Source organism: Hibiscus syriacus, unplaced genomic scaffold (assembly GCF_006381635.1).
Source record: "Hibiscus syriacus cultivar Baekdansim isolate YM2019G1 unplaced genomic scaffold, ASM638163v2 tig00110336_pilon, whole genome shotgun sequence".
NCBI classification, from domain to species: domain Eukaryota; kingdom Viridiplantae; phylum Streptophyta; class Magnoliopsida; order Malvales; family Malvaceae; genus Hibiscus; species Hibiscus syriacus.
Window position 1 is genome coordinate 317,355 of NW_024062690.1, and position 72,089 is coordinate 389,443.

General features: G+C 34.5%; 1 long non-coding RNA gene and 3 pseudogenes across 1 annotated transcript; 2 read left to right on the top strand and 2 right to left on the bottom strand.

Moving 5' to 3' along the window:
* Positions 1–7,901: 7,901 nt before the first annotated feature.
* Positions 7,902–13,351, bottom strand: LOC120120269 (annotated as a pseudogene).
* On the top strand, positions 13,259–23,284 carry LOC120120270. The gene is made up of 3 exons (XR_005515891.1): positions 13,259–13,333; positions 18,497–18,507; positions 23,272–23,284. It is a non-coding gene; the product is annotated as an uncharacterized LOC120120270 (long non-coding RNA).
* A 25-nt stretch (positions 23,285–23,309) lies between these two features.
* Positions 23,310–41,751, top strand: LOC120120282 (annotated as a pseudogene).
* Positions 41,752–41,961: 210 nt separating this feature from the next.
* LOC120120283 lies at positions 41,962–42,726 on the bottom strand (annotated as a pseudogene).
* Positions 42,727–72,089: the final 29,363 nt, after the last annotated feature.

Below are 72,089 nucleotides of genomic sequence, written 5' to 3' on the forward strand. Positions count from 1 at the left end.
GAATAAAGTGTATGTAACCAGTATTTGATTTGATTTGCGTAAACTGATATATGAAGGAAAAATGAAGTCAAAGGATCTTGGAATTGTTGGTGGTGAAGATGACGTTGAAAATGAGGCCGATATTCGAAAGCAACCAAAGTGTGGATATATGTACTTCTAGTAAGTATCAATGTCTTTTTGTTATTATTGTTGAAATGGTAATTGGATTAAAGTATTTAAGAACTTTAAATTGATTACAAATTTTAAATGTTGACAGTATGACTGAATGCCAAATGATGAAGGAAGGTGGCGAACACATCGGTTCGATATGTAAATTAAAATTGATATTGAGTATTATTTAGCGTTAATGTATTGATTAAGAAACATTTATGCTTAATATTAGGTGAGAAATGATGTGTTGGAGAAATGAAATTTGATGAGTGATGCTGATAAGGAACCTTACATCGCACAGTCAAAGATGGATAGTGAAGAATACAAAGAATGGATGAAAGCACATGAAAAGAAGGTATTCATTAAACTTGTAAATAAGTTGATACAAAATATATAAAAACTATAACATTATATATTGTTAAAAAATGTAGGAAGTGTCGACAAGGTGCATCATTAAAAGGGTGAATTCATTAATTAAACACCTTAAGGAGAAGGGTCAATTGAATGTGCTGGGAGAAATGGGGTTTGCATCGTTGGTGAGAGTAAGGGATTGACCTATTCGGAGGGAATTGTAAATGAGGTTTTCGAATGAAAATATACACACAATATAATCAAACCAAAACATACATACAAAAGAAATTTATACATAACAATGTTCAAATAATGTATCCACAATGAAATTAATCCGATGAAAAAGGGTTATTTCTAACGAAGTCCGGAACATTAGGCGCCTTCAACAAATTTTCCAAATATTCTCGTATGTTACCGCCTTTTTCTGAGGACATATATAAATAATTTCAATTATCAAACTAATGAGGTACAATTTTACTAACAATAACCTAAATTCACATAAGCAGGAATAAATTTGTGTTATACCTAGAGCATTGTCGCCCGAATGGGAAGCAAAGTCAAAGGAATGTAGACATATGTAATTGTATTTCTATATAAACACATTAAATTTTAATCAATCAATGTATGAACACATGTTTAACTAGAAAAACATATTGCATAAATGGAACTTACCGGATTATAAATCATTTTTTTCCGGTGAATCATCGACTAACAGTGTATTTAGGTCGTTAAAATAAGGAAATGCGTTCCAAACATCATTGAGATCTTTACAGTAGGTAACATTATCGTATGTTTTGCAATTTGCTTGATCCTGTTCACAAATAGTCGAACATAAATATGTAGGAATCATAGACAAATTAAAGTCAACAAACTATAATGACATTCATCTTACCCAAGTGAATAGAAAATGGTCAGACATCAAAGGTAGTTTCTCAAGTACAGGGTCGATGCTATGCCTGAGATTGTAATCAAGTTTGAATGTTAACATTTAATTATATATTAACGATTTTGGCTACAGTAATTCAATTGCTCAACAGTTCTAATCTCATATTGGAAGACCAAATGGCAACAACAAAATTGTCTACACAAAAATGCATAAATTCATATAATCCTATTCTGAGGACAACATCAACAACATGAAGAAAATGAGATTAAATTTCTACGCTTATATGTTAAAATAATGGATGCAAAAGAACAAAATTAAAACCTTTTGGTTGTCTTGGGAAGTAGGCAAGGACACAATTGACATAAAAAATTACAAGTTTTCTTGCAGGCGGCTTTGCAGACACGATATACTTGTTTGGATCATCATAATCATCATCATCATCATCATCATCATCGTCATCTTCATCTTCATCTTCATTGACCTCTTGGTTGTCCATATCTGTTAAAAAAATAAAATATTTCAAAACGTGTAAATGTTTAGAAACATAAATAATTAATTACCTAACTCGTTTGATGTCGTTGACGTAATTCGTCACGCAACATGGAGACTTCATCGCGCAATGATGAAATATCGGCTCGCATTCCACTCACCAAGGAATCAATATGCTCCCGAAAATTGACCATGTATTCCATCATCGTCTTAATTGTGACATCCTCTCCAACTGGAGCTTCTTCCATCATTGTGTCTCCAATTGGTTGGTCGTCTTCATGGCCAATGGGGTTCATTTCCTCCATCTCTTAATCTAATCCGACATCCTTGACACTCTTCCAACCGACTTTTTTAAAAAATCATATCCTGGTTTTTTAATAAATAACATGTCAATCTTGCGGGTTAATCGAACAGGGGCGTCATACGAAAAATCAACTTCTTTCTTATTCAACAGATGAGTGATGACACATCCATATGGTAGTGAAGTTAAAATTGTTGCTTCCTTTGTGACCATATATACAATTATATTAAATATCAGTTTAGCAATGTTTGGAGCCGTTTTGGATTTATACTTTGCTATCCGCTAATAATTGTTGTCTCGAAGCGTTGAATATTTTTCCCCAGTGGGCCGGATATACCAAGTGAGCATTTTGTGAAACACTCTCGACTCTACATCTAGGTGAATTGGGCTATTTCTAGCAACTCGTTGTATTGTAGTATCTAAATCATTTTCATCTGAATCCCCTTTATTCTCAACACCTATACCTTCCTCAATAGTATCCGAAGATATATATATATCCTTCCCCATGACATGGGTATTAATTCTATTATATTAGTCTTATTAGGCTCGTGTTGTAAGGAAGCATTGTTGCAGAAGACTCTGACTAGGTTGGGGTAATATTTTGGTTCTACACCAAGGAATTCAATACAACCCCAAGATGTAAATGTGGATTTAAAACTAAATGCATATTTATCATCGAACAAGAAACCCAGGTCAATGACACGTTCGGGACGAATCTTCCTTACTTTAAAACTCTTCTGTCATCTTTCTTTCTCCGTATCGGATCTAAAGTTCAGAGTTTCGAACGATATGATTTCCTCAGAAGAAGCGATTGTTTGAGAATGAGGTTATGATTGAGAAGACCTGGGTTGAGAAGAGCTTTGAGAAAGACCGCGCTTCTGACGCTGACGTTTTGGAGCCATTTTGGGTGTGGATACTGTTACATTGGAACACAAACACATTCAGGAAAAAAAAAACTCCAATCTAGAAATCAATCAAACCCATAAAATATCGATAAATTTACCTGAATATCTGATCGTCACTGTTATGAGAACGCTGGTATTCGTCGGAGATGAAGAGTTCTCTTATGCCTTTAGGTTTAGGGTTTGTCGATTTAGAGTTTATATCGATTATAATCTATAAATAATTAAGGGGGGAAACACGTGATATTTAAAATGGTATTGAAACAAATTAACAATTGTCGATACTTTATGCTGACCTATTTTCTCATAAAACCGGTATATTTATACCGATTATATTACAAAATTATATATTACATTATAATTATGGGTTTTGATATTTTTGGGATCGACACTTTTTAAAAATGTATCGACACTTTATGGGTGCATCATTTTCGGCATTCCTTTTGGACAAAAAGTATCGACACAAAATACACAAGTATCGATACATTTTCTAGACCTATTCTCTCATAAAACTGGTATATTTATACCGGTTACATTGAAATTTACCTATTACATTATAATTATCTGTTTCGATGTTTTTGGGATTGACACTTTTTAAAAATGTATCGACACTTTATGGGTGCATCCTTTTTGGGCATTCCTTCTGGACAAAAAGTATCAACACAAAATACACAAGTATCGATACATTTTCTAGACCTATTCTCTCATAAAACCGGTATATTTATACCGGTTACATTAAAAAATTACCTATTACATTATAATTATGGGTTTTGATGTTTCTAGGATCGATACTTTTTATAAATGTATCGATATTTATATCGGTATATTTATACCGGTTACATTGAAAAATTACTCATAAGTGTCGAGTGTTTCCCTTCTCAATCACCCATGGATGCTTTTCGACGTTGAATTCTGAAACAACCGAACGTCATTGAATATCAAATTCATCGGTTGTCCACCAAGAAGCCATGCATTTTGAGAATCCTGTTGTAAATTTTGGGTCACCAATGTTAGCTTGTGCATTGCGAGAAAGATGCCAAGAACATAATCTGTGCTTAGCATAAGGGATAACAGATTTGATAGCCCTCTGCATTGCCCTATTCCCATCGGTGACAACTGAAATAGGCGATTTATTCATCATGGCTTCTAAAAAATTCTGTAGCACCCACTCGAAAGATTGGGACGTATCGTCAGCGATTATTGCAGTGGCAAACATAATTGTGTTATGGTGATGATTGACACCGACAATAGACATAATTGGTCGACCATACAAATTATCATTATACGTTGTGTCGAACGCAATTACATCACTGAAGCATGTGTAATCTGATCTCGATGAAGAATCCGACCAAATAAGATTATGCAATGCCCCTGATTCGTCTACCGAGTATGTCATAAAAACCCGAGATCATCATGTTTCTTATAATCAAAGTAAGCAATAAGCGCATTCACATTCCCATCGACGATTTCCTTTGCTTTACCTCTTTGAAGTGCATTGTACATGTCTTTATGTGTAAATCCAACATTATGATAGCCCCCTGCTTGCTGCGTTAAATAGTTCATTACTTGTGACGTTCCAACACCGATCTCTTTCAATGTTGTTGCCTCATCGATATCAACCTAACTTACAGCTCTATTAGAATGCATAAATGGTGTCATAGCAGGTGTGCACAATGCATGATTATGTTTCTGATAAGACTTACTTATAACCCACTGATCGTTTGTATTTGTTGCTGTAACTACGAATCTAGCCTTGCATCTTGTTCTTGTAACTGGCCTATGAACACGTTGACGATCAACAATATTGACTTTTGATACTCGAAATCCTTCTTTGGAACAACAAAATTCTTGTGTCTTCACATTCCCTTCCACGTCAAACCGTGTTGTTCCCTTACGTGCACTAAACCCATATTCTCGTGCGAATCCCTTGTAAAAGTACCAAGCTTGATCACGTGAAGAGAAGAGCTGACCAACTAATTTGTCAGATTCATCAACATTATGTACTTCATGGTATTCATCGGTTGGCTTAACATTGTCTGCATCAGTATGATCCATGGAAAAAAATGTTTTGTGCAAGTTCAGTGGTCCCGGAGTTGATGGAGATGTAAGTAAAGGTTCATTGAACATATTTCAGTCGTGCTTTCAATAGGATGTGGTATTGGAAGTTGTAGTTGAAGGGTGTGTACAACATTAAATTCGTATGACATAGTTAGGTATGTACAATAACTAGCTAAATAGGTGTCAATACATTTTCTAAAAGTATCGACCCCAAAAACATCGAATCCAATAATTATAATGTAATAGGTAAATTAACAATGTAACCGGTATAAATATACCGGTTAATTAGAAAACATGTCAACATAATGTATCGACACTTTTTTAATTTGTGTCGATGCTTATTGTCCAGAATATAAAGTGTCGATACATTTATTAAAAGTATCGATCCCAATACCATCGAAATTGATAATTATAATGTAATAAGTAAATTTACAATGTAACTGGTATAAATATACCAGTTTTATAAGAAAATAGGTCAACATAAAATATCGACACCATTTAAATTTGTGTCGACACTTTTTTGTCCATAATGAATGTCAAATGGGGTGAACGCATAAAGTGTCGATACATTTATTAAAAGTATCGATCCCACAAACATCGAAACCGATAATTACAATGTGATAGGTAAATTTACAATGTACCCGATAGAAATATACCGGTTTTATGAGAAAAATGTCTAAATAATGTATCGACACTTTTAAGTTTTGTTGATACTTTTTTCCAGAATGAATGCCCAACGAGGTGCATGCATAAAGTTTCGATACATTTAAAATTGTATCGATCCGAAAAATATCGAAACTGATAATTATAATGTAATAGGTAAATTTGTAATGTTACCGGTATAAATATATCGATTTACTTAGAAAATAGGTCAATATAAGCGCTACCTATTACATTATATAAGCGCTACCTAATATGTTATTATACTTGATAATATTTCCGGTTAAATGCCTATTTTATTATATAAGCACTACCTATTACATTATATAAGCGCTACCTAATATGTTATTGTACTTGATAATATTTCCGATTAAATGCATTTTTTATTTTATAACCGCTATCTATTACATTATATAAGCACTACCTAATATGTTATTGTACTTGATAATATTTCCGGTTAAATGATATAACATAACCGATCTAAATTTTAACCGGTCACGTCATTTTTTAGCCTTTTTTAGGCGCCGCACCGCAGAAGCTCCTATAAAATGCTGTCAACCGTTGAAATACAAGACATCAATGCAATAGTCCACGTGATCATCCTCAGCAGATCTACGGTCAAGATTTAATCTCAACCACAAGAAGGATTTATTTTTCCCGTTGTCCATTTTCGAAAAGTTTTACCGTACGACACCCTTAATAAACAACTAAAAAATATGTTATCAGTTTTTTTATTATTTAAATAACAAAATCAGTAAAAAAAACTATTTAAAACATTATTATTTATACATAAAATATCAATATTTTTTAATATTTATGGTAAAGTGTCCAACAATAACAAAATCGATAGAAAAATAACAAAACCGATAGAAATAATAATGTTTTTAATAATTTTTTACATGTTTTGTTATTTAAATAATAATAAAACCAATAACATTTTTTTTAGCCGTATATTAAGACTACCACACGTGATCATTTCTCATTCCCTTGGATTTTTCAATTACATTTTTCTTGCTGGTCTTTTTTTACTTCTCTTACAATCAAAATCCTTATAACTTAGGGTAAATTATCTACTTAGTCACTTTTCTATTACTTATTTTTTTAGTCACCTAACTATTAAAAGTATAATATATCTTATCATTAAGAATATAATATTTTATCATTACATCTAATAATAATTGTTTTTTTGAATAGTCTGATATTAATACAAATAATATATGTTCAGAATCTTTTTAATCAATTGACAATGTACAATCACCTTATTATTCGAATCTATAATCTCTAAAGATAATAACATTTTATTTTACTAATGAAATCACTTAATATGTTAAATAATGATTACTTTTAACTTCTAATACCAAGAAGCTATCAGCTAATGAGCGTCACCTTAATATTTTTTCTATGGCTGAATGAAAAAAAAAGTATTTAAACTATACTAAAAAATAATTTTTGGTACCTAAATAATTTTTTCGTTAAAAATAAATGCCTAATATCATGTTTAGTGACACGTGTCATGTTTAGAATTTTTTTTATCATGTTTAGATTTGTTTTATTTTTTAAATAAAATATCATTTAAAAATATTTAAAAAATATATATAAACCTTAACTGATTTTTTTAACGGTATACATCTAAAAGTAACAGAGAAAATATTTTTAACCAAAATTTCTTTAGACATACAAAATTAATTTTTAATATAATTTAAACACTTATTTTTATATCAAGTATTTTACTATCAATGATATAAAACATAATCCTATGTTAATACTTTAAACATATTGAATCATATTAATTGTTAAAACTATTTTAGAATTATTCTGAAATTACCATACACAGCAACCCCCAATGATGCAAATAAAATCCAATTTTGTAACATTTGACATTCATTATGTTCAACGCTAATGATTAAAGGAAATTTATCTCTCCAATCTTCTACATCAAAACAATATATTAAAAATAATTCATTTAACCGTGGATGTAATTGGCTGGCAACCTGTTCAATCAAATTGCAACATAATAAGCTTACACTGTTTCGTTTTTCTAACATTCGGCATTGCCTAGATAGTAACAATACACTAATCTTAAAAGACCAAAATTATGGGCCATCCTTCGTGAATTCCCTTCACGGCCGACGCAGTCTTTCATCTCACAAATCTCCCCCTACGCCCCCTCGTGTGGGTTGCACCGACTTCCGTGGTTCTGTATGGAAATTGCTCTTCGTCGTCGCTTGTTTCTTCAGATCTCCATCTCATACCTTCATGTGCATTTCTTTCCTCAACAGACCACTCTCCAAGGCTGCAAATATCCAAAATAAGAACAATGTGACCAGATGATATAGGAAAGTCTTTAAAAGGAAAATAATATAAAAGATTGGCAAAGAAAGAGAGAATGAAGAGTAAAAATCAAAATCTTTACCTCCAGGAGATATCCATTAAGTCTTCAGTAGGAAGCACATTCCAATGCGCGTCATGTCTATCTGATTGACCCCTCTTAACAGAAATATTTGAACCTAAATTATTTGCAGAACCTAAAAACAATCCAAAGTTACTGCTAGGTGCAGAATCAGGATTCGGGAATAAGGAGGACTTGCATTGCGGACTCGGTTAACAAACCCATTTTGTTCACCTTCTGAAATGATTTTATCAGATTGTTTTTCTCGTAGGCGTCTGCTTGAAAGCTCTCTTGATTGACTCTGACTGATACCTTTTAGTGGTGTAGCAAATATGAGACTTGCACGATGAATTCCAGGACTCAAGATGCTCTCAAATTTGAAGTTTTTGCTTCCTTTAACATTTGATAATCTTTCTGCATCTACAAATAACCCCTCTGGAAGAATTGATGTAGATCCAAGGGTACCAGCTTCCACATGAGAATTGTCGACATATCCACCCAATATTTTAGGAATTTCAGAAACGGGTGGTCTCAAAGGAGTAGCCATATGGTCTGGTTGTAAAACAATAGAATCAGACATGGAAGGAACCAACAAACTCCCTGATTTTGGTTCTTGCAATTCACGGAAACCGGTTCTTGTTGGTCATTTCATCCTGACGAGAATCAACTACTATATCAGGCAATGTTCCAGTCTTTACTTGTTGCAGGACTTCTGGAAGCAATTCTATACCTTCATCCTATTGGAGATGGGGTAAGCAAGTCAGTAGTTCAGTTATAAAAGCTACTTGCTACCAGTAAACCTTCAAACTTCACCAAGAACGGAAAACGAAGGATAGAAATGGGAGAATTGAATTTATTTGAATAGCAGCAACAATGACACTCAAAAGTTTAAACCACTTGCAACCAAATCTTTTCTCCTCTGACGATGTGATTCCATCCCTGATAGAGCTTCTAGAAAATTTTCATCACCAGAATGAGTTGAGATGAAGTCTTCCTCCAAGCTCCAAATTTTAAGATTGACTTGATATGCCTCAACATACCGATAGCGCTGAATTAGTAAACAGGAATCAAGTTAACAGGCTCCAGTAATACACTAATACATGTTAAGAATGATCCACTTAACCTTGAAAAGAAACACTCCTAAAAGTGATGTTTGAATCCATTGGATTGGCTAAGAAGGGGAATTATAGAAAATCTGACGGTCAAAATGAGAATCACAAAAACAACTTAAGGCCCAAATACAGGCAAGCATTCCCATCAGTGAATCAGTGGATATTAAGTTAAAATGACATAAGACAAGATTATATATATCTCTTCATGATCTTCCATAGCTCGATACATTACCTGAAGATAGAATACAACAAGAAGACTTCCAATAGTAGACCCGGAGTCATCAGTTGCACAATCTAACAGGCATTTGTAGATATATTTCTCTTCACCATTCCACGGTAACTCCATTATTTGATCAACCACATTCCTCCTGATGCATAAACAACAAAACTCAGTGACCAATACTTCTATCCACTCCATCCAGGACCTGCATTGACTTTTCAAGTCATCAAATGCATCCCCGCCCGGTTCATACTTGAACTTCTTTTCCCGGGCTTTTGTACAGATCATTCGCTGATATACAAATGCTTCAGTCAAAAGCGCACACTCCACTTTCACCCGAACAATAGTAACAGCACCACCAAGAGAAACCATCTGAGATCCACCATCAAGATCAGACCCGCGAATCACCATTTGTGCTGTCCTAAGATTCTGTCTTTCTAAAAGAACTAGTACAATCTTTGGATGAGTTTCTGGGTCAGAGATCTCAGGGAGAAATTGATGACACTCCTGAGAAATATGATTGTGGAAAATGATCAAGTGGAATTATGTTAGAAGCAAGCACATCTAGAAGGGCAGACAAATAGTTCTCTACTGTCATCCCCTTAAACAAGTACCATGGTTCTCCACAAGAAACGGGCACAATAATAAGGTAAATAATTAATTTGGGTTCTTTAAACTCCAAATATTTCTTTTGGATTTAGCAGAGAGGAGCTCCAGGAACTATATTAGTTCTCTCAGATATTAGTCTATCAGAGGTTATAACTCACAAATCACAATTCAAAAAGAAACTACCTTTATTCTGGGTGAAAATAAAACCTCATACGGACAGAATTAGTGACCAAACATTAAAGATAATACCAATTAGTTTAAGGTTTAACCAGCACGGGTAAAATTCACTGGATGACAAGTAACAACATTTTTCAAGTCTTATGAGTACAGGTACGGTTTCCATCGAAGCTTAGGCATGCATGTTAGAATTGTAATCCATTGAGCAATATAGCATACTTCAATAGTCACTTTTTTAACCAATTGGACAGTCATACCAGTCTACCATCACAGCATAATTTAATGGCAATAGATACCATCAGACTACCCATCTAATGAATTAGCAAGTAGCAGACAACCTAGAAAATGGTTATACAATTAATCTGAAATATGCACACAGCAAGTAAAAATGGAACTTAGACTCAAACAAGCTTTTATAAGAATAGATAGAGAAATTACCAGTAAAGCTTCATGTGAGTGGTCATCAAGAAGACAGAAAGTGAATGACTCGAGTAATGATATCTCAACTGCTTATACCAAAGGAGCCTGCAAAGTCATCAATGATATCTCTCCATTCTTCCTCAGGCCTACTCCAATGTCGATCAAACAGATAATACACAAACTACATCTCAGTTAAGAAAAATTAAATGAGTGTGCCCAATAAAAAAAATGTCCAATCAACAGAAGAACCCTAAATGAAAATAAGTTAGAAAGAGAAGGATACAATTGCTTGCTTGGCAACCACCAAATCAGAAGCACCACGTAGAAAGAGAATGTCCACAGCAGCTCGAAGACTTTCAAATGGATAACTTCCTGCAATTCCCCCTATTTTAGACTGAAAAAAGGACGAGGCACCATTCTTCTGCAAAAAGGAAAAATCTGACTCTTCCCCCATCTCCTTGTATATATCAAGATTTGCTAGTGCATCTTCAATGAAAAGGGAAGCACCCTGTCCGGTGAGTCAGCTGAGAGATCCAACACCTCAGGCACAGGCCATGCACGCGCAATTGCCGCTGATTTCCTTTCACAGACATGATTACACCAGGATGTCAAATCAGCATGACGAGACCTCACATCTTCCAAGAATTGGTGCCTTATACACCATATTGAGATCTCAATATGCTGAAAATTTAAAACAAATATCGTGGAAAATATCAATTATTGCATCATTTTAAGATAGTATATTTTGAGTAATTTGTCCAATGAAATGCTAAAAGGAGCATCAATGCTGCAATACATGTACTTGGACTCAGGTGTAAGCGTCGGACACGGGTATGGTTAGATTTTTCTGGATTTTTTTAATGTATTTGAAGGATTCTTGGAGGTCATATCCCCATATCCAAGTGTTGGACACAGGTACTTAATGAAAAATGAAGAATCAGAACAACATAGGCCGTGATATTGTACAGTACTAATAGACAAAAGATGAACACATCAACATTGCCTCAAGAAGATCAAATAAATGCAATGGCCAACTGAATGCCAATAATTGCTCACAAATTCCAAGCTCCACCAGCTAAATTCTTTACTCAGCTGATTTCAAGATCGCAGGTTCCGAGACTTTGCTACAAACATATTGCTCTTAAAAGATGCTAAAATATGGTAAAACATTTGCTTAACTGAATCAAACCTGCTTTGTCTTCAATATACTCTCTTGAAGGTTGTGCAAGTCATGAAGCTGTGCTGAAAGACGACCCTTGAAAGATGAGTCCAAAACTTCAAGTATATTGGATAAGCTGGCCAGATGTACAGAAAACTTTAGAAATGAACCTAACCTATTTTTCATCTCTTCTAGTTCAAGATAATCTGATAAAAACAGTTAGGAACACCAAACACTCAATGTATAGACGAAAGGCTAAATAGCATCGTTCTCAAAGTTTTCAAGGATACATATATGTTGAAGTTCTGTTGCCATGTTTTTTAATGTCCACTTGACCCAACCCTTGACAACCTTCTCATCCAGCAACAAAGCAGTGACAGCATTACTGGAAACAGCAGTTTCATCCATACATATATCTGTAACATCTGTTGTTTTATGTTAAAGGAAGCATGGATTTCTAACAAACAACCATGGCAGCTGTAACCAGGACTTGATATGAAAAATATAAGCAAATCAGCATGTCCTACAGAGTTAAAACGTGGCCGAGAGAACAGAAAAAGGACACAATGACAAATCAAAGAAGCCAAGTTATTCTCCAATGCTACATCAAAGAAAGAATAAAGCCGTTGGACATCAGCTGTGAGTTGATTATTTCCATCTTCATTGTCTTGAAACCTCTCATCACATCGTCTAGAGATGAGGCCAGCATCTACACATTCATCAAAAAGGCGAAGTCGAAGTCTATTGTGACCACTTTTTATCAACGGAATTCTACAAATTGGACAAATATCATTGCGTTGACTACACTCCGCACATAGAGAAGCATGTCCACATGAATTTAACATATATTGTACATATCTTCCACAGCTTCTTAAGTCTCTAGCTGCTCGACGATGCTCACTTTTAGCCTCATTGACTAACTCACTAAGGCCGATAGTTGCCAAGTGTTACAAAGCTTCCTTAAATTTAAATTAGAACCTACATAATTTCTCATACTAAAATTCTCCGATAAACATCACTATCAAGCTGTGTAACAATTTATTCGCACATTACATGATAAGCTATAAATTCATTTCAACGTGATTCTTTTAATACTTAGTTGAACTTAAACCCTAGTAGTTGCAAAAAGAAAAAGAAGTTCCCAATATCCGATTCTGTGCAAGCAAATGTGTACTTAATTCGCTTGTTACATCACCATTACAAAGCATCAAAAAAAATTAAGAAGTAAAAACCCTAAGAAACGTAAAGGGCCTAGGGTTTTTGCAGTTGACGGTTAGATTAGAGTACCTGAACTGCTCCGCTACTGAAGTTGGGTTGAAAAGGAGAAGCCGGTGATCTAAAGGTGTCGCCATTACTTACGATAATGGAAGAGAAAAGCGGACCGTTGGTTTCCGATTTCTCCATTTAGTTTTCAACTCTGGTAATGGATCTGCCTGGGAAAGTGAGTAAAGTTTAACAGCCCGTTTGGATCAAGGATACCATGTTTGGTGTTGGTGTATGATTCCCAAGGGTAATTAAGAGAAAATCGTCTGACCAAAAAAAAGTTATAATATACGATTTTAACCAATTTTTTTTGGATTTGCCAAGATGACCAACAAAATCACAACGCGAAATAAAAATCGCAACGCGATCCCCAGAATCGCAAATCAGTTTCCAAAATCGCAACGCGATTCTTGAAAATCGCAATGCGATAGTACAAATTCGCATTGCGATTTTCCAAAATCGCAACGCGAATATGAAAATCGCAACGCGAACACATAAATCGCAACGCGTATCCGTAAATCGCAACGTGTATCCGTATATCGCAACGCGTATCCGTAAATCGCAACGATAATACATAAAATCGCAACGCGTATCCGTAAATCGCAACGCGATATTTAAAGCGCCATTATAATCGCTACGCGTATTTTATTTTCAAATTACAAAAACCAATATTAAGACAAAATCCCGTAATCGCAACTCATAACCTAAAACCTAAAATCACAACTCAGTCCCATCTCCATCTCTTACTCTCTACGGCGAAGAAATCCGTCCCCATCCCCGAAGATTTCCGTCCCCATCTCCGGCGAAATCCCTCACAACCATTCACGGTCAGAAATCCCTCACAATATTCAGAAATGGAAAATCAACCTCCGAGGGTTAGTTTTTTTAATTATTTTTATTTTGAAATGTTTGCATTATTGTAGGTTTTTCATATTGAAACTGATGATAAATTTACTGGTCATTTCAATAATAGATTAACCATTTCACTTAGATTTCATTTCGCGTTACGATTCTGTCGTTGCGATTTTCATTTCGCGTTGCTATTCTCTCGTTGCGATTTTCAAGTTAGTATTTGTCTTTGTCTTTGTTCTGTCTTTTGGTTGAAGTAATGCAATCCATTCAAGTTTCAATTTGCAGAAGAGTCGCAACGAGATAAATGAAAATCGCAACGATAGAATGACTGTCGCAACGAGAGAAATGAAAATCGCAACGAGAGAATCGCAACGCAGAGAGAATCGCAACGCGAAACCAAAATCGCATTGCGATTTTCATTTCGCGTTGCGATTCTCTCGTTGCGATTTTCATTTCGCGTTGCGATTCTCTAGTTGCGATTTTCATTTCGCGTTGCGATTCTCTCGTTGCGATTTTCATTTCAACCAAAAGACAAAACAGTGTTGCAAATTTTAGTTTCAAGAATAAACTACTACTTTTTATGTTTATTGTTTTTGGTATATCTTCACAGTGTAGTTTTTGGTATATCTAACTTGGTATGTTTATTGTTTTTGTAGAAATTTTTTTCGGCTCAATTGACCTTGAGAAATAAAGTCAGCATGGCCACTACAATTGCTTCGAAGCTTTCACCTGCTCAAAGACAATTGTTTGAGGAAACCTGCTTCGGGCCATGGCTGAGAGTACAGCATCCGGGTGGAGATGCTAATTTGACCCATTTGTGGCTTCAGACCATGACATCAAATCTACCCGACAGTATACAACGTGGTGAGGAAGAGATATGGTTTCATTTTCCACCAGCGTATACTTGTTTTGGGCGGAAGAGTTCTGCTTAATCACTGGTCTACGATTCGGACACGATGATGTAGGCCGGTACACTCGTCATATCGCCCGCCCATCATGGTTATCCCGGGTTTTTCCGGATGAGTCAATGGAGAAGCCGAACCTACATGTCGACGACCTGAAGAAATTGTTTAATAAGAAAGCTGGTTTCACTCGGATGGATGACGTCGATGTTGTCCGAGTATGCCTTCTACTACTTGTGTATGCCGGCTTTTTAGGCAGAGAGGCCAGACAACCTATTCATCGGGAGCTAATAATATTGGTAGAGGACCTGAATGCATGGAATCTGTTTCCGTGGGGTTCGTATATATGGAAAGCTACCTGGACTAAGTTGTCGTCTGCCTTTGATGACCGCAAAAGTTTGCGGGGCGATGGGTCCAAATACACTTTGTCAGGCTTTGTTTGGGCCTTTAAGGTAAGAATTTCTATATAATGTTTCTAAAATTATAATTAATTATTTAACAATTACTAATTTTGTTATTATATTGTTTGTAGATTTGGATATTCGAGGCTTTCCCCAGCATGCGTACATATGCAATAAAAACGTCAAATGATATTCCCAGGGCTATTTCCTGGAAGAGGAAAACTCTGTTGGATTGGGAAGACTTAATACCATATGCGACAATAAATAATGTAAGTTAACACAAATACTTTCATATATATATAAACAAGTTATTAATAGTAGACGTTTAACTTTGTTTGAGTTTTTATATTTTAGGAGGCCAACATTCCATTACAAAGACTGACACCCACGGAGGAAGAGCTTGCCACTGATTGGTGGCAAGCTAGTCAGAGTTTTTTTGATGGCACGGATGATGAGCAGCATCCACTTCCTCCAATTCGAGAGCCATCACCTCACCTAGAGCCATCACCCGATCGACCCGACTATACACCTCTAGAACGAGAGCCATCACCTATCCCGTCACATCATCGAGCCTCTTCTCCACCATCACCTCATGATAGGCGACCGACAAAGATGCCACGACTCCTATCTCCCTGTTCTCCACCTCCACCTCAACGGGATGAGTCAAGGGAGTTACGTGATGAGGTCAATGCCTTGCGTGAGGAGATCGGTACTCTACGCGATAACGATGGTGCATGGCGTGTGGAGGTGTCAACTTTACGTGGTGAGGTTGCCGCTCTACGTGAGATGATAGTATCGTTGCAGAATGAGGTTCATACTCTACGCAACGAGGTAAGTTTAAGATTTTCCATATTTAACTTAATGATAAATTTACTCGTAATTTCACTTAGATTAGCCATTTCACTTAGATTGCTTAGTAAATTTATTCGGTTGCTGCCAATTCTGCTAAACTGTGTATTCTTTAACACTGTGAAATAGTATTTGTCTTTGTTTTGTCTTTTGGTTGAAAGTAAATTTGTTCGGTTGCTGCCAATTCTGCTAAACTGTGTATTCTTTAACACTGTGAAATAGTATTTGTCTTTGTTTTGTCTTTTGGTTGAAAGTAAATTTGTTCGGTTGCTGCCAATTCTGCTAAACTGTGTATTCTTTAACACTGTGAAATAGTATTTGTCTTTGTTTTGTCTTTTGGTTGAAGTAATGCAATCCATTCAAGTTTCAATTTGCAGAAGAAGAAATAGTTTACTTTCGCAACACGAAACTTAAAATCGCAACGCGAAATGAAAATCGCAACGACAGAATCGCAACGCGAAACCAAAATCGCAACGACAAGATCGCAACGCGAAACCAAAATCGCATTGCGATTTTCATTTCGCGTTGCGATTCTTTCGTTGCGATTTTCATTTCGCATTGCGATTCTGTCGTTGCGATTTTCATTTCGCGTTGCGATTTTGGTTTCGCGTTGCGATTTTAAGTTTCGTGTTGCGAAAGTAAACTATTTCTTCTTCTGTAAATTGAAACTTGAATGGATTGCATTACTTCAACCAATAGACAAAACAAAGACAAATATTAACTTCAGGGTATTAGTTTGAAACATATTTTTCTTTGTTATCTGATGCATTTTGTGAACTATGATAGAATAATGACTTGGGTGAATAAATGCAAGTTTGAAACATATTTGTCTTTGTTTTCACTGTTTAAATATCATGTCTGTTTATTTACTGATTTTTGTATTTAATTATTTAGCGGCCCGATAGAGTGGATGCTTTACGTCGGGTTATGCTTGCACGACGGAGTTCACGCATCAGACAGCGTGCACGTGCTATTAAGTCTCCGTACACCCCAATAGTGCGAAGACACCGCAAGAAGAAGCCCGACTCGCCTGTCATCCCTCAAGAGTCCACTCCTATCGTTGAAGAGGCCCCCCTATCATTCCTCGAGAGTCCCCTCCCACCGTTCAAGAGGCCACTGTCATCATTGAAGAGGTCCCTCCCACCATTCAAGAGCCCGATTCACATGGCGTCATATGTAGGCTTCTTGAGAAACCCTCTGACGTGCCGGACATGATGGATTCAAGTTGGCTCTCGTATGAGTTACCGGCCAGTACCATACCGGTATCTGAAGAGGAGAGGGATCAACTACCGGACACAATTCTGGATAACACCCTTTGGGCTAAGACCGCTGTTGATTTTTATCTACATGAGCAGAGCCAGGGGTGTTTCACTGACATATGCAAGCTCACCGATGATATCTATTTGTTGCTTGATCGGTCTTGGTGGGGCGTATTATTAGGGGTCGAAGACAATGGCTATTTCGATGGGGGGGTAAGTCTTATATTTTTCTTATATTTCAATTTGATTAATTTTTTTTTAAATTTATGTAAGTCACTAATATATGTCTTTTTTTGTAAAACAGCATATCGATGCGTGGGTGACACGTCTTCTAATAATAAGAAAACTTAAGAAAAATAAAAATACGATATACAATTATGCCGACGTCTTTTCACGCCGTTCACTTGAAGAATGCACGAGATGAATCATTTGATTTGGGCAATGGACAAGCTAAACTTTATCCTGCATGGTGGGAGGTCGATAAGGTTAGTATTTATTTTAGATTGAGTTTAAAGGTTTTATGAAATAAGTGCGCAAATGAATGAATTATTACTTATGATTGCAGGTGTTTATCCCTGTTTTGGAACGTAAACATTGGATTCTCGTCGAGCTTCAGCTCCCATCCCTTAAGACAATAGTGTATGACAGCATGATAAATTACATATCATTGGCTGATTTAAGAGATGTTATTAAGGGATGGAGCTCTCATTTGGCTAAATTCTTGGATGCGATCAATTATTGGACTCGTTCTGGAAACAAGAAGCCAAAGAAGCTCAATATTACAGTTATTAGAGACGAGACCGCGCCACAACAAACGAGCGGAGCCAGAGGAGATTGTGGTCCTCTCGTATGCTTGGCGTTGGAGCGTTTGACGACGGGAAGCATCAAGTATCTACCTCCCACCGATAGAGATAGAGCTGCAGTAGGCTTGTGGTTTCGGCATTATATGGCTAAATCGATATATACGAGACGCTGCCTACCTGCATCCGCGTTATAAAAATGTCCATAAACAATTGGTAAGTTTATATACTTTTGGTTTGAAAATGTTTGGTTAAGTACCTAGAATTCAATAATTTGCTGTTTGTAGGTTTTAGATGTGTAGAAAGTGTTGTTTGAGCAAATGTTTGGTTTCTGCAGGTTAATCTCAGAAGTGAACTGCGTGAAAATGATGTATGGCTGCAAAAGTTGATTCAATAGTTTAATTGATTGTTTTTTGATTGTTTAATTGATTTGTAAAAGTTGATTCAATAGTAGATGATCGGAAATAAGAATTATTGCTTATTTTTTGATTGTTTAATTGATTTGTAAAAGATGATTTGTAAAAGTTGATTTGTGTAATTGATGCGAATATAATTCTTATTTGTGCTTGTTTAATTGATTGAAATGTAATGGTTGATTTTGTTGATTTCAATCTGCATTATGTTGAAGGCAAAATTGACTATCGCAATGCGAAATGAAAATCGCAATGCGAAATGAAAATCGCAACGAGAGAATCGCAATGCGAAATGAAAATCGCAATGCGGAAATGAAAATCGCAACGGAGAATCGCAATACGATTTTAATTTCGCATTGCGATTCTCTCGTTGCGATTTTCATTTCGCATTGCGATTTTCATTTCGCATTGCGATTCTCTCGTTGCGATTTTCATTTCGCATTGCGATTTTCATTTCCGCATTGCGATTTTCATGTTGGGATTTTCATTTCGCATTGCGATTCTCTCGTTGCGATTGTAATTTCCGTGTTGCGATAGTCAAATGCATGCCTAATAGTGATAACAACTGAATAACAAGAGTTGGTTAAGTCAAAATGGTTGGCCTGAGTCATTAATTCAACTGAAAATGTTAAAAGTTCACACATAAAATCCACATAATACAACGTTTGCATTTAAAAATCACCTAAGTTAACAGTCCCAAAAGGTGAAGCCAATTGTGATTTTGATGAGGATCCATATTTTGGTAGAGGAAAAGATGATTTTGATGGCACTGGTGATCCACATGTCAACCTTGTATGACCACTTTCCTTGCACCGACTACATGTCGATCTCTTCTTCTCTTCACCCTTAGACGGTATACGATCGTGACTTTTTGGTCGGCCAGGTAGCCTTCTGTCCATGGCTGGTGGCAAAACTGTTTGTAAGTCATCTGGTATGTCCCACTCAGAAGGATGTGGAATAGGGTAGACAATCTCGGCATAAGTCTGTCGATAAACTTCTGTAGTGTAGCAATCCATAGCGTATGCGCTTGAATCATCTTGGTTTAAATGAAGAGCAACTTTTATAACATGGCCACACGGATAACCAGATGTTTGCCATTTCATACAACTACACGTCTTTGCATTTAGATCGACTAGCCCATTTAAGTTATTATCCAGTACTTGAAACAAAGTGTTTGAACATGGTTCAACTCTCCATGACGTTGACTTCACAACACGTTTCGTTATCTTTTTTCAGTCCATGGTGTAACACGATGTTCCAATGTTCCTGTAAATTTAAATAAACAATACTTAGTAAAATATATAAATATGATAAGTTACGAATTCAAAGAAATAATACCTGCATGGTTTCTTTTCTTGTAGTACCACTGTTGAATAGAGGCTCGAAAAAACTCCATTAACATAGTAATGGGTAATTTCCGGGAATGACGACTTAGAGCGTTGATTGATTCTGCACTATTAGACGTCATGAAACCATATCTTGCTCCAAGTTGATGTACTCTTGACCATCTTTCAAACCCGACATCTTCTAGTGTTTGAGCACACTGAGGCAAAACACGTCTTAAACAATTTATATGCTTATTGAAATCCACTTCCCGATAAGCTTTTACAGCCTTCCAGTATGTCCATTTGTGCTTTTTTATACCAGCAGACCTTGATTTTAGATTTCTATACAAATGAACACCACAAAGTCCATGAAAAGCATCTGGGAAACACCTTCTAACAGCGTTGTCAATTGAGTTTGCCCTATCGGATATGATTGTCAGATTGCTAATAGGACCTATGCAATCCCTAAGATGCCCCATAAACCATGTCCATGAATCAGAGGTTTCAGATTTGCCAACCCCGTAAGCTATTGGCAATATCCCATTGTTAGCATCCATGGCTACTGCTAATAAGTTTACTCCAAGGTATCGACCTTTCAAATGTGCTCCGTCAACTATAATAACTGGGCACATGCAAGTAATAAACGAACGAATCTACAAAATAATATACACAAGAAATATAATCATTTAAATGTGAAATGCATGTAACTAACAAAAATGAGTCAACAAAATTATATTGATTTACTAACCGTAGCACCAATGGCGATAAACAGCAACTCAAAGCGTCCATCTCTATCTGTTTTGATATGAGTTACCGACCCAGGATTTTTCAGCTTTAAATTGTGACAATAAGCCGGCAGTTGGGCAAACGATGCTTCTGGCGACCCCCTCAACAATTCCAAGGCATAACATTTGGCTCTCCAAGCTTGAGAATATGATATACTAATCTTGAACCGAGCATTCATGTCAGTCATAATTTCATGTCCCCGATATACCCTGCCATTCAAAAACATTAACTCAGCCAGAAAACCACCCAACACCTTTTTGTTTGTCTGTCTATGGTGAGGAAAAACTTGGGTTCTTGAACATGTATGTTTATCAATAAAAGTCCTAACTTGAAACATTTCGCAATCTTTTATTCTCTTTGCAATCATTCGCCACATACAGTTTTTGTCAATCATACACCTTGTTTCGAAACGATCTTTGCTTGATTTGTTAACTTTTAGTTGATAGCCATCTTCCACACATTTCGTATACAAAGCTATCTTCAAGTCTTCCTTTGTATCAAAACAATCATCTTTCTTGATACGAATAACTTTTGTGTAACAATCAACTGCTTTCTTTACCAACTCTTCTTCCGGTATCTGAAGTAATTCTGGCATATTCCAGTTATACGCCCGTGGCATTTTCTTTTCTTCGGGGATTTTTTCTTCTTCTTTTTCTTCTTCAGGATTATATGAATTACAGAATGGATGTTCAACATGTTCATTCACAGTCGTAACTTCCTCCTCATTATCATCAACAATACATTCTTCGGCAACGGCTGTTTCATCATCAAAATTCGGGTATTGACCAATATCAAAATCATTACACGCAGGGTCTGTTTCTTCTTCTGAAACATCATCAAAATCCATGTATTGACCAATATCAAAGTCCGGATATTGACAAAGACCAAATTTCGAATACTGACTAGTACTCACAATTTTTTCTGTTGGCTCATCATCGTCTAACTGGTCAATACGAAAACCGGAATTTGGTGCTGAAAGTTGATTGGGATTTGGATTAGAGAAAGGTTGTGGGTTTTGAGAAAAACTTAGTTGATTACTACCCGCTACTGACCCAAAAATACTACTTCTAGGTTCAACAACATACAATGTAACATCATCTTGTGAAACACTAATGTAAGCAATGAATCGTTCAACATCTTCATTGTCGGTTAACAAATAAACTTTACCATTTCTCTGATAAGATAGCCTAAATCCACTTAGGGGCTCTAAATTCAATTTATTTGAAACACGTAGCATTAGAGTTTCATAAGTTAACTTTTGTAAAGACAATTTTAGTTGAAGATTCATGGGTAAAGGCATATATGTAAAACACCATGAACATTATCCCATGACCCTCCAAAACACAAATCTATCCAAACATGATCAACATTAGATGATTTCATGGTTGTAAATTAATTTACTAAACAGACGAGCTGCGAAACTAAAACCTGTTGCCGGATTGGGAAGGATGTCGTTGGATATAGGAACGGATGTCGCCGGAGAGAGTGATAGATGGAGATGGAATGAGTTGCGATTTAGGGATTTAGTTTATGATTTCAGTGTTATATACCCAAAATTTCAGTGTTGTGATTTACAGATTCTCGTTGCGATTTACGGATTATCGTTGCGATTTACAGATTCTCGTTGCGATTTACGGATTATCGTTGCGATTTACGATTCGTTGCGATTTACGGATTATCGTTGCGATTTACGGATACGCGTTGCGATATACGGATACGCGTTGCGATATACGGATACACGTTGCGATTTACGGATACGCGTTGCGATTTATGTGTTCGCGTTGCGATTTTCATATTCGCGTTACGATTTTGGAAAATCGCAATGCGAATTTGTACTATCGCATTGCGATTTTCAAGAATCGCGTTGCGATTTTGGAAACTGATTTGCGATTCTGGGGATCGCGTTGCGATTTTTATTTCGCGTTGCGATTTTGTTGGTCATTTTGGCAAATCCAAAAAAAGTTGGTTAAAATCGTATATTATAACTTTTTTTTGGTCACTGAGGCGATTTTCTCATGTTATAATACCAATAGGATATTTTGGTGTATTTTTTTCTTAGAATGTTATTCTCACATATGTGTTAGGTTTTATTTTATTCCCGTACTAAGGTTAAAATATCCCTCTTTTTCAGTTTGTCTCTGTGTGATATCTTATTCTCCTCGTGCTACAAAAATTCATCGTTTCCTAATAAGATTCATCCTTTGCTTTCTCTCTGTTTTCCTCCATTCAAACACATTGTAAAGCTACATTATCTTCCTTCTTTGTTTCCCTCTATCATTTTGCATGTGCTTTATTCTATTTCTGTCGTTCTAATTTCAATCAAATCATTTTTTTCTTTTGGGTGAAACTCTTGAAATACCCTCACTTTTAGTGCATGATTGATTCATTTGTTTCATCTGTGGTGTGTTTCATTTGTTTATTTTTGTGATTTTGATAAGGTTGTTACCGTGCTGTAAAAAATTCATCATTTCCTAGTGAGATTCCTTGTAAGATTTTTTCTCCTCGCTAGCATATGTTTCTCGGTCCGAGTCGCTTAAGTTTCAAATCTGCAGAGTCTTACTAAACTTTTAATTTCAATGGATGAAACTCTGGGCCAAATTCCTACTAGGAACAGTGGTTCGGTTATGATCCGTACGTATTTCAACTCCCCAAATCCCCCTTAAAAAAACGCTTACATCCTTTTGTTTTCCTTGATTTCTTTTTTTTTCTTTAGTGATAATTGCAGAGTTGAAGAAGTCATTGCACGCTGTGTTCTCACAATTCGGAAAGATACTATGTAACATCCTCAATACCGAGTTAGTGATCAAATTGTAAAGTTTTAGAATTTGGTGACTAGAGTAGAACAATGGATTAGTTCAATGATTTATTTGGAAATAAATCATAAAAGTTGTTAGTAATTATTAGATTAAGTAAAGGGCAAAATGGTCATTTGACATGAAAGATTTTTTATTTTCCCTTATAAGGAAACCACGTGAGAAGAGGGAAAAGAAGTTCTAGAGTTCTCTTCATCTTTCTTCTTCCTTCACGCGTGAAAACCAAGAGCCAAAGGTGAGTTTTCTGATTATTAGGTTTTTGGTTAAATTTAAGATTGGTTTGTTATTATTAGATGATAACTAAGCTTATGGAAAGCTTAAATTATCTTAAAATCAAAGTATGATGGAGTTAGGAGGGATTAAAGATTTGATGTTCTTAGAAGAAATATTGAAATAGAGTTCATAACTTGAATTGGAAGTTAAATTTGACTTGTCATCAATCTAATTAAGAGATATGAAGTAATAAAATTGGATTTGTAACATGTTAGAAATTGAGTATGATTATTGAATTTCATAAGGATGATAAGATTTTGAAGTTAAAGATGGCTTATATGGATATAAATTGGTTTAAGCATATGTATATGAATTAAGAACATGAAAGGGGATGAAAGATAAATGATTTGAGTGGATTTTCGGGCTTAAAAATTAATTATGGGATATGTGCATCGATGCACATTCAATGTGCACCGATGCATCAAGGGTAAATTTTCAGAAATTGTTCAGTGTGTATCGATGCATAGGAAGTGCATCGATGCACCCCTTAAAAATGGAAACATCGAATGCAATTAATGTATCGAAGCATAAGGAGTGCATCGATGCACATGTTAAGGGATGCATCGATACACTGTAGAATGCATCGATGCACTTCAAGGGAAATTGAAATAGACATTTCTTTTGGTCTAAGAAATGATGGATTAGAGTATATCAATGGGATACTGATATGTATCAATGTATGATTATGTAGATATCGAACACGAATAAGGTCCGGAACGATCCTCAAGTTAAGATTCGATCGAAAGAAAGGAAATCATAAAAGTGGATTGAAACTTAGTGAGGCCAATGTGAGTGCATATTATTAGATTGTGTATATTATTATATGGAAATTAGAATTGTGATAAGTTTGTTTCCAATATTTTATATTTTGCATGAATGGAAGCATGATTAAGTTTGTATTATGTGTATATGCTTTGTTCATATTATATGTTATGAGGTGTGAATTTATATGATATGGGTTATTTGGAAACGAAATAGGTAACTATATGTGAACCTTATGAGCTATATGAATATGTGAAATAAGTTATAAGGTCACGAATCATGTATAATAGTAAATGTTGTATGTGATAACCATAGAAAGGAAATAAGTTAAGTGATCATGAACATGTAAATATATGTTTAGATGAAGATATAATAGCAAAACATAAATTACATGAGTCAAGTTTATGGAAACTATTATAATTTACTTAGAGTATTAAATGAAAAGTGAGATAAACTAACTAGCATTGATTTATAGGAAAATATGAAAATAAAATATCAATTAGGAGATCTGTACATAAATAACGATAATCATATGAGAGATAAGCTGTATGAGAAAGATTAATGTGCTTAGATGAGCTATAATATAGAAATTACATGGTAAAGATCTATGAAGTCATAGGAAAAGGTTATAAGAGTAATGTAAACTTGAATTTAGAGAATATAAGAAATTTGTATATAAATGCATTTATATAAGTGATATATGTTAGTATGCTACAATATATGTTATAGGATCTATGTAAGCATAAGAAAACAAAATATGAGCTAGGGGTTATGAATATAAATGATGATATGATTATGTACAATAAATTAGGAATTATGATCTAGGTGTTTATAGGTCTATAAAAAGATATAAGAACAATATATATAAGCTACGAAATAGGAACTGTGGGATTTTAGTGCTATATAACATTATCTATGTTATTAAGTACAAATGTGATATCCATATATGACAATGATTTGTGAAATTGTATGAAAATGTGATATGATCTACGGGATAATAAATCATGTGAATTATATGGAAGTGATTTGTGTGTACATGTTTGATATGTCTTACATGATATGTATGATTTCACAAGAAATGACATGAGCTATGTGATAACATGATTATAAGAGATCAGGCATGCGATAAGAGATAAGTGTTATGAATGTGTGAATATGAAATGACATAGATAATAATGCTCATGTTATGTGTCATGAGAGCTAGGGGTATAGTTGGCATGTCAAGAGTCGAGGGTCTACGTGGTCCTTCGAGACATATATGTATTCCTTGGAACATGTGTGATGTCTTTTGAGACACATACTTGATCTTTTGTATATGTATATGATTCTTAAGGAATTTTCTACGTGGTCCTTAGGGACATTTTATATGGCACTTCGGTGCAATTCTACGTGGCACTACGGTGCATTTCTACGCGGCACTTCAGTGCATTTATATGAGTTGTGGTGACAGCATTTGTGCACAACCTCTATAGACTCACATATCTATAGTTATCATATGTGTACATGGGCTAATAAAATGTAATATTAATAAACTTGATATGATGATATGTTTGTTTCCTTGTGAAATGTTATGTGTGATATATGATTGTAAAAATGGTAATTACAGAATCAATGATATTGATAAGCATGAAGATGGTGATATAGTTACTTCTGTGTATGTGTTTTATGATAGGACATATATGAGTACATGTTAAAGTATCTGTGAATGATTATAATTGATTTACATGATGATATAGTAACAAGTTTACAAGATAAATGATATAAATATAAGAGATCATCGGAACTTGAGATAAGAGATATGAATAATAATGACATATGTGGATATATGTATTTGTTAACTGTAAAAGTGTATGAAGTGAATGATAGTAGTAATTGTTTATGTATAATTATTAGTTAAAGTTTGCATTATATGTTTAGTTGCCTCACTAAGTCATAGACTTAGCGTGTGATTGTTTCACACGTAGGTTACAGAAGCAAGAAGAAAAGCGAAGAAGAGCAAGACATGTCAGTATCTCCCTTACAAAATTTCAGATCAGAAAATAGATGATTTAAATGTGTTTTGGTTAATTTGAATACAGTTGGCATGTACTAAGTGATTGAGTTGAATATGCTCTGATAGATTTTGGTTATTTTGATCAATTTATGTAGATAAATCGCTTTTAATGGAAGTTTTAAATTTTCTTTGAATTTTGGTCAAGAGTCAAAATTTGAAAAGTCAATGTGACACCTCAGACTCGTAATCGGGTCGGGTACGGGTCTGAGGGTGTTACATACTAGATGTGTTAGCATTGAAGACGCTGAAACACAAAGGTCAAGCTTGGGTTATTTTCGAGGATATTAGCTCTGCTACCAATGCTCTTAGGCGAATGCAGGGCTTTCCCTTTTTATGACAAGGAGATGGTATATGTATTTTTGCAATTGGTTCCTTGTTTCTGTCATTGATGGAGACTGCAACAAGTTTCCAAGCTCCGCTTTTAATATCAACCATGTTCTCTATCTGCATAAGGGACATAGTATTTGCTACTAATATTACTAACTAACAAAAGCAATGTTTAAATGTTTGCAGAGAATACAATATGCGAAGACTAAATCAGATATAGTAGCAAAAGAAGACGGCACCTTTGTACCCCGAGAGAAGCGAAAGAGGCATGAAGAAAAGGGTATGTTCTGCATTGCCCCTTATATTCAGTTGAAAATGTTAAAAGTTAAGTAACTTTTTCTTGTTGTATATGGTTTGGTTCGATCAGTATCGCTACTATTTTTGTTGTTGGTAATAAGTTCTTTCCTCTACTATTGCTTTGATCTCGAAGCTTGAATTTATTAAAATCCTTGTTAGAGCATTGTAGATGCTAGATTTGTCCAGGGTCTTTTTCGAAGATTGATTCGAGTTTATTATTATTAATATTAGTATAAGTGTGATATTATGTAGTTTTTGGTATATATATATATATATATATAGCTAAGTAATTAAACAATTAAAAAAAATCAAAAATACGCTAAACATTTTTATTTGATTTTTAAAGGCCCAAATTAGAAATCAGATTACAACAGCCCATCACCAAGCCCGAACTCAGTAGCCCGATAGTGCATCCCACAAAAGAAACCCTAGGCCCGTCAGGGTTTTCTGTCATCAGCCTCCAAGCGCCGCAGTATGAAGGTCATTGGATTTGTCATCAAGATCAAACGGTTCCCAGCTATCTTGTGAACCCCGAGCTTGCACAGGAACCCGAGACAGTGCGCATCAGACCACGCTTGTCGACCACCCGGAAGCCCGAGACAGTGCTCCATGCTCACCGCTACTCGATCTCGTACTCAGCAGGATTTTGTTTTTGTTTCTCTAGGATGTAAGGGTATGGAAAAATAGAAAATAAAAGCAATAACAAGAAACAAGAAAAAGGGTGATCAGCAGAACGAAAAATAAAGGAAGAAAAGAGGATAAAGGCAATAAAAAAATAGGAATCCAAGGAGGAATGAATCAACAACCACCAAGGATAAACAAAAAAATAGTAGGGGAGAACCCTAGCCTACGAATCAGAGAGCCATCATCCATCACCAACAAAAAAACGAGTAAAAAAATAACCATTAGCAAACGGTAACCCAAAAACCATTCGAACAAGAAAAAACCCATCAATGGCCAGAGAACAAAAAACGAAACCCTTGCCTTCCCTGTCAGTTGAGGCTTACCCACGTCGTCCGGTGTCAATCACACCTTGAGTCACCCAAGGTAATCTCTTTTTGAACTTAGATCTGTGTTTGTTTGAGGGATTTGTGAGGTCTCAGCGGAGTTTGGGGGTTAGGGTTATGAGGTTAGATTTCTAAGAAACACAAAAAGAGGGTTATTTATTATCTTGGTTCCTCATCGGGGATTTGCGAGAGGTGTAACTCGCGGTGGTCGCGTGGTTTGAGCAGTGAGGATTTGGGTTTAGTTTAGCCTTGGGTTTTCGGTTTTCGTGGTGGGGGTTTGAAGTTTGGGGGTTGAAGTTTGTTTATAGGCGAGGTTAGTGACGTTGTGGCTCCTCATCGGAGCCATTAGGCGGCGAACGTGGCGGGGGGCCATGGGTTCTGTTAGGTGTATTTAGGGTTTGAAGGTTGAATAATGGGAGGTTGAGAGAAAACAGGAGAGCGGCGGGTGTTGTCTGTTTTGGCTGATGAAGAAGTGAGGGCTAGGTTAAAATTTAACCTAGGATATCTTATATATTGAAGCGCCAAAACGTCGTAGTTTCTGGGACGGGTGAAACGGCAACGTTTCGTGAGGCTAGACCCTGCCGTGTTTTGCTGGAGGAGTAATTATGTTATAGGTCCCTCCATTTTCAACTTATTTTGTTATGATCCCTAAATCGAGCCTTACAGGTATATTAATGTTGTCTCTTAATTTTATCCGTGTTTCATTTCAGTCCAGAATCATGTTGGGATTATTTTCGCGCTGTTTTTACATTAGATGTGTGATTTCAGAAATTTTCATTTTGATCCCAATGATTGTATTATATTTGTAATAGATGGAAATGAAATTTTTATGAAAATAGCTTTGTGTTTGTGTTCTTTACATTTTAACTCCTCGTTTAATATTTCATGCATGTTTGTAGGGTTAATTTATATTTACTTTAAGTGTATGAATGTTGTTAGTATGTACATATTTAGGTGTAGTGTTTACATAATTGGATTAAAGATAGTATTTATGTATTTTAAAATATTAAGAAGGGGCAGTCTTCAGACAACTAGATATCGCTTTTTCGATATTTTAAAATAAATAAATATCCAACTAGAAAAACCTAAAAAATTGATTGCATTGAAAATTAATTAATTTTGAAGGGAAAAGGAAATATTCACTATTTTAAACTTATCGAGATAATTCGCTAATTTTATTAGGGATCAAGTCTTGGTATTTTTAAATTATTGAATATCCCTTATCTTTTCTAATAATATAATTCGGATTAATGAAAATTTATTTCTTTGGTAGAATAAAAATTATTTTAATATTGAATTCTTAGGAAAAATTATTATATTCCTTTTATTTCAGTTGGAAAGAGAAATATTCGTCCTAAAGTATTTTAGGGAGTATTTTCTCTTCAATTGGAAATATGGGAATATTTTTTTATTTTTCCTTTGAATTTTTGTTCTATAAAATTGTATGGTTGAACTAGAAATAATGGAATCGTGATTTAAATATGTATTCGAATTCTTAGATTTCCACTATTAGAGATAATTTATAATCGATGGGGTACCAATTTTGGACGTTGTGGGGGTGCTCATCCTTCCCCACACGTAATCGATCCCCGAACCCATTTTTTTATTTCAAAAAAGAATGAATCTCTAGTTACACGTAGATCTATAAATCTTTTAAATGACATTTTTCTAAAAGAACTCTTTTAAAAGAACATTTTTGGGTGTTCGACCTACCTAACTCAAAAGGTCGATGGCGACTTCGAAACATTTTTTTTACAAAATCGGGTTTTCACCAAATAAGTCGAGACACGTCGCACCGCCAGAAATCGGTTACGACAGCTTGGCGACTCCGCTGGGGACCTAAAGGGTCAAGCCTTAAATCGATTATATATTGTCTCTATAGTTAGAAATTGAGAATTTGGTTTTATTTAATTTATGATTCCTTTGATTCCTTTCAATCATTATTTTATATTTTTGTATACTAATGTGTGCATTTGATTGATTTTCAGATATTAAAGTTTGGGATTCACTTTAGTTCATTTTTGTGCAATTGTTTTTCAAAGGTTTGAGAATTTCTCCTCACATACGACACTTGCATTGCATAACATAAGCTCTAAGCCCGAGATCTTACTTTTAAGTGGGAGTGAAAGCGACGACTTCGTGAGAATTTATTCTCCTTGTCAGACCTAGATTGTAACTTTTGGGGTTCATACATCCTATGTATTTATGAGGATTTATTCTTCGTGTCAGGCATAGGGAAATGTGCCCCCTCGAATTGAACTCGATCCTCTTAAGCCTATAATGGGTGAGGATTGAGGGTCTGGCTCGCCCAAGGGGGCACCGACAAGGACAATTCGAGTATCTTTTTCTCATAAAGCCGAAACCATGCATATAGTGAACCGTAGAACGGTCACCCTAGGGGTAGACATATCGAACCTCTGTCCGTCAGTAGGTACCCAAACTAAAGTATACGCAAATGAGGAATGTTTCTGAACCTTTTCTTTTTGCTTTAAATTCGGAGAATATATTTTTTCTTTTCGAATAAATGCATGCGAACTAGAAATCATACGGTTAGGTTTATTTTTTTGAACAAGCATACGAATTAGATATCGTGCGGTTAGGATTTTTGTTGTTGCAAATAACAGAAGCATGGGGGTAGATATCATGTTGGGTAGGATCTACTAAGCATGATTGGGTAGTCAGCATGTGAGGGTAGGTTTTATTGATGTTTACGGTACTTACTATTTTGTTGTTTATCTTATGAGTACTAACCCATTTTTTTTATTTTATGTCTATTTTATTTTGGATTTATTGCATGTGCATCTTCATGTCATTCAAAGGTGTTAATTCGCAAGTGATTGACTAATAAGAAGGTTGGTCATAATGAGGCAAGAAATTCTTAACCATATACTCAACGATTCATGAAGAAGGACATCTGATGATTGAAGAAATATGAAACTGATCGAAGACAGATCCATGAAGAAAATATCCAATGAATGAAGTTTGAAGTTGATTGAAGATTTCTTTCAAAAGAGCGAAGGCCGAAGATGTTCCCTCAGGAGATAGATGCAGTAATTCCAAGGACGAGAAGACCCTTCACAAAGACGTGAAAACCACTTTGCACTGAAAGCGAAGATGGAGATCCCAAGATTCAATTTAAGGACGTCAGACATCATCAAAGGTGATAAAATACGCCGACAATTTTAGAGGTGCAATGCCAGATTCCATGAAGAGTACAACTCAAGGAAATGAAGAGATGAAGAATCATAATTGTATTTTGGCTATATGGTGTAATGAAATCTTGTTGTCTAATTGAAGGTTGTTCTATGGTGGTCACTTTTGGAATTAACACCTTTTGCATTTGTATTTAGCATTTGCATTGTATGTATTTATTTAAACATTTGATATGCATTAATAATGAAAATATGGAAATAACTTATGAAAGAATATATGACAGTAATAACAAGATTATTTATTCATATTACTTCCTCATCATCATGAACAAACAAATAGAAGCAATGGAGCAATCTAATGAGAAATCACAAGGTCAGTTGAAAGAACAGTTGGTCGGGTTACAACAAGATACGAGGAATCAAGCATCGGGTTCTCTGCAAGGCGCATCGAATCAAATGATCCAGGTGTTGGTACCGCAGGCTGTTGGTAAAGAGAAAATGAATGATAAAGGAAATTTATCTCATCAGACTGGTACATCAAGAGTGATAATTTGCATTGGAGCATCTAACTCAGACCTAGGGATGAGCCTTGTCAATTTTGAGCAATTTGAAGACGAGTTCAAGTGGTTGAATGAAGCCATTAAAGATATGAAGGTCGTTAATGCCTCTCACAATGAGTTAGAAGCTAGGGAACTCAGTTTGGTCCCTGATTTGGTCATCCCACATGAATTTAGGGTGCCTAATTTTGAGATATATGATGGCACTAGTTGTCCCTTAACTCATCTGAAAATGTTTTGTAGAAAGATGGAAGGGTACTTAAAAGATGATAATTTGCTGATTCATTTATTCCATGATAGTCTTGCTGGTCCAGCTGTAGTATGATATAATCATTTGAACAGAGAACAGATCATGATGTGTCTCAACCTAGCTGATGCTTTTCTTGGGAAATATCGATATGTTAAAGGCTTAGCCCCAAAACTTCATGACCTTTAGAGGAAAATGATGGGAGCTACTGAGAGCTTTAAAGAATATGCCCTAAGATGGAGAGGAGTGGTGACACAAGTTCAGCCTCCTTTGCTAAAAGAAGAAATATCATGTATGTTTCATGATTCTCTCTCAGCTCCTTTTTTTGAGTTAATGTTGGGAAATTCGATGAATGGCTTCAAGGATCTTATGGTGGCTGGAGAATCGATTAAAGATGCAATCCGCAAAGAAAACTTGAAAGTCACTTCCAAAAGCCCGAGTAATCAAGCAGAAAGAGTTGATGAGGTGAATGAATGTCACATTCAGAGCTCTTACAACCGTAAAAGAAAAGTGGCAGTTGGTTACTCGAGTCATCCAAAGAAAGTCCCAGGATAAAAAAAATACTTTGAAGGTGTTCCAAATTCCTATCTCAGATTTATACCCACATTTGATTAAATGTCAACACCTCAAACCGAAGCCAATAAAATTACCACCAAACCCTTCTGCCCACAATTACGATCCAGATAGTGTATGTGATTTCCAGTTTGGGGCGTTGGGGCATGCTACGAAGAATTATAGGATGTTGTTCAAGGAGATAGAGAGGCTTGATGAAAATGGGACGTTGACACAAGAATTGGTGGAACAATGGATGACAAGCTCGAGTGGGGCACCAGAGCCAAATATGTTGCACCCGATCGAATCAAACACCACTGCATCAGAAGAATAATGGGCATCCTGATTGCGCAAAAATCATTTTGTTCATCATGAAACTTTTTGTCATTTGCAACATCTTGTTTGAACATGTTTTTTTGGACTTTCTTATCAATTTTTTGTAATGATGTTTAAATGAATTCATGTTACTTTAAGGATGGTGAACATTGAATCGGATTTATGACTTGAAATTCTTTGAATATCAACTGAATTAAAAGCTCTTTAATAATGATGAGTTGTAAATCTTTGACAAAATGACAAGGTTAAAACCTGATAAAACACAGACCTTGACCTTATCCCTAGAAGATGCAATCGAACACCATACCTTTTTGCAGGAATCGATATAACCTTCTTCTATCATAAAGGAATGGACCATAGGCTTGGTATTCAGGTATGCATAGGAGCGGACAACATGGGGCATCTTTTGTGTATGATGTTACAAAACTAAATAGACCACACTTTTATTGATGAAAGTTCAATGATGATTATGATCTTCACGGATGTAATAGTCGAGTAGGTGAATCTAATTTAGGCCAGTTGCTTGGAAATTTAACTCTAACGATGAGATTTTCTAACTTTCAACAATACCTAGACTATGACATGTTCTTCTTGACAAGCTTAAGAAATTGGATTCGTATACCCAGATTATAATATTATATGTATACAATAAAGATGAGCTATTCTGCTAAGGCAATTGGTTATAGAGAAAACTTGAAAGTCATGGCTTTATGAATAGATTATATTCAAACCATGACCTTGATTAGGTACTTGGAAATTCGGTGTATGCTCCACTGTGATTGTCAAGTGAAAGACTTTGTGATGAGATGAACCCTTTAGCTAGCCCGATAAAAGGCAAATTACAATAAAGTTGATTTCAGCTAGCCAGACAATGGCAAATTAAATCAATTTTATAAATAAGGAGTTTCGGTAAAAATGGACTAAGGGAGTTAAGGAACACCTGTTATAGTCGATTTCACACGAGCACTCAGAAATTTCATTTTTAGATCGATATTTTTGCACTGCGCTGGTTAGAGGAGTCTACGAAGCTTGAACAAATGGAAGATTTCAGATAACTGAAATGGAAGTGTTCTAGGAATTCTAGTAATGAATTATGCTAGTTGCGTCATTTGGTCCACATCCGATTAAAATATCAAGCCAAGAAAGAAAGGCATGCTACGATATTCACGATGACCGAGAAGAAAATGATATTTTGGTGGTTGAAACCTTAGAAAATAGGAAGCCAACCTGAAACCAACCCCTCAATTTTGACGCTTGTCAAAGAGCTATAACCCTGAAAACATTAAAGAACTATTGATTCTTTGGATATTCTGTGAACTCATGTCTATGATTTGTTTCGATTGTGAACATGAATTAAGGGGTAATGTTTTATAAAATTCTTTCATTCTTTGATCCCTAAAATAAGAGAAAGAGAGAGAACATTTTCAAACAGGATAATTTCATATGTGAAAGGTCCTTGAAGCTGGTGAGGCTCATTATGCTTCTATTGGAGAAACATAATAAGCGGTGCCAGAACATGAAGCATTCTGCGATCTTGAAGAAGATGGTCGAAGAGATCATAATGGATGAAGAATAAGAACTTGTAATATTTCTTTATGATGTTGTCGATAACCCATCATGAAGAAGATGACCCCATTTATTCAGAAGGGGCACATATTACGGCTTGTAAGACATTTTGTTAGAAGAATTGATCACTTCTTAATTATTCATAACAAAGTGAAGAGAATCCCTCAAGACATTCGACTATACTTGTGTATAGTGACATCAGAATGAGAACATCCAAGTTAGGATATTTTGGGTACGAAGAGATCCATGAGTACCCACTTTGGGGCACGACTGAATCCACATCATGTTGAGATGACAATATTCAGACCAAGGAGGCATGAAGAATGAGCCTTACAAATTGAGGTGATGGGGCATTTTGAAGGCCCGTACCAATATAAGAAAATATCGGGGCACGACTGAACCCACATCATGTTGAGATGACAAGATACATACCAATAAGACCTTGAGAATGAGCCTTACAATTTGAGGTGTTGGGGCATTTTGAAGGCCCATTCCAGTATAAGATGATGTTGCGACACTAGTGAAGGCTTGTTTCAGCTAGAGGTGTTAATGTGGGGTATCTTTGGAAGCCTATGAAGACCTGTGGAACGATCATTAAATTGAACAAATAGTTTCGACGGGACATGAATGTATGAAGAGTGAAAATGGAGAAACAATGATGGTGGGGTTTACTGTATATGATCATTTTGTCAATCATTAGTTGCATGACTCTTGTGATTTCCACTGTGTTTTGGTATCCTTGTAATACCATACAATACTCTAAAGGCTATGCAAAGAGCTTATCTAGTTGAAAGATATGGGCAGAATCCACAGGAAAAGATGAATGTGTTGTCAAATGTTTTACGAACCAGTAAATATGGTGAAGAACCAATGATTGCATTACCCAAGATGAAGATTATATTCTACAACCCCAAGATTAAGAAGGAGAAATGATGAAGATTTCTTTCCACGAAAAGGGCGAGAGAATTTTAAATAGCAAGAAATTAGTGGAACCGACTAAGGTTGAATGTTGGGTTGTTGTCAAACCTCTCGACATGATATGGTATAAGCAAGCCTTATTTGATGTTTGATTAAATGCGGTGACATGAAAAAATGGGATAGATCTTCCTTATGATGTATTTCAAGAGTCAAATCAGAATAGATGCAGATCTCCCTTTGATCTTTACAGAGTTTGATATAGTCTTTGAAAATGGGGCAACATAGTCATATTTCTGACCATAACAAGAAGTTGAGAGAGGAAATGTTTTCTCCAAAATGATGATAGAAAACAAAGACGACAAGAAGACACAAGAAGATTAGATGGATCTTCAAAAATGCAAGTTGGAAATCATGAGTTGCTCCATGGATATCTTAGTAGACTTTGGGAAGAAGTGATCAAGTAGAAGAAAACTGAGTTCGCCACTTTGAAGTCAATTGAAGATTGAGTCAACATTTATACATTCATGAGAACATCATTTGTATAAAAGAAAATGCATTACACTGATCCATTTAATTGCATCTATGTTTCATGCATAAACACATGATTTTGACAGATCTTCTAGTAAAAAGAGAAGATGTAGGATGTTAAAATCTTGATGATTGAAAGGAATATTTCAAACCTCAAACGCAAGGAATCACATTTAGAGAGGCATACCTTGAAGAATAGAGAGGCCTAATCCACAGAAGAAGCATTACTTTGAAGTAAAGACCATCATATATAGAAGAAAAACAAAGATTTTCGTGTATAAAGAGAGGACTTAATCGATTAAAGTGACTTTCACACAGGAGATTGGGGCAAAGTCAATCTTAAACCTTCACCAAAGAGTAGTGATACAAACCATCTTAAGTCTTCATCGAAGGGTAGTGAAGCAAATCCATTTTAAGCCTTCTTAGAAGAGTGTTGGAGCAAACCATCATACCATCAGATGTAGGAGAAAAAGAAAAAGTTTTCAAGTACAAAGAAGTTGATCAAGTGATTAAAAGGAAACGTGCGTGAGGAGTCATTAACCGATTCAAGGTTCGACCTTCGAAGCAAATCAAACTTAAGCCTTCACGAAAGAGTAGTGAAACAAATCATCTAGAAGCCTTCATAAAGAAGTAGTGAAGTAAATGAAGATTTTCGAGTTCTATACTCCCTGAAGAAAGAATGAGCGAACCATTTTGAAAAAGACGTTCGAGTTCTATACTCCTTAAAGAAAAAAGGAGCGATCTCGTAAAAAGAAGACGTTCGAGTTCTATATTCCATGAAGAAAGAAGGAGCAAACTCATAAGAAGAATATGTTCGAGTTCTATACTTCCTAAAGAAAGAGGGAGCGAACTCGTTAGTTGAAGATTGTTCGAGTTCTATACTCCCTGAAGAAAGAGGGAGTGAACCCGTAAGAAGAAGATGTTAGAGTTCTATACTCCCTAAAGAAAGAGGGAGCGAACTCGTTAGTTGAAGATTATTCGAATTCTATACTCCCTGAAGAAAGAGGGAGCGAACCCATTTTTAGAAGAATATTCGAGTTCTATACTCTCTGAAGAAAGAGGGAGGGAACCTGTTTTCAGAAGATTTTTTGAGTTCTATACTCCCTTAAAGAAAAATGGAGTGAACCCATTTACAGAAGAGTGTTCGAGTTCTATACTCCCTAAAGAAAGAGGGAGCGAACCCGTTGGCAGATGATTATTCGAGTTCTATACTCCCTGAAAGAAAGAAGGAGTGAACCCATTTGCAGAAGAGTGTTCGAGTTCTTATACTCTCTGAAGAAATAGGGAGAAGACACGATCGTTGAAGATTGTTCGAGTCTTATGCTCTCTGAAAGAAATAGGGAGCAGACACGATTGTTGAAGATTGTTCGAGTCTTATGCTCTCTGAAGGAATAAAGAGCAGGCATGATTGTTGAAGATGTTCGAGTTCTATACTCATTGAAGAAAGAGGGAACGAACTCGTCCCCAGAAGATTCTTCAAGTTATATGTTCCCTAAAGCGATAGGGAGCGAACCCAATTTTAAAGAATTTTTCAAGTCTCACTTATTCTGAAATTATAGTGAAGCGATTTTAACTTTTGAATATTTCATGACCGGACAAATTTGACCATCTATTAATCTTTCCTCTATTTTCGTTACACGACAATGAGCAAAGAGGGGCAGCTGTAGATGCTCGATTTGTCCGGGGTCTTATTCGAAGATTGATTCGAGTTTATCATTATTAATATTAGTATAAGTGTGATATTATGTAGTTTTTAGTATATATATCTATATAGCTAAGTAATTAAACAATTAAAAAAATCAAAAATACACTAAACATTTTTATTTTATTTTTACAGGCCCAAATTAGAAATCAGATTACAACATCCCATCACCAAGCCTGAACTCAGCAGCCCTGTAGTGCAGTCCACACAAGAAACCCTAGATCCGTCACGATTTCCTGTCATAAGCCTTCAAGCGATGCAGCATGAAAGTCTTTGGATATGTCATCAAGATTCGACGGTTCCCAGCTATATTTTGAACCTTGAGCTTACATAAGAACCCAAGACAGTGCACATCAGACCACGCTTGTCGACCACTCGGAAGCCCGAGACAGTGCTTCATTCTCGCCCATGCTCACCACTACTCGAGCCCGAACTTAGCAGGATTTTGTTTTTGTTTCTCGATGATGTAAGGGTATGGAAAAAACAGAAAATAAAAGCAATCACAAGAAACAAGAAAAAAGGTGATCAGCAGAACAAAAACCAAAGGAAAAAGGAGGATAAAGGCAATAAAAAAATAGGAATCCAAGGAGGAATGAATCAGCAACCACCAAGGATAAACAAAAAAAATGGTAGGGGAGAACCCTAGCCTACGAATCAGAGAGTCATCATCCATCACCAACCAAACAAAAAACGAGTAAAAAAAATAACCATTAACAAACGGCAACCCAAAAACCATTCGAACAAGAAAAACCCATCAGTGGCCAGAGAACAAAAAAATGAAACCCTTACCTTCCCTGTCGATTGAGACTTACCCACGTCGCCTGGTGTCAATCCCACCTTGAGTCACCCAAGGTAATCTCTTTTTGACCTTAGATCCGTGCTTGTTTGAGGGATTTGTGAGGTCTCGGCAGAGTTTGGGGCTTAGGGTTGTGAGGTTAGATTTCTAAGAAATATAAAAAGAGGGTTATTTGTGATCTTGGTTCTTCATCGGGGCTTTACGAGAGGTGTAACTCGCGGTGGTCACGTAGTTTGAGCAGTGAGGATTTGGGTTTAGTTTAGCCTTGGGTTTTCGTTTTCCGTGGTGGGGGTTTGAAGTTTGGGGGTTCAAGTTTGTTTACACGCGAGGTTAGTGACGTTGTGGCTCCTCATCGGTGCCATTAGGCGGTGAACGTGGCGGGGGGCATGGGTTCTGTTAGGGCGCATTTAGGGTTTAAAGGTTAAAAAAGGGGAGGTTGAGAGAAAACAGGAGAGCGGTGGCTGTTGTCTGTTTTGGCTGATGAAGAAGTGAGGGCTAGGTTAAAATTTACCCTAGGATATCTGATATATTGAAGCGCCAAAACGACGTAGTTTCTAGGACGAGTGAAATGGCAGCGTTTCGTGAGGCTAGACCCTGCTGTGTTTTACTGGGGGAATAATTGTGTGATAGGTCCCTCCATTTTTGACTTGTTTTGTTATGATCCCTAAATCGAGCCTTGTTAGTATATTAATGTTGTCTCTTAATTTTATTCGTGTTTCATTTCAGTCTAGTATCATGTTGGGATTATTTTCGCGCTGTTTTTACATTAGATGTGTGATTTTGGAAATTTTCATTTTGATCCCAATGATTGTATTATATTTGTAGTAGATGGAAATGATTTTTTTTTAATGAAAATAGCTTGTTGTTTGTGTTCTTTACATTTTAGCTCCTCGTTTAATATTTTATGCATGTTTGTAGGGTTAATTTAGATTTACTTTAAGTGTATGCATGTTGTTAGTATGTACATATTTAGGTGTAGCGTTTACATAATTGGATTAAGGGTAGTATTTATGTATTTTAAAATATTAAGAAGGGACAGTCTTAAGATAACTCGATATCCCTTTTCCGATATTTTAAAATAAATAAATATCCCACTAGAAAAACCTAAAAAATTGATTGCATTGAAAATTAATTAATTTTGAAGGGAAAATGAAATATTCACTATTTTAAATTTATCGAGATAATTCAAATAATTTTATTAGGGATCAATTCTCGGTATTTTTAAATTATTGAATATCCCTTATCTTTTCTAATAATATAATTCAGATTAATGAGTTTAATTTATTTCTTTGGTAAAATAAAAATTATTTTAATATTGAATTCTTAGGAAAAATTATTATATTCCTTTTATTTCAGTTGGAAAGAGAAATATTTGTCCTAAAGTATTTTAGGGAGTATTTTCTCTTCAATTGGAAATATGAGAATATTTTTTTATTTTTCCTTTGAATTTTTGTTCTATAAAATTGTATGGTTGAACTCGGAATAATGGAATCGTGATTTAAATATGTAGATTTCCACTATTAGAGACAATTTATAGTCGATGGGATACTAATTTTGGGCGTTGTGGGGGTGCTCATCCTTCCCCACACGTAATCGATCCCCGAACCCATTTTTTTATTTTAAAAAAGAATGAATCTCTAGTTACACGTAGATCTGTAAATCTTTTAAATGACGTTTTTCTAAAAAAACTCTTTTAAAATAATATTTTTTGAGTGTTCGACCTACCTAACTCAAAAGGTCAATAACGACTCCAAAACATTTCTTTTACAAAATCGGGTTTTCACCAAATAAGTCGAGACACGTCTCACCGCCAGAAATCGGTTACGACAAGCATTTCACAGCAGACCATTGAGATATTATGGTTGAATCTTTTCAGAATATGTATTTAGATGCTTATATTTTAGACTTTAGTGTATCTTTGATAAGCATCAAGGTTTTGGAGAATTAAAACTGATGATGCCTATATTTTAGACTTTCAGTACTAAGCACGTGTTCTCTCTCTCTCTGACCTGTTGCTTATTCTAAACTGTGGCATACCTTTTTATCTATTCTTTCGTGTTCTTCTCTTGAGATTTGTATATGTTGTCTCAATGTAAAAGGGAAGAAATGGAAAGAGCAACTTGATCCTAATCAAGCAGCAGCAGGTTTGAATCCAGGTTATGCGGGTGCTTACGGTGCAACACCTCCTGTAAGTGATATGAATATAGTGTCTTATTATGGATCGACCACGTTTCTCTCTCTATATGAACCCTGGTTGAAATTAACTTTTATTATTCCGTTAGTATGGATTATTTAGAAGGTTATATATTTCAGTTTTTGTCCAAATTTATAACTTTTAAGCTGCTGAATTTGATTGCTGCAAGAGCATCTTTATTCAACTACATGGGAATTTTCTTTGCTTTGCTGTGTTGAAAACTTCTGGCCTATTTGTTTGCTCTGATGAAATCTCAGATTCTAAGTGAACTTGACCATTCTATATCATTATACTCTATGAGACTCGTGATGGTGCACAACACTAACAGTTGAAAATTGAATACTTTTGAGTTGCAATCGAATGAAAAACATGGTTATTTGTTTGAGGGTCTAGTTATATTTCTCATTACTCTATCCTTTTCCTCCAAAATGTTACAGCTATCACAATTACCCTACCTTGGTGCTAGACCAATTGTTCCAGAAGCTCCCGCGCCACCAAATAACATTCTGTTTATTCAAAATCTTCCTCATAATGCAACCACGATGATGTTGCAAATGCTCTTCAATCAATACCCTGGTTAAAGGATGTCAGAATAGTGGAAACAAAACCAGGTATTACCTTTGTGGAGTATGCAAACGAGATGCAATCAACAGTTGCGATGCAGGCACTACAAGGTTTCAAGATGCAGCAAAACCAGATGATTACTTATGCAAAGAAGTAGACGGAAAGCCCGAAATAGTCCTCTTCTCTTGCATCCAACTTGAGAAGAAGGCCATGTGTATGGACCATGGATGATGGTAAATTAGATGGCAATTGGCATCTAGTCTAATAGTTGTTTTGTGACATATTCTCTTTAACTAGAGCTTCAGGATTGTTACTATAGATTGTTTACCGGATGTTTATGTTTTAATCTATGAATTATTATTAAATTCTCTATGTTTTAACATTTGTTGTGGATACTAATCAAGTTACGTAAGTATGAATCAAATGACTAAATTTAGTATATAAAGAGATTGTATTAATTGTACTTTCTTCAGTTACACAAGCAACATATATAATGCAACTGTCACTACCAAACAATAACACAAATGGTTGTGAAACTAGACCCTAGGTTGGATCAATCTCAAACGAACTATAATCCAAGAGATTAGCATATCATTAATGCTTAATTCTACTCGGTTATACTCTCTCCAGTTCAGTATTGTGTTTAACCAGTTGGTCACTCAAATCCTTTCTACATCCTTGGATCAGTCTCTCCTGATTCTTGATGATCTCAGACTTCATTTTCAATTCTTCTTCCACTGTTGCAATCTCCTGTTAGAACAAGAAACAAGTCAAATTGGGCTTCTCTGGAGTGGCTTAATCATACACCGCAATCATCTACAATAAAAGTTGTTGGGTTTACATTTATGAGCTTTTCAGCTTTGGTTGGTTGAACCTCACGTTGCAAGCCAAGGAAGTATAGCTGAAGCTTCTTGGCAGCCTCATGAAATCTCTAGCATGCCTCTCCACATCAATTATGGCAATTGCAAATAAAAACACCATTTTAGAACACAAGGATTTGATCCAAAAAGATTATATTAACTAAATTTATCTAAACTTTTCTGGGTACTACGTTAGTAAGTTAATGCATTCATTCAAGTACATCTATCTGATTCTGAACAGTGATAAAATATGCAACCAAGCACCAGAATAAGAACAAATATCAAAAGACTACCACAGAAGAAACATGGCAGATCATCTTTATATATATATATGAAGAAAAAGAAATGGAAATGCTTTGAGAATTAAGGAGAGGGTGAGAGCTACTGACTCTGATGAGAAGGGTGAGGAGAACGGTCAATAGCTTGAAGCTCCTTGGCAGGCAAGCATGGCAGCAAAGTCGTCTCCAACGTAACCACAATGTAAACATTAATATATTTTTAATATATTTTTACCATAAATTATGTAAAATTTAATATTAATTAAAATTAAAAAAATACATGATATATTTAAATACTTAAGTAATATATTATCAACAAATAGAATTTTTATATAAATAATTTTTATTTAAATATTTAGAATTTTACTTGTTAAAAATATAGAACAAGGACAATTTGGTAAAATATACATTCCAGTAATTTTTTATTCCTTCAACCAAACACGGTAATCTTACATTCCTGCCAAACCAACCAAACACAGTAATGTAATATTCCCAGTAATCCTATTCCTTGGAAATCATGGTTTTCAGAACCGGACCGGTTAGCGAACCGGTCATGCTACCAGTTCACTGGTTCAACCGGTCGAACCGGTCTGGCCGATCGGAAGAACCGGACGACGTCATAATTATTTAAAAAATTAAATAAAAATACCAAAAATATTTAATAAAAATAATTTTTTATATCACAAGTCATATTTAAAGCAAGTCATAACATATATAAGTTAAAAACCATAAAATCAAGTGAAACAAAATGATTCAAATTAACTACAACATAATATTTAAGGTAAAACATATTAAATAATAAATATAATTATATAACTATAATTAAAAAATAAATTTGGGGTTAAAAAATCATAACAAAATGATATTGTTTGGTTTAATTTTTTTTAAAAAACAATCTCACATGGCTAAGAAACATAGAAGAGCATCCCAAAAGTCTAAGGACTAAAAATATGAGAACAAAACAATCCCACATTACTAAGAAACATAGAAGCGCATCACAACTAACTTCTATAAATAATAGAGGTAATTTGGCATTCAAAATCATGGAGCCTTTTGGTGAGCATTGAGTGAACTATTCTTTCACTTCAATCAAGCTCGAATTTTAGGCTTCAATCGAGCTTCTAATTTTTTTTGAGTTCAAGCCTTTATTAGTTCAAGTTTCAATATTATATTTCGAGTTTGAGTTGAACTTGATAATTTGTAGCTTGTGAGTTTGAGTTGAGTTGAGCTTATTTTTAAAGTTTTCAAGTTCGAGTCGAGCTCAGCAATACTCGAGTTCGACTTGGCTCGTTTAACAAACGACGTTGTTTGATTTAATTTTTTTTAAAAAAAACAAAAATCCCGGTTTTTTTGGTTTTCAGCCGGTCCGGTTCGAACGGTTCAGCGGTTCTGGTCGGTTCACTAATAGCGGTTTAACCGATTTAGATTGAACCGGATTAAGCAACGGTTCCCGGTTGAACCAGCCGGTCCGATTCGGTTTTCAAAACAAAGCTGGTAATCTTTTATTCCCACCGGTAATCTTACATTCTATGAACCAAACGTATCGTAAGAGTTTTTTCAAGCCTTTTTCAAATAGAAAAAACAAAATCATTATTACATTTCGATTTTTCTTTTGGAATTTTCATATCGGAATTTGGATCGATCGTAGGTTATTTTAAAATTTAAAAGTCATTGCCAGCCGGGTTGGAAGGATTAGATAAACCTAGGGATGGCAAACGAGTACAGTTTCGTGGATTTTGTACCGTATCCGTTTCAATTGGGGCGAGGATGGGTATAACTTTAGTGGGTAGTGGGAGGGTATAGATTTAGAAAGTGGTGCCCGTCGCGGGTAGTGGGCGAGTGATGGGTTTAAGACCTTACCCACCCTACATCCACCCGCCCACTAAATACCCATTAAATTTTGGACAATTATGAATTTATGTATACTTTCATAAACTAATTTATAAATCTTAATATTGTATAAGATATATGATGTCAGGCGGGTCTAGCCAGGTACGTCTTCAGTTGGGTAGTGGGGTTGGGGATGGATTTGAAGTGGGCGGGTGTGGATTTGAAAAATTTTACCCATCATGGGTGGTGAGAGGGTGGTGAATTTGAAAATATTATGTGGGGATGGGGATGGGATGGGGAGGGGATATCTGCACCTGACTCGCCCGTTTGCCATCACTAGATAAACCTATATCGGTATTTCGGGGTATTATCATTATGATTGAAGCAAACTCTCGCAAAAATATATCTGTGAAGCAAGATGTTAATTTTTCGGTTTTAATAAATTAATCGATCGAATGAAATTAGTTCAATTAAAGAATAGTTAATTTTTTTAATGTTAGGTTAATAGTTAGTTTAATTCAAAATTGGTTAATTAATTAAAATATTATATATATTAAATATATATTTTAAGTTCAAACATATTAAAAATTAAGATTGAATCATTTTTTAACCACACTAGACCCATCAATTATTAAGACCTAATTAAATTTTAACTCAAATAAAAAAAACTTCTATTAAACCCAAATTAATCTAACTCAAATAAAAAAATCTATTCAACTAATGATTAAAATTCAGTTTGATCAGTGGTCAAATTAACTGTTTACATACCCCATTGTCAAGGTTCCTTTATTCCTTTGCAGTATTGTTCGAACTAAATATATTAGATATCATTAAATTATATTTAAAAATTAGAAATATTTAATTAAATAACTGAATTATTATATATCATTCTAATTATTTTTTATCAATTTAATAATATATTTATGTAATACAATTTTGATATGAAATTAAATATATTTGAAATATATTAAGCAAATTTTAAATATATATATATAGGGATGTTATATATACAAATTGGCTTTGATATATGAAAAATAATTATATAATTAAAACTTAATTAACAAATTTAACAAATCGAATTTAAATAATTCATACAATAAGTGTAACTTGTTTAAAATTTTATCAATAACTTTTGAATATACTCATATTTAAGTTGATATTTAATATTTAAATTAATAGTTTTTTTTATTAATATGAGGTAAGTATAAGATAGTATCTGTTAAAAGATAACTCTTAATCGTTTGACATTGAATGCTCATAACCCTGATATTTTTAGTGCTTGAACCCGAAACCTTAAAGAATAATAGTTTTTTACCGCCGAAATTATTTGATTCGTGCATATTTAAATTAATAACTAAAATAATTATTAATAACATAATTAAATTATCTTAAAATATAAATATGACTTTAGAATTCGATGCATAATTTTAAAATGTTGGTACAGTTAACTCATATTTTCCTTAAAATTTTACTAGTATTAAGCTTATTTAGAGATAAATTTAGAAATTATATGTAAATTTTGATTTAATTTATAATATAATATGAAAATTCTGATTTAGTGTGATTGTGTTGTGTATACAGAAATTTTTATTTAATTCAATAACTAAGAAAAGTATACTAATTAAATCAAAATAATAGAAAAATTAATCTATTTTTTTTATATTTTATAACAATAATTGTCCGTATATGTATAACAATGTCATGTAGGTTAGTAACACTGAAATTAAACCAAAATTTATATACAATTTTGAAATTTAACGTTTTCATTCATATAACAATTTGCCATAAATTCTATTAATTTAATTAAATATAATAATAAAAATGAAGTTTTAAGAGTTGTAGTTACAATTATAAATGCAGGTACTAGTTATAATTAAAATTAATTATCATAAAATAAGATTAAATTTATATTGGAATTATTATTAATTATAATATGATTTAAATTTAGATTAAAATAAAAATAAATTAATTTACTTATAATTTTTTAATAATATGTGTTTAGAAATTTTTTAGCCTATTGACTACACATATTGTAAATGTATATGTTCAAACTTGTGTTATCTAAATAATAACATTCTCTTTTATCATTGAAATCAATCAATAAATTTAATCAATTTACTTCTAATAAAATCTAAATTAAAGAAATCATACATATAATTTAATAATTTTTATATGATAAACTAGGACTGTAAATGAATAGAGCATTCGATGAATTGTTCATATAACATATATTTTTTTTCGTTTATAAAGCTAAATAAAACGAGTATAAACAAAATTTTTATGTTTATTTAATAAATAAACGAACATAAACAGACGCATGTTCAGTTTGTTTATGTTCATGAACAAGCTCATGTGAAAGCTCGTTTACCTGATTTTTCTTCTTTTTTCTTTTTTATATTTTAAATATTGATTATTGAAGGGGATAAATTGAATACAAATTGAATTTTGGAGTTCAAACTATGAAGACTAAGGAGCTTAAGGACTAGTGGCATAATTTTGGACTTCAAGGGTGTTACAACAAATTAAAAAAGTCAACGCATGGAAAACCCTAGTTCCCCCCCGAGTAACCCTAATATTCTCCGTCGACAACCTTTATCCCCCGGCACCTCCTCCGATTGGCGGCAATATTTCTGGAAGCACTGATGGCCCTGATGTAGGGATTATCCCGCCCCTGGAGAGACCGGGTTCCCCTTCGCTGGATGTGGAACAACATGCAACAAAGAAAGTTTGAAACAAATTACCGAATGAGGATGGGGTGAACGAAGTCTCGGATGGGATGAAGGTTCAGATGATGGAGGCTGATAATGATGATGAAGTGGACACTAGTAGGAAACAATCCTACGCTAATGATGTCTCGGGATCGTCTAAACAGGGTGTTGATGAGGTTTCTTTGCAGGCCATGGATGAGGTTATTGTTCTTGATGAGGAGTGTGTCGTTGACAACAATGGACCGTATTCTTCTATTCACTTTGCTGATCAAGTTCACGACAGAATTGACTACAGTATGAGGCGGTGGATGATAGTTAGACTGCTTGGACGTGCTATTGGTTTTAAAACTCTTCTGACTCAAATAAGGATTCTTTGGCAACTTCAGGGACAATATCAGGTAATTGATCTAGAAAATGATTATTTATCGGTTAAGTTTGAGAATGAACAAGATTATATTTATGTGCTAATGGAGGGACCGCGAACCATTTACAGGAGTTATCTTACTGTTCAACCATGGAGTCGTACATTCTCCACGATGGAATAGCATCCGTGGCAAATCATTATTTGGGTTCGTTTGCCAGGCCTTCCATACCGGTATTATTCCAAGGTGCTTTTCCGTCGTATAGTTACTGTTATTGGGCAAGTTGTGAAGATATATTATAGTACAAACTCGGGAGAGAGAGGCCGGTTTGCTAGGTTGGTCGTGTTAGTCAATCTGAATAAACCATTAGTCTCATGTCTAAGAATTGATGGGTTCTGACAGAAGCTGGAATATGAGGGACTCCAACAAATATGTTTTCAGTGTGGAGTGTATGGGCACACTAAGGAGCCTTGTGGGGTAGTTGAAGGAACTGTTACTGATCATGTTGTACATAGTGGACCTACCAATCTCTCTGAACCGGTGCCAGGTAAAGAAGAGTCTGTTTATAGCCCTTGGATGGTAGCGGAGAAAAGAAGAAAAAAAAGGCCAAAGAAAACCACTGAAGCGAGCAAACAACGGCTACTGAGGAGGTGCGAGGGTCTCGTTTTGCTATGTTGAATGATGTTGAAGAAGAAAATAATGAGGGGCGATCTACTATACCCAATGAGGAACCAACTAGCGCGAGGGATCCTATCCACATAATTCGTAAAGAAAAGTCATCGGAAGTGGGTCCTATAGGGGTCAGTGATCCATGGAATACCAAAATGGTAACCAAGGAACTTCTGCTGGTAAATCTGTTGTTGGTAAAAATTCAACGTTGCAGCACGTTAGCGTTGTGGCTATGGTTGATGGTCAAGTTCCTAAGGTTACGGAACAACGTAAGGATTTTGCTATGGGAGTCATTCAGTGGTTTTCAGAGGATGGTCAGACCAAACAACATGTAGAAATAGTTAGAGAAAATCAACTAAAGGAAGCATGGGTGATAATAGGAAGGGTTTGAAAGTTAAGAAGAATATAGATGTTCGAATCCCTCCCCCGGTAGTGTTGTCTGAATGGCTTCAATCAACAAAACATGCTCCACAAAGCTCAAAGCCGGCATCGCATAGACTAGGTGCTTTACCCTTACGTGCGAGTGGAAAGGTTGACAATACTCTAACTCCAGTTGATTCTATGAAAACAATCGATGAGGAAGTGGGGATAACATATAGCGAGAATGCTAGCCCTAACTTTAGACGGTATTTGTGTGAGCACTACATATATGTTAAACCTAAGATCATTGCTTTATTTGAAACTCATGTTAGTGGGTGTGTTACTGATAAAGTTATACGAAGATCGGGCTTTCAGAACTCTTTTCGAGTGGAAGCTCACGATTTTAGTGGTAGTATTTGGATTCTTTGGGATGAAGGTGTAATCACCATTTTTACCTCAACAGCAGCTTGTCCACGTTTCAGTTCTAGTCAACGATTCCAGCAACTTCCAGAGGAACACCAGTTGTGCTTCCACCACAGTAGTATTCCAGCAGCTTCCAGTAGGAGCCAGTTGTCCCTCCTCGTTCTAGCTCAGTCGCCATGCCTGTGGACTCAAATGTTCCACGTCGCCGCCACACCCATGGCCTCCTGAGTACCATCCACGTCCAAAATCAACTTATCATCACAAACAAAAATAGTGTACATTTTATTTTATTTTACATGTAAACTGGGCCTATAAAAACCCCAGAAAAATATAAAAATTTTACAGAGGAGAGATCTAGCAAAATACACAAAAAAAGTCGGACAAAGTTGATTTTACATTTGGTTTTATTTTTTTCAGCTTTGTATTTTATATTTTTTAAAATAAAAAAACAGTAAGTTAAATAAGCATAAAAAAATTAAAGAGTGGGTTGTACCGAAGCCAACGGTTCTTCGTCGGAGGCTAGTTCGCCGGAGAAGTGTTGATTGAAGCTTCGAAAGAAAAAAGCTTAAGTTTTTAGTCTCGGGTTTGGTTTAATCCTCAAATCGGGATTTAATTTTTTTGGAAAAATTTTAGGTTCGGGTTTTGTGTGGGGATGATCGGAAGAGTAGATGGCCACCGATTTACGGTGGTGGTCGGTGGTGATTTTTTTAGGTGACCAACCGAACGTGAAAGAATAAGTTGGGTGGAAACTTTGGTGTGGTCTGCTATGTGAAAAAGAGAGGAAGAACACGTGAGGTCCCTGATTTTTGGGAGCTTCTTACTTTATTCACTTAAAATAGGGAAAATAACAAAATAATACCTCTAATTTAGGTGCATATTTACACTTTAGTCACCTGATTTCTGTTTTTTTATTATTCTGAATTTGAGCATATCAATTTTCTTATTTTATATTCTGGTCATTTATCAATATTCTAGTTATTTTAATTTTTACACTTTATCTTTACTTTATTATATACTAGTCATTTTAATTCTATCTTTTAATCATCTACTATTTTATTTTGGGCCTTATATTCTGATATATTTTATTTTAATCATTTACTTTATATTTTAATTTATGTCATTTATATTTTATTTATTTAATTTCATTACTTTAATTTTCTATTTTTTTGTTTTTGCTTTACATTTTTCAATACTTTAAATATAGTCCTTTAATTATTGCTTTTTATTTTTTATTCATTTCATTTTATTCATATGAATATATATATGAAAGATTCATAAGTATAACTTGATCGATTTCATAATTTGATTAAAGGATAATATTTTTAATTTTAAAAATTAAGAAAGGAATGTCTTAAAGTAACTAGATGTCCTATTCAGATATTTAAAATAAATAAATATCTTACTTATAAAAACCTAAAAAATAGAATATGCAGACTTTAATTATATTCATTTTAGTTATATCAAATTATTTTAATATTGAGTTCTTGGGAAGAATTATCATATTCTTATTATTTCATTTGGAAAGAGAAATATTTGACCTAAAGTATTTTAGGGATTATTTTCTCTTCAATTGGAAATATTTGAATATTTTCTATTTTTTCTTAGAATTTTCTATGATTGAATCTGGAATAATAGGATCGTAATTTATATTTATATTTGAATTCTTAGATTTTCACTACTAGAGACAAATTATAATCGATGTGTACCAATTTTGGACGTTGTGGGGGTTCTAATTCTTTCCCAAACGTAACTGACCACAAATCTTTTTTTTATTACTAAAAAGAATGATTTTTTGGTTATGCGCAAACTGGTTTATCTTTTAAATGACGTTTTCTTAAAAAACTATTTTAAAATGTAATTTTTAGGTATTTGACCTACCTAACCCAAAAAGGTCGATGGCGACTCCAAAACATTTCATTAAAAACCATTTATTATCTTGCTTTTTTGCCAAGAAAATTCGTGCCCATGCGAAAATCGTTACGACAGCTTGGCGACTCTGCTGGGGAAAGAAAAACTGGTCAAGCCCTAAATCGATTATATATTATCTTTATAGTTAGAAATTAAGAATTCAGTTTTATTTAATTTACAATTCTTTTGATTTCTTTCAATTTTTTTCTTGTATATTTATATATTTGATTGATTTTCAGATATTAGTATTCAATTTTAGTGTAATGTTTTCTAAAGAATTGAGAATTTCTCCTCACACATAACACGTGCATTGCATAAACATAAGCTCTATGCTTGAGCTCTTTTCCCTTTTAAGTGGGAGTGAAAGTGACGTCTTCGTGAGAATTTATTCTCTGTGTCAGACTTAGCAAGTAGCTTTCGGGGTTTATATACCCTATGTCTTCGTGAGGATTTATTCTTCGTGTCAGGCATAGGGAAATGTGCCCTCTTGAATTGAACTCGATCCGCTTAAGCCTATAATGGGTGAGGATTGAGGGTCTGTTTCGCCCGATGGGGCACCGACAAGGACAATCCGAGTACCTTTACTCCTAAAACTGAAACCCTGCATATAATAAACCTAGAACTTGAGTTTAGACAGAATTTAACCTAAATGAGTCTCGTAAGATTAGTACACAAAGAAAAGTTTTTGAGTTTTTTTTTTAATTTATGTAGTATTAATTTATTTTTTCAAATAAATATATGCGAACTAGAAGTCATGCGGTTAGGTTTATTTTCCCAAACAAAGCATGGAACTAGAAATCATGAGGTTAGAATTTATATATATATATATATATACCATGATAGATATAATCTTTTCTTTCCATTAATTGGTACTAACCATTTTATTTTTTTCCTTATCTATTTTTTATATGCATTGTATTTTGTTCTAACTTGTTTATATTGATTTATTTTGTTTGCATTGCATGTTCATGGTATGATTAGAAGGTATTAATTCGAGAGTGGTCATCAAATTGAAAAGTTTTCATTAATGGACAAAGAGTTTTATGATCAAATAAACTATGACGCAGCCAAGGAATAGCATCCTGAGGGAACTCTGAGGATAGAGGAGAACTATGCACCCAAAGATCGTATGCCCGTTGAAGAGAAAAAGGAGATATGAGAAATAAGATAACAAATGTCTAAGATGATGAGTATAATATATGTTTTAGCCGAAGGAAAAGAGACTTATGCACAAAAAGAGGGAGAGCTCAATGAATATAATTATGCAATCTCATATATACAAGGGACTTTTGATCCTAACCAATTTGAAAAATTACATACAGTCATCATTCATATTCACAAGTTTTCTGGAGATACCCAGAAAATGGTGACAACTGTAAAAGCTCTTAGAAATGAAAAAAAATCATGCAATCTGAAATCATCGAGGTTTAGTCTACTCTCGATGTTGGAAACTCAAATTCAATCCAAGATAAAAGGTGGTTCTTATTTTGATGCTATCCCTATATCATATAAGGAGTTGTACAAGAAGCTACTTGAAGCGCGAGAAGCAGCTTCACAATATGTGAAACCGTGGCAACCTCCGTATCCGAATTATTATGACATCAATGTTCATTGTGAATATCATGCCGGAACTCAAGGACATTCCATTGAGAATTGCATTGGCTTCAAACATCAAGTCCAATGTCTTTTGGATCATGGAATCTTAGAGTTTATTATAAATGATTGATCTAGTTTGGTAACTGAAGGTCCTGCTAGATTAATACCAAAAGTATTCAAAGGTAAGAGTATCAGTAGGGGGTCCAGGAGGAAGAAGATTTACTGATGTACGAGGCTCAAATATGTCATTTAAAGATTGAAAATGATAAATTGAGCACATAAATGGAAACCATGCATGAGGATCTCCAAAAGGTCAATCAAGCCTTTAAAAATGTTGGTATAGGAAATACCCCAGAAGAGTGGATAATAGGGGTCAATAAACTGAAAAAGAACTGCAAGATACACGAAAATCAAGCAAAGAAGTTCTCTCATGATTTACAAATTGCAGAAGAAAGACGCAATACATCTGTCATTGAATTGGGAGGATGTCAAGCCGAAAATCAAATGTTGAATAGTGCTATAATCAACATGGAATATTCATATCAGATCCATCGGAGTGAGATTGATGCTGAACTAGAAGTCACTAAGGCCATAAACCAGATATTGATGAAATGTTTAGATGATTATGAAAATCTTGTACAAGAACTCTGTAACCATAAAGATTCCCTCACAAGAAAAAATGAAAAACATTGTCTATAACTCCGAGAATTGACACAAAAGATGAAAGAAAAAAACAATGTCATAAAGGAAGTTGTTGCTCAAGCAACCAATGTGGCTAATAAACTGGTTGATTTAGCTGGCTTCATGAGAGAATTAAAACAGATTGACAAGTCCACACTTGAGCATGAGTGGAAGTTAATTTGGATGTTAAGGGAAATAGAGAAGTTAGGAGTGAAAGCTATCTCCTATATGTAAAGTTTTATTTGATGTATCGAAACTTTTGTGTTCAATGAAAGCTGTTTTAAGATGATCACTCTTGAATCACACATTTTTCATATATACATACATTTGCATTGCATAATTTGCTTTTTTATTTTTCGCATTCACATAGCATGTTAACATGCGTCATCATGAAAACATGGGAGTAATCTATGAAGGATTTTATAACATAAGTTCTGAAAGTACATTCAAGTCATTCGGGACAAGTCTCTAAAAGATTGAAAATAATGAATGGAATATTAGCACGAGTTTGAAGGATTGAAAGAATCCAAGAGCAACTTGTATAGACTCAACAAGAAATGTTTGATAAAATAAGAAAGTTCCAAGCTGAGTCCAAGGAACAGATGGCCAAGCTTATGAGTATGATGGTTACTATACAGTATTGGGAGAAAACGTTAGAAGACCCTATTGAGTATAAAAAGATGAAAGCCTTGGGAAAAAGTCTGAATATTAATGATACAATTAATGCTATAATGAAAAATGACCAAGAACCTGTTGTCAAACTTAGAAATCCAACTCAACTCCAAAAATCAGAAAATATGACAGAAAGCAAGTTGGGGGAAGCAGAAATTAAGGGTGAAACCTCTAACATGAAAATTAAAGTTGATTTAAAGAAAAAAAGCATGGAAGATGATCAAATTCCATTGAGAAGGCTAAAAAGAGAGAAAGAAAAAGAGGAGGACACATCTCATTCCAATTCCAATCTCATATTCAAAATTGTTACCATTTCTCTTTGAAAGTGGTCTTGTAACACTCATTCCCCCTAGTACTTATTTGCGTCCAGATTGGCAAGATGTCAAAGATTTATGCAATTATCATTATGGAGATTTCAATCACTCTACAGAAAATTGTATAATTCTGAGATTAAAAGTCCAAAACCTTATCAAAGAGGGGTTGCTATGTTTTGAAGAATGAAATCCTAAACTCCCCAGAAACTCAAAACTGGTCGAGGAAAAGAGATCTTCAAGTCACCGTCTCTCTCATGATGTTCAAGAGTCAAACATTTAAAACAAACATTTTAATCATCAGTCACAAGGTCTTCAAATAAGAAAAGTAAACAATTGTAAAGAGACAATGATGTCAAGGGAGATTCTACCCCGTTTTCCTTCAGTTTTATGCAACAAGTTATATCCCAAGTTACTCCAAGCCCAGCTTACTGATCCATGTCTGGATAAGCCTTTATTACCTCCTTACTCGAGTTGGTATAATGAGAAAGTCTTTTGTGAATATCATGCTAGAATTCAAGGACACTCAATTGAGAATTGCGGTAACTTCAAACAACGAGTTTAAGACCTTTTGGTTCATAGAATCATAAAAGTATATATTAACAGTCAGTCCATTTTGGTCATACAATTGGAATTCAACCCCTAAAATGAATTTAATAGGGTCAAGGTAAATGAAGATCATACATCAGAAGATATTGAAAAGAAAAAAAGGCAAAACTAAGAAAGGTGAAGTTTGTATAGCAGATTCAACTCCTGATACTTCTCTGATGCTAAAGAATGAGAAAGAGATGAGAAATAAAAGGAAAGGTAATTCGAGACTGGCCCCTAGGTTTAAGAAGGAATGGGGCAGATATAACCCAGAATACACCTTAGACACCTATATCAGATTTTTTGAAAATAGATGGGACTTCGGTCAGTTTAGAGAACTTGACGAATGCTACGCTAATCACAGCTACAATATATGTTCAGAACCAGGATATAGTTATTGTCACTAATGAGAATTGTTTTGAGCCCAACTTCAAATTGATAAACGAGGAGATGAATCTGACCAAAAAGCTACTAAGAAAGAAGTAGAGATTGGTGCATCTAAGGAATCATCCAAACGAGCCCGGATAAGAGAAATGATCAATAAATTGGGGGGGGGAATGAGGATAAAGACTCTGGTCTAATTATACACCCAACATTCTAGGAGTAATGGGGAATCATAAATAAACAAGTGGAAGTTGTTATCTACCACTATAGTACCTTTCATTTTCAGCATCTTGTTTGAACATTTTTTGTTCATTTTCCTCCTTTTTGATATAAATAAATTTGTGTTGCTTTTATGGTTATGTGCAAGAAATTAAATTTTAATCTTGACATTTTTTAGTATCAAGTAAATTAAATATTCTTTTAATTTTTCAAGAATTATAGATCTTTAGTAAGTGGTAAAATTAGACCTTTCATATCCCATACAATGCCAGAAATATAATTACTTGATCTATTTTTGGTCTGTACCAAAACCAAATCCTGACCCTACATTTATATGAGGATCTGAAGTAATGCATCTACCTGATTTTGAGACATCAAATCTATATGTTTATTGTAACACCCTTAACTCATATCCAACCCGAATACAAGTCTGAGGTTTCACATTGACTTTTCAAACTTTGACTCTTATGGAAAATCCTGGGAATTTTTAAAACTTTCATTAAAACGAAAAACATTAATTTACATAAGACCATAAAATACAAAATCAATCAGAGTATTCGTAATTAACACTTATTACATGCCAACATTCTACACATAACCAAATACATACTTTGTCAATTACTTCTGATCTAATCTCTTAGTAGTATTGATGTCCGTGCTACTTCTATTTCCACTTTTCCTGATTCTTGGTACCTACGTGTAAATCACTTACACGCTAAGTCATAGACTTAATGAGGCAATAAATGAATATACAACAATAAACTTATGAATGTTCATACTTACCATTGGATCATGACATTTCAATATGCAGGTATCTATCGCACGATAACATATAATGCACATACGAAACTTACCTTCTTGTATCACTTTCATTGTAAATCGGTATTTCATTTGCATAGCCTATGTATATTATTGAGAATAGAGGTATGTGAGTACATTGAGGTTGTACACTAATACTGTCACCACAGCTCGTATCAATTCCCTCATGGAGAACCGAACCTTAGTTCAGTATTCATCCCGTAGGACTATTATCTATGTCCCGTAGGACCCCTACATCCCGAAGGACTACATCACGAAGGACTATTATACCCTCGACTCTTGGCATGCCAATTACACCTATAGTTCTCATATCGTATACTATGGGCATTATTGTTATATTTCATATGTTCATGTACTCATATCATTTCTCTTGTGATCATGTATCTCATATCACTTCATATCATGTTCTCATATCACATGTCATATCACATATCATATCACATGAAAATATATATGTCTTATGCATGTATCACAATAATTATCATATATGCATGTTCACCACTACTATATTATAAAAATCAACTTAGGGATTAGACTTATCACAAGTCTTATTCCATTATAATATACATATAGTATGCACTCACCTTAGCTTTGCTTTGATTCCATTCTAATCCTTTGATCATTCCGGAATAAGCTTACTTTTAGTATCTACATAATCACACATGGATTTATATCAGTATTATAACTAATATACTCTAATGGTTCACTCTTTAGACTAAGAGAAAAGTCAATTTCATCTTTTAATGAAGGTATGCATCGATGCACTACTGATGCATCGGTGGATAAAAGGTATTCGATGTATTATTATTACTGGGATACATCGATGCACTCCTTATGCATCGATGCACCAATTGCATTCGATGTTTCATTATTAATGGGATGCATCGATGTACTACTTATGCATCGATGCATGAATTGCATTCGATGTTTTTATTTTAAAAGAGTGCATCGATGCACTACCAATGCATCGATACACCGTTAAACAATTTTTGGGTTTTAACCTTGATGCATTCGATGCACTATGAATGTGCATCGATGCACTCTGCCCAGAATCCTCTTTTTGAACCCGAAAATTCATTCATTTTGGATTAAATCCTTCATGTTTAATCATCTTTTTCATTCTTAACTATAGTACACATCCTTAAACCAATTTATATTCATTTATTTAATCTTAAACCTTCAAATCCTATCATTCATATGTAATTCAAGAATTACATTAATAAATCAACATGTTTGAATTCCGCTTTTAACACTTCGTATATCTTAACTAGATTGATGACAAGTCAAATATAACTTTCAATTCTAGTTATGAACTCTATTCCAAGATTTCATTTAAGAACCTCTAATCTTTAATCTTCTCTATCTCCTTTATATTTTGATCTTAAGATAACTTAAGCTTTCCTTAAGCTTAGTTATCATCTAATGATCAAAACTCAATCTTAAACTTAACAAATAATTAACTAAGTAGAAGACTTACCTTTGAGCTTGGAGATACGGGAGTAGAGGAAGAAGAAGGAGAATAAGTTCTGGAGAAATATCTCCCTACATACTTATCTCTTAATAAAGAGATAAGATAATTATCTTTTAGATAAAAAAACCATTTTGACCTTTAATTTCTTTAATAATTACTAACAACTTTTAGGATTTATTTCCAGATAAATCATTAAACTAATCTATTCTTCTACTTTAATCACCAAATTCTGAAACTTTACAATTAAGTCACTAACCCATAGTTTGGGATGTTACAACTCTCCCCCTTAAGAAAATTTTTCCTTGAATTTTCATTATGCAAAGAGGTAGGGGTACTTAATCCTCATGTCCTCTTCACGTTCCTATGTTGCTTCCTCTACTTTGTGATTCCTCCACAAGACCTTAACCAATGTAATAGTCTTGTTCCTTAGTTGTTTGACTTTATGAGCTAATATTTGAACAAGTTATTCCTCATAAGTTAAATCTGGTCGGACTTCAATTTCTTCAGGAGTCACAATGTGAGATGGATCAGATCTATATTTTCTAAGCATTGAGACATGAAAAACATTGTGTATCTTTTCCATTTCAGGTGGCAAAACTAACTGATATGCTACCGATCCTACCCTCTTAGTAATATCATAAGGTCCAATGAACCGATGACTCAACTTTCCTTTACGTCCAAACCTCAATATTTTCTTCCACGAAGACACTTTCAAGAACACTTTATCTCCGACTTGAAATTCAATTTCTTTCCTTTTTAAATCAGCATATGATTTCTGTCTATCAGCTGCAGCTTTCAGATTATTCTGAATTAGTTGAACTTTCTCTTCCGTATTCTGAATCAACTCAGGACCAATAACTTCTCAATCCTTAAGTTCATACCAGTTCAAGGGCGTACAACATCTTCTTCCGTATAGAGCTTCATAGGGAGCCATTTTGATGCTTGACTGATAACTATTGTTGTATGCAAATTCAGCAAGTGGTAAATACCTTTCCTACGATCCTTTGAATTCAATAACACAAGCTCTTAGCATATCCTCCAGAATTTGAATAGTTCGCTCGGATTGACCATCGGTTTGAGGATGAAACGCTGTACTGAAGTTTAACCAAGTTCCCAATGCTCTATGTAATGACTTCCAAAACCGTGATGTGAATCTAGGATCCCGATCAGAAACTATGGAAATAGGTACACCATGCAACCATATAATCTCTCTAATATACAACTCAGCATACCTATCCATGGAGAAATTAGTTCGTACTGGAATAAAATGGGCTGACTTAGTCAATCTATCCACGATTACCCAGATTGAATACTTTTTGTTCGGAGTTAAAGGCAAACCCGTCACAAAATCCATCGTTATGTTTTCCCATTTCCATTGAGGAATTGAAATCGGTTAAACAATCCTGACGGAACTTGAAGTTCAGCTTTGACTTGTTAACAAGTCAAACACTTTGATACAAATTCCGTAATGTCTTTCTTCATTCTCGGCCACCAATATCGACTCTTGAGATCCATATACATTTTGTTCCCTCCCGGATGCATTGTCAATAGACTACAATGAGCTTCCGTTAACAAATCATTCTTTAATTCATCATCATCTAGAATTACTAATCTTTCTTGATAATACAAGTTCTCATAAGACTTAATCTCATAATCCGTACCCTCTTCATTCTTTATCTGTTGTATCATCTTTAAACACTTTTCATCTTTAACTTGCAATTCTTTAATTCGATTTAGCCATACGGGCTTGACCATCAGTTCTGCACAAATTACACCATCTTCTCTTAATGATAATCTAGCATCAAGAGTTCGCAAAGTTACAAACGTCTTTCGACTCAAGGCATCAGCTACCACATTTGCATTTCCAGGATGAAAATCAATCACCACATCATAATCCTTGAGAAATTCCACCCATCTTCTTTGTCTTAAATTCAACTCTTACTGAGTCATGAAGTATTTTAAGCTCTTATGATCCGTATACAAGTAGCACTTTTCACCATACAAGTAGTGACGCCAGATCTTTAAAGCAAACACTACTGCCGCCATCTCTAGGTCATGTGTTGGATAATTTTTCTTGTGCGGTTTTAGTTGTCTCGAAGCATAGGCTACCACTTTACCTTCTTGCATTAATAAGCATCCCAAACCACTATGAGACGCATCACTATACACTATAAAGTTCTTTCCAGACTCGGGTTGAACTAACACTGGAGCTTCTGTAAGAATTTTCTTTAACTTTTCAAAACTCTCTTGACATTCTTGAGTCCAAACAAATTTTACTTCCTCTTTCAACAGTTTAGTCAGGGGTAATGCTATAATCGAAAAGTTTTTAACAAACCTTCGATAATAACCAGCTAACCCCAGAAAACTTCTAACTTTCGATACATTCTTTGGAACTTCCCACTCCAGAATAGCTTTAATCTTTTGGGGATCCACTCGAACTCATTCTTTAGAAATTACATGTCCAAGGAATGCCACTTCATTCAACCAAAATTCACATTTAGAAAATTTAGCATAAATCTTCTTGTCTCGTAAAATCTGTAAAACAATCTGTAAGTGTGAACTATGCTCTTCTTCTGACTTTGAATATATTAAAATATCATCAATAAACACCACATCAAATTGATCTAAATACGGTTGGAAAATTCTGTTCATTAAATCCATAAAAGAAACTGGTGCATTCGTAACTCCAAACGGCTTCACGATAAATTCATAGTGACCATATCTTGTTCTAAACGTCGTTTTCGAAATGTCTTTTTCTTGAATCTTTAATTGATGATAACCCGAACGTAGATTAATTTTTGAGAACACTGAAGCTTCCTTTAATTGATCAAATAAATCGTCGATTCGGGGAAGTGGATACTTGTTCTTGATGGTCACTTTATTGAGTTGTCTGTAATCGATACAAAGACGCATTGATCCATCTTTCTTCTTAACAAATAGAACTGGAGCTCCCCAAGGTGATACACTTGGTCTAATAAACCCTTTGTCTAATAACTCCTTTAATTGAATCTTTAATTCTTGCAATTCCTTTGGAGCCATTCTGTATGATGCCATTGCAATGGGCGATGTTCCTGGTATTATCTCAATCTGGAATTCTACCTCTTTGTCAGGAGGTAAACCTGGCAACTCTGCAGGAAATACATTGAGAAACTCTCTGACTATAGGAATCTCTTCAATCCCTTTCTCCTTGGTTCTAACATCCAGTACATTAGCAATAAACCCTTGACATCCCTGTAGCAGTAACTTCTTTACAGTCATCACTGAAATCACATTTGCTAATGGATTACATCTTTCACTAAATACAATAACTTCTATTCCGTCGAAACTTCTCAATGTCACTCTTTTCAATCTATAATCAACATCAGCGTAATAACGATATAACCAATCCATCCCCAGTATCACTTTGAATTCATCAAAAGGTAATTCCATCAGATTAGCATGAAATTTAATTCCCTGAATCAGTATGGGACACCCTCGGCTCACCATATTTACCTGAGCACTGTGCCCTAGTGGATTCGTCACTATTACTTCATTACTAGTAGTTTCTAAAGGAATGTTCAATTCTCTTACTAACGTACTAGTAATATATGAATATGTAGACCCCGGATCAATCAATACAATAACACCTTTGTCAAATAATAGAAAGGTACCTGTTATAATATCTGGGTCATCACAATCCTCATTGGTCTTGAGGTTTTACACTCGAGCAGTGGAGTGTATCTCCTGTTGAGCAGAGGACTCTGACTGACTTCTTCCTCTGCCTCTACCTCTTTACCTCTGGGCTAAAGAAACAGACCTCTCTGGTTGTACAGATTCACTGGTTGACATTGGACAATCTCGAACGAAATGTCCGGCGTCTCCACATCTAAAGCAGACTCCAGAAATCATCCGGCATACCCCTAAATGATTCTTTCCACAATACGGGCATTGTCTGGTTTGACTCTGATTAGTTCTCCCAGCTCCAGATTCCACTGACTGAGTTTGTCTACCTCTCATTTGATTTGATCTTCTAGCGGAGGATTCCACTGATTCTGATCTAACCTAGGGTCGAAAACTAGCATCTCTGCCCCTTTTTGATGGTGCAGAACTCGAAGAAACACCGTTCTTTTGATTGTCTGAGCTCTTGAATTTTCAAACCTCTCGTTCTGAGCTCTTTCCAGAGCCTTGGCACGGTTAACTACTTCTTTAAATGATGATAAATTCAAGACAATCAATATTTCCTTTAATCGAGGACATAAACCCTCTACGAACCACTCACAAGCATCCTTTTCAGTAGGAACTAGCTCGGCAGTAGAGCGACTCAACTTATTGAATTCACACTCGTACTCATATACAGTGTGATTCTATTGCTTTAAATTCATGAACTCTTCGTTCATTTGACGAACAAATTGATCTCCAATGTACTTATGCTTGAATTCTTCTAAAAATAATGACCAAGTTACTTGGGCATTAGATATCCTCAATGTAACATTGGTCCACCAGATCCTTGCTTGTCCTCTCAACAAGGAAATTACTCCATCCAGCTTCTCAGCATCGGAACAATGAAGTTCCATAAGCATGACTTTCATGTCATTAAGCCAAAGGTCCGCAATAACAGGACCTTCATTGGCTTCCCCTTTAAACTCTGGAGCTCTTAATCCCTTCAACTCTTTCGCAACATTCATTTTTGGAGTTGAAGTAACATGAGGTTGGAAACGCTTCAATACCGCGTCTAACGTTCTAAAGAATATATCTTGATCATTGACAGACATTCCAGAGGATGTCTGTTCTTCACTCTGCCCGGCCAGGGCAGGTGAATTACTGCTTTCAGCGAGTCTATCGTCTCCCGCTTCATTTCTAGATCTACTTTGTCCGGACATCTATAAAAATACAACCATATAGTTCTATTAGCAAAACAACATACTTACTATTCCATCATATCAGAAGTTTCCACTATTTTGTTGGCATGTATACCTTATAAGACACTCTAGATTTCGGGTTATGCCGAGAATCGACTAAACTGTAGCTATGATACCATTAAATGTAACACCCTTAACTCATATCCAACTCGAATACAAGTCTGAGGTGTCACATTGACTTTTCAAACTTTGACTCTTATGGAAAATCCTGGGAATTTTTAAAACTTTCATTAAAACGAAATACATTAATTTACATAAGACCATAAAATACAAAATTGATCAGAGTATTCGTAACTAACACTTATTACATGCCAACATTCTATACATAACCAAGTACATACTTTGTCAATTACTTCTGATCTGATCTCTTAGTAGTATTATTGTCTGTGCTACTTCTATTTCCACTTTTCCTGATTCTTGGTACCTACGTGTAAATCACTTACACGCTAAGTCATAGACTTAGTGAGGCAATAAATGAATATGCAACAATAAACTTATGAATGTTCATACTTACCATTGGATCATGACATTTCAATATACAGGTATCTATCGCACGATAACATATAATGCACATACGAAACTTACCTTCTTGTATCACTTTCATTGTAAATCGGTATTTCAATTGCATAGCCCATGTATATTATTGAGAATAGAGGTATATGAGTACATTGAGGTTGTGCACTAATGCTGTCACCATAGCTCGTATCAATTCCCTCATGGGGCACCGAACCTTAGTTCAGTATTCGTCCCGTAGGACTATTATCTATGTCCCGTAGGACCCCTACATCCCGAAGGACTACATCACGAAGGACTATTATACCCTCGACTCTTGGCATGCCAATCACACCTATAGTTCTCATATCGTATACTATGGGCATTATTGTTATATTTAATATGTTCATGTACTAATATCATTTCTCTTGTGATCATGTATCTCATATCACTTCATATCATGTTCTCATATCACATGTCATATCACATATCATATCACATGAAGATATATATGTCTTATGTATGTATCACAATAATTATCATATATGCATGTTCACCACTACAATATTATAAAAATCAACTTAGGTATTAGACTTATCACAAGTCTTATTCCATTATAATATACATATAGTATGCACTCACCTTAGCTTTGCTTTGATTCGATTCTAATCCTTTGATCGTTCCGGAATAAGCTTACTTTTAGTATCTACATAATCACATATGGATTTATATCAGTATTATAACTAATATACTCTAATGGTTCACTCTTTAGACTAAGAGAAAAGTTAATTTCATCTTTTAATGAAGGTATGCATCGATGCACTACTGATGCATCGGTGCATAAAAGGTATTCGATGTATTATTATTGCTGGGATGCATCGATGCACCAATTGCATTCGATGTTTCATTATTAATGGGATGCATCGATGCACTACTTATGCATCGATGCATGAATTGCATTTGATGTTTTTATTTTAAAAGAGTGCATCGATGCACTACCACTGCATCGATACACCTTCAAACAATTTCTGGGTTTTAATCTTGATGCATCGATGCACTCTGCCCAGAATCCTCTTTTTGAACCCGAAAATTCATTCATTTTGGATTAAATCCTTCAAGTTTAATCCTCTTTTTCATTCTTAACTATAGTACACATCCTTAAACCAATTTATACTCATTTATTTCATCTTAAACCTTCAAATCCTATCCTTCATATGTAATTCAAGAATTACATTAATAAATCAACATGTTTGAATTCCGCTTTTAACACTTCGTATATCTTAACTAGATTGATGACAAGTCAAATATAACTTTCAATTCTAGTTATGAACTCTATTCCAAGATTTCATTCAAGAACCTCTAATCTTTAATCTTCTCTATCTCCTTTATATTTTGATCTTAAGATAACTTAAGCTTTCCTTAAGCTTAGTTATCATCTAATGATCAAAACCCAATCTTAAACTTAACAAATAATTAACTAAGTAGAAGTCTCACCTTTGAGCTTGGAGATACGGGAGGAGAGGAAGAAAAAGGAGAAGAAGTTCTGGAGAAATATCTCCCTACATGCTTATCTCTTAATAAAGAGATAAGATAATTATCTTTTAGATAAAAAGACCATTTTGCCCTTTAATTCCTTTAATAATTACTAACAACTTTTAGGATTTATTTCTAGATAAATCATTGAACTAATCCATTCTTCTACTTTAATCACCAAATTTTGAAACTTTACAATTAAGTCACTAACCCATAGTTTGGGATGTTACATTTATCTTCTCGGGTAGAGTTGATTTGTTTATAACACTACCTTCCACCATATACACGACTTCAAAAGTCACATATTTGTCCTTCCAGATACAAAACCATCATACTGGTGAAACCAACAGACTTCAAAATAACCAAACTTTCAATTATCTGTGAATTATACTACAAGAAGAGACAAGACGAGGCATCATGGACCAACTTGTCGAAGAGAATTTCGAGTAATTGGAGAATGCACGAAGTAAGAAGAAGAAAAAAAAAAAAAGGAAAAAAATGAGATTGATTTGAATAATTATATTATGCATTAATTACATTATTTTCATGTAAATAAAAGTTAATCTTCAATATTCATCACCTTGAGGATGCATCTTTTTACTAAGACTTCTATGTATGAAATGATGAACGACCTTCTTTCATTTATCCCTTTACAAAAGTAAAATATATCATTTGTTGTCCCCATTTGAGCCTGAATTATTTTTCTTCTAATTCAACTCTAACCAATGATCACCCTCCACATTGGGGGGACAAGGTGAAGGATATCTACTCATAGGAATAAAGATTGTCAATCCAGTTTTATTACGAAGACAAATCTCCATGAAATAAAGAGAGTTTTGAACCACAAGGTAGTTCAAATACAAAGTGCTTGAAGATCAAATCCAGTTAAGATTAATGAAAGAATTTCTGAAATGCAAGAGGAAAAGGAGGTGCTCAAAGTAATTGAAGTCCTATACTCATCTATTAGAAAAAAAAAGAAAAAAGTAAAAACAAAAGAAAAGAAAAAGCTGAAAAGTAAAGGAAAAAGAAAAGAAAAAGAAAAGAAAAAAAGAAGGAAAAAAATTGAATCAAGTATTTCCAGAAGGGTGACTCATTGTGCCTCAAGCTACAAGGTTGATCAAGTACAATCAGTTCACAGATTCATATTCAACAAGAAGTGCAAGAAATGTTGGAGATATAGGGACCCAAAAAAAGAAATTATTCAAGTCAAGCATGGTAAGATTGAAGGCATCATAATGAATTGATCATTGGTTCAATTACCCTTAAACACTTTTTTGGGCCTTTTTATCCCTTTTTTTCGTAACCATGAGCCTTGGCCTATGTTACATAAAGTCCATTCTAATCATACATGGATTTCTAAGTAAAAGAGACTATCTTCATATTTCATTCCGCTTCTCAGGATTGATTTTTAATTGCGAAAATTGTTTTTTTAATCTTTAATGCATGATATATAATAAAGGGGAGTTCAACATGTAAATTTTGAATAATGTCTTGAAGCCAAAGGAGGATTCGAGTTGAAAACCTAAAAAGGCGGCTCGAATATTGAATGGTGCAATAACGACATAAGAGACGATCTTAAGCTCTTGATGAAGCACCACAAATCCCAAAAACGTTCCTGAGAGTATGGAATCAAGAAGTATCTCTATGAGATGAGTATAACAACCATTTCTTCAAGTTAGTGAATGCTCAAAGATACAAATATGCTGGACCAACCTGAGAGACCTTACCTTTTCAGATTCAACCTACACCTTAAATCAGTCAATAATTTTGACACTTGCCATAAGACTATGATTTTTGAAAGATTTAAAAGAGTAATTTATTTATTTAATATTCAATAAAATCATGCTTATGATTTGATTCTATTGTAAAACTGTAAGGGGCAATATTTTACAAAATTCTTTCATTTTTTGATAAAGAAATGAGGAAAAACATTTTCAAATATGACAGTCTCAAATGAGAAAGGTTCTTGAAGCAAGTTGATGCCTATTCTACCTCTATTAGAGAAAAAGAATAAGTAATGCAGAATGATGAAGCATTTTTGAAAGCAAGTGGTTCGAAAGACCTGAAAGACTGGAGAATTGAACTTGTAACACTCTCTAGTGACATTATCAGCAACTCATCAAGAAGGATTACCCTATTAAAAAGGGGCACATATCTCAGTGCATAGCAAAAAGGCAAGAAAACGACCTGTCAAGAAGAAGATAATTACTTCATTCGGAAAATGCACATATCTCAGACATTTTTGTCAGAAGGATTGATCACTTCTTAAGTTTATGACAATATGAAGAGAATCCTTCAAGCTACTTAATTGATTTTTAGTAACACCAAAATGAGATAATTCAAGATAAACATATTTGGGCACGAATAGAGCCACAAGAATCCACAAATGGAGCATTATTAAAGTTGTACCTCGTGGGAATCATGAGATTCAAATCCAATGGACATTTAGAGTGAACATTTTGACTTAAAGGTTGGAGGTATTTTTGAAGGTCCATATTATCCATGTGGGGCATCTTGAAGGCTTACATCAACATGAAAAGACAAAAGTAATCCATGTGGGGCATCTTGAAGGCTCACATCTGCATGAAAAGGTTGGGATATTTTGAAAGTCCATTTTAACCAAAAATAGAATGTTGGAGCATTTAAAAGGCCCATTTCAGACAGAAATGATCCATGTGGGGCATTTTTAAAGCTCATATCAACAAGAAACAATGTTGAACGCATTTTGAACGTTCATATCAACAAATGTTGGGGCATTTTGAGAAGCTCGTATTATCCCAGAATATAAGATCATTGATTTGATAAAATATTTCTAATGGGATAGAAAGATAAGAAGAATGAAAATGACGAAACATTGACAGTGGAGCTGACTATATATATTTGCTTTGTTCATCATACAGTTGCATTATTCTAGTGATTCGATGCTGACAAGCTAAAGCGTCCCACTTGTATTTTTATTGATATTTTCCCTTAAGTGTTCTTGTAACGTCATACAAAAGCCCTGAACATCATGCAAAGAGTTTCTCTAGTTGAAAAATCTAGGCAAAAGCTACAGGAAATTATGAATGTGTTGTCAAATGTTTTACGAACCAATGATTATGGTGCTGAACCAATGTTGCGATAATATGGTTTTAATTTGTTGACCCAAGATGAAGATTGCCTTCTAATACTTCAAAGTTAAAATAATAAATAATCAAGATTTTTTTCCATGGAAAGGGCGCTGAAATTTAAACAACAAGAAACTAGTGGAGTCAATTAAGGTTAAACGATAGGTTGTTGTTAAGTATCTCGACATGATATGGTATGAATGGCTTTGTTAGAGATCCAATTTGATGTGGAGACATGAAAGGAATTAGGATAAATCGTCTTTGAGATGTGTTTCAAGAGTCAAATCAGAATAGACAATGCTCTCCTAATTAATCTATGTGGAGTTTGGCATATCTATATCTACATTCTTTAAAAATGATAGATTCTCTTTCCAAAGATGAAAGCTTTAGCGTATTTTCGCACAAGTCCAGGCAAAGAAGGTCGGTTTTATCAAAGACAAAATGGGGGCATCAAGGTCATAATTCTGACTGCAGCAATAGTTGCATAAATGAAACATTTTCTTCTGAGACTTTAATGCAAATGAAGCAAAGAAGATACAAAGATTTCTCTTCCAAAAAAGAGAATGCCAGCTTGAAATAACATTTTGATTAAGTGAAGGAAGACATAGTTTTCCACTTTGAAGTCAAATAAAGATTGCATCAACATTCATGCATTCATAAGAACATTATTTGCATAATAGAAAATGCATTACATTGATACATTTGATTACATTTAAACATGAGGTTTTTACAGATCTTCATATAAAAAAAGAAAATTCATGATGACAAAATACCTTACAAGTAAAAGGTAGAATTCAAACCTCACTCGAGGGATCAACATTTTCAGAAGGAGTTCGTAATAAGAAGAACTCATCTGAAGAGGAATAAGAAGTTCATAATCTGAAGAACTTATTCAACCTTTTGCTTGACTCTATCGCAGAAGGAGATAGAGCAATATTAATATTTCCAGAAGGAGTTCATAATAAGAAACTCATCTGAAGAGGAAGAAGATGTTCATAATCTGAAGAACTTATTCAACTTTTTTCTCGACTCTATCGCATAAGGAGATAGAGCAACATCAACATTTCCAGAAGGAGTTCGTAATAAGAAGAACTCATCTGAAGAGGAAGAAGAAATTCATAATCTGAAGAACTTATTCAACCTTTTGCTCAACTCTATCGCAAAAGGAGATAGAGTAGCATCAACATTTCCAGAAGGAGTTCGTAATAAGGATAACTCATCTGAAGAGGAAGAAGAAGTTCATAATCTAAAGAACTTATTCAACTTTTTGATCGACTCTATCGCAGAAGGAGATAGAGCATCATCAACATTTTCAGAAGGAGGTTGTAATAAGAAGAACTCATTTGAAGAGGAATAAGAAGTTCATAATTTGAAGAAGTTTATAATTTGAAGAACTTATTCAACCTTTTGCTCGACTCAATCGCAGAAGGAGATAGAGCAGCATCAACATTTCCAGAAGGAGTTCGTAATAAGAAGAACTCATATTAAGAGGAAGAAGAAGTTTATAATCTGAAGAACTTATTCAACTTTTTGCTCGACTCTATCGTAGAAGGATATAGAGCAACATCAACATTTCCAAAAGGAGTTCGTAATAAGAAGAACTCATCTGAAGAGGAAGAATAAATTCATAATCTGAAGAACTTATTCAACCTTTTGGTCGACTCTATTGCAGAATGAGATAGAGCAGCATCAACATTTCCAGAAGGAGCTCGTATAATAAGAAGAACTCATCTGAAGATGAAGAAGAAGTTCATAATAAGAAGTTCATAATATGAAGAACTTATTCAACCATTTGCTCGACTCTATTGCATAAGGATATAGAGCAGTATCAAGATTTCCAGAAAGAGTTCATAATGAGAAGAACTCATCCAATGAAGAGGAAGAAGAAGTTCATAATGAGAATAGCTTGTTCAACCTTTTGCTACATTCCATCACAGAAGGAGGTGAATCATCATTCCCAGTGGAAAATTTCATAATAAGAATCGAAGTGAGCGAAAAGTTCATAATGAGAAGAACTTGTAGTTCAGAAGTTTGAACAATTCCAGCTAAAAATAGTGTTTTATGTCTTTGCTCCATTCCTGTTATACATCAATGAACAAAGAGGGGCAGCTGTAATCACCATTTTTACCTCAACAGCAGTCTATCCACGTTTCAGTTCTAGTCGACGATTCCAACAACTTACAGAGGAACACCAGCTGTCCCTCCACCACAACAGTATTCCAACAGCTTCCAGTAGGAGCCAGCTGCCCTCCTTGTTCTAGCTCAGCCGCCACACATGTGGACTCAAATGTTCCACGTTGCCGCCACACCCATGGTCTCCTGAGTACCGTCCACGTCCCAAATCAATTTATCATAACAAACAAAAATAATGTACATTTTATTTATTTACATGTAAATTGGGCCTATAAAAACCCCAGAAAAATATGAAAATTTATAGTGGAGAGATCTATCAAAATACACAAAGAAAGTCAGAAATAAAAAGCACTACAAAGGTTATTTTTACATTTGGTTTTATTTTTTTAGCTTTTTATTTTATATTTTTTAAATGAAAAAAGAGTAAGTTAAATAAGCATAAAAAAATTAAAGAAGAGTGGGTTGTACCGAAGTCAACGGTTCTTCGTCGGAGGCTAGTTCGTCGGAGAAGTGTTGATTGAAGCTTCGAAAGAAAAAAGCTTAAGTTTTTAGTCTAGTGTTTGGTTTAATCCTCAAATCGGGATTTAATTTTTTTTAGGAAAAATTTTAGGTTCGGGTTTATTGTGGGGATGATCGGAAGAGTAGATGACCACTTATTTACGGTGGTGGCCGGTGGTAATTTTTTTAGGTGACCAACCGAACGTGAAAGAATAAGTTGGGTGAAAGCTTTGGTGTGGCTTGCTGTGTGAAAAAGAGAGGAAGAATATGAGTTTTAAGTTTATACAATTTTGGGTAAATAGCGAGTGAGGTCCTTGATTTTTGGGAGGTTCTTACTTTATTCACTTAAAATAGGGAAAATAACGAAATAATCCCTCTAATTTAGGCACATATTTACACTTTAGTCACCTGATTTTTGTTTTTTTATTATTCCGAATTTGAGCATATCAATTTTCTTATTTTATATTCTGGTCATTTATTAATATTCTAGTTATTTTAATTTTTACACTTTATCTTTACTTTATTATATTTTACTCATTTTAATTCTATCTTTTAATCATCTTCTATTTTATTTTGGGCCTTATATTCTGATATATTTTATTTTAATCATTTACTTTATATTTTAATTTATGTCATTTATATTTTATTAATTTAATTTCAGTCTTTTAATTTCATTTTTAATTTCATTACTTTAATTTTCTATTTTTTATTTTTTCTTTACATTTTTCAATACTTTAAATATAGTCCTTTAATTATTGCTTTTTCTTTTTTATTAATTTCATTTTATTTATATTAATATATATATATATATGAAAGATTCATAAGTATAACTTGATCGGTTTCATAATTTGATTAAAGGATAATATTTTAATTTTTAAATATTAAGAAAGGACTGTCTTAAAGTAACTATATGTCCTATTTTGATATTTAAAAAAAAATAAATACCTTACTTATAAAAACCTAAAAAAAATAGAATATGCAGACTTTAATTATATTCATTTTGGTTATATCAAATTATTTTAATATTGAGTTTTTAAGAAGAATTATCATATTCTTATTATTTCAGTTGGAAAGAGAAATATTCGACCTAAAGTATTTTAGAGATTATTTTCTCTTCAATTGGAAATATTGGAATATTTTCTATTTTTTTCTTAGAATTTTCTATGATTGAATCTGGAATAATATGATCGTAATTTAAATTTATATTTGAATTCTTAAATTTCCACTACTAGAGACAATTTATAATCGATGTGTACCAATTTTGGGCGTTGTGGGGGTGTTAATCCTTCCCCAAACGTAACCGACCACGAATCTTTTTTTATTATTAAAAATAATGAATTTCTGGTTATACGCAGACTGATTTATCTTTTAAATTATGTTTTCTTAAAAAACTCTTTTAAAATGAAATTTTTAGGTATTCGACCTACCTAACCCAAAAAGGTCGATGACAACTTCAAAACATTTCATTAAAAATCATTTATTCACTTGTTTTTCCGCCAAGAAAATTCGTTCCCGGACGAAAATCAGTTACGACAGAAAGGATAACAATAGAGATTTTAAGCATATTGAATTAGTTCATTCATGGTAAACATAAAATGAAGGATGGCTTATTTTGGCTTTACTTTATTGCGATTTACGCGAGTCCTCATACTGATAAAAGAAAACACTTATGGGCGCACCTAACGAAATTTAACCCAGGAGAGAATGAAGCTTGGTTTCGGGTGAAGATTTTAACTCCATTCTACGTCATGATGAGAGGAACCGGGGCTCGTGTTGTGGTTCTGGGTTGAGTAATTTATTCGCTGATTTCATTTTTCATATGGGCCTCTTTGAAGTGGATTTTCGAGGTTCTGAAAATACTTGAAGCCGGGATGGCCTTAGTAAATGATTGGACCAGTATCTTATGGATAAT